The 72,089-nt window shown below is 35.7% G+C and overlaps 6 protein-coding genes across 11 annotated transcripts; 2 read left to right on the forward strand and 4 right to left on the reverse strand.

Moving 5' to 3' along the window:
- Window positions 1-18,191: 18,191 nt before the first annotated feature.
- Window positions 18,192-20,083, reverse strand: LOC135586384 (CRIB domain-containing protein RIC10-like). 4 transcript variants are annotated; one of them, XM_065108127.1, is made up of 5 exons: window positions 19,710-20,083; window positions 19,342-19,436; window positions 19,150-19,247; window positions 18,965-19,052; window positions 18,192-18,769 (listed from the first exon to the last, which is right to left on the reverse strand). In XM_065108127.1, exons 2-5 carry the CDS (start codon window positions 19,400-19,402, stop codon window positions 18,360-18,362), a joined length of 657 nt encoding a protein of 218 aa, XP_064964199.1. In that variant the 5' UTR covers window positions 19,403-19,436; window positions 19,710-20,083; the 3' UTR covers window positions 18,192-18,359. The 4 variants fall into 4 exon arrangements, with proteins under 4 accessions (XP_064964199.1, XP_064964193.1, XP_064964195.1 ...); XM_065108121.1 differs by having other exon boundaries at window positions 18,965-19,055; XM_065108123.1 differs by having other exon boundaries at window positions 19,342-19,443.
- Window positions 20,084-21,204: 1,121 nt separating this feature from the next.
- On the reverse strand, window positions 21,205-25,093 carry LOC103974242 (glycolipid transfer protein 1). The gene is made up of 7 exons (XM_009389015.3): window positions 24,771-25,093; window positions 24,254-24,393; window positions 23,605-23,660; window positions 23,225-23,355; window positions 22,238-22,373; window positions 21,620-21,751; window positions 21,205-21,530 (listed from the first exon to the last, which is right to left on the reverse strand). The coding sequence occupies exons 2-7, from the start codon at window positions 24,369-24,371 to the stop codon at window positions 21,495-21,497; spliced, it is 609 nt and encodes a 202-aa protein (XP_009387290.1). The 5' UTR covers window positions 24,372-24,393; window positions 24,771-25,093; the 3' UTR covers window positions 21,205-21,494.
- A 1,467-nt stretch (window positions 25,094-26,560) lies between these two features.
- On the forward strand, window positions 26,561-28,384 carry LOC135595180 (large ribosomal subunit protein eL14-like). Its single transcript, XM_065085756.1, has 5 exons — window positions 26,561-26,629; window positions 26,755-26,856; window positions 27,696-27,825; window positions 27,904-28,016; window positions 28,104-28,384. Exons 1-5 carry the CDS (start codon window positions 26,627-26,629, stop codon window positions 28,158-28,160), a joined length of 405 nt encoding a protein of 134 aa, XP_064941828.1. The 5' UTR covers window positions 26,561-26,626; the 3' UTR covers window positions 28,161-28,384.
- Window positions 28,385-29,837: 1,453 nt separating this feature from the next.
- LOC135595183 (serine/threonine protein phosphatase 2A regulatory subunit B''beta-like) lies at window positions 29,838-52,425 on the reverse strand. 2 transcript variants are annotated; one of them, XM_065085769.1, is made up of 13 exons: window positions 51,776-52,425; window positions 50,107-50,358; window positions 49,889-49,994; window positions 49,707-49,806; window positions 47,387-47,492; window positions 47,129-47,219; window positions 44,288-44,429; window positions 42,840-42,987; window positions 42,581-42,690; window positions 41,070-41,226; window positions 40,870-40,995; window positions 40,619-40,771; window positions 29,838-30,127 (listed from the first exon to the last, which is right to left on the reverse strand). In XM_065085769.1, the coding sequence occupies exons 1-12, from the start codon at window positions 51,923-51,925 to the stop codon at window positions 40,631-40,633; spliced, it is 1,629 nt and encodes a 542-aa protein (XP_064941841.1). In that variant the 5' UTR covers window positions 51,926-52,425; the 3' UTR covers window positions 29,838-30,127; window positions 40,619-40,630. The 2 variants fall into 2 exon arrangements, with proteins under 2 accessions (XP_064941841.1, XP_064941837.1); XM_065085765.1 differs by lacking the exon at window positions 29,838-30,127 and adding an exon at window positions 32,861-32,946 and having other exon boundaries at window positions 51,776-52,085.
- A 1,342-nt stretch (window positions 52,426-53,767) lies between these two features.
- On the forward strand, window positions 53,768-59,576 carry LOC103974245 (uncharacterized protein At1g03900). Its single transcript, XM_009389019.3, has 3 exons — window positions 53,768-55,115; window positions 58,532-58,813; window positions 59,270-59,576. The coding sequence occupies exons 1-3, from the start codon at window positions 54,606-54,608 to the stop codon at window positions 59,336-59,338; spliced, it is 861 nt and encodes a 286-aa protein (XP_009387294.2). The 5' UTR covers window positions 53,768-54,605; the 3' UTR covers window positions 59,339-59,576.
- Window positions 59,577-60,449: 873 nt separating this feature from the next.
- Window positions 60,450-65,248, reverse strand: LOC103974246 (protein GRAVITROPIC IN THE LIGHT 1-like). Of its 2 annotated transcripts, XM_065085792.1 has the most exons (3): window positions 65,102-65,197; window positions 62,342-62,397; window positions 60,450-62,186 (listed from the first exon to the last, which is right to left on the reverse strand). In XM_065085792.1, the coding sequence occupies exon 3, from the start codon at window positions 62,107-62,109 to the stop codon at window positions 60,844-60,846; it is 1,266 nt and encodes a 421-aa protein (XP_064941864.1). In that variant the 5' UTR covers window positions 62,110-62,186; window positions 62,342-62,397; window positions 65,102-65,197; the 3' UTR covers window positions 60,450-60,843. The 2 variants fall into 2 exon arrangements, with proteins under 2 accessions (XP_064941864.1, XP_009387295.1); XM_009389020.3 differs by lacking the exon at window positions 62,342-62,397 and having other exon boundaries at window positions 65,102-65,248.
- Window positions 65,249-72,089: the final 6,841 nt, after the last annotated feature.

Consider the following 72,089-nt stretch of genomic DNA (forward strand, 5'->3'; position numbering starts at 1 on the left):
ATCTATGCTTGTCATGTTAGGATCGAGAGCACTAAGAGGGGGGGGTGAATTAGTGCAGCGGATATCTTTTAGCGATTAAAAACAAAAGCTGCGTTCGTTCGATCAGTTTTGAAGCAAAAGCCGACTCAAAGATAACTTATGACTAAGTGCAGTTTATGTCTAAACGTAGTTTACGTCTAAACACAATTTACGTTTAAATGCAGTTTGCGTCTAAACGTAGTTTTACGTCTAAACGCAGATTTACGTCTAAATGCAGATTTACGTCTAAACGCAGATTTACGTCCAAACTCAGTTTACGTCTAAAACGCAGTTTTACGTTTAAACGTAGTTTACGTCTAAACGCAGTTTTACGTCTAAAATGCAGATTTACGTCTAAACGCAGATTTACGTCTAAACGCAGATTTACGTCTAAACGCAGTTTGCGTCTAAGCGCAGTTTGCGTCTAAACACAGTTTGCGTCTAAGCGCAGTTTACGTCTAAACGCAGTTTGCATCTAAACGCAGTTTGCGTCTAAGCGCAGTTTACGTCTAAACGCAGTTTGCGTCTAAACGCAGTTTGCGTCTAAACGCAGATGACAGTTTGCAGTTCTAAATGAAATTAAGACATAAACGTAAACTGCACAGAACCTTGTTCGTAAAAGCGCAGAAGACAGTTTGCAGTTGTAAATGAAATCAAGACGTGAACGTAAACTGCACAGAACCTTGTCCGTAAAAAAAGCGCAGAAGATAGTTTGTAGTTGTAAGTGAAATCAAGACGTAAACGTAAACTGCACAGAACTCATTCGTAAAAGCGCAGAGAGACAGTTTGCAGTTTGTAGATGGAATCAAGACGTAAACGTAAACTGCACAGAATTCGTTCGTAAAAGCGCAGAGAGCAGTTTGCAGTTTGTAAATGGAATTAAGACGTGAACGTAAACTGCACAGAACTCGTTCGTAAAAGCGCAGAGAGCAGTAGCTATGTAGGAAGTTTGCAGTAATGATAAAGTGCTCAAAATAAACGCAAACCAGAGATTTAGAGTGGTTCGGTCAGTCTTGACCTACTCCACTTTTGGCTTCCTCCACCGATGAGGTTACCGACGTCAACTAGAGGCCTTCCTTCAATAGGCGAAGGCCAACTACCCTCTTACAGATTCACTCCTTTTGACGGGCTTAGGAGACAACCCTTACAGATGTTTTCTCTCCTCTCTTTACAACTCAAACTTGAAGAACAGAAGGAGGAAAACTAGCAGTTTTGAGCTCTAAGAACCACTGAAAAGATCAAGATTTCGGGTTAGTTCTTGCTTTTTTTCAGTGCTGAATGGGTGGGGTATTTATAGGCCCCAACCCAGTTCAAATTTGGAGCTCAAAACGATCAAATCCCGGAATTCCGGGATCAGGCGGTTGCACCTCCTGACTGGAGAGGTTGCACCGCCTGGCAGAGCTCGAAGACCGAGCTCAGGCGGTGCCACCTCTCTGCCAGGGAGGTTGCACCGCCCAGTCTTGCTCGAAGACTGAGCTCAGGCGGTGCCACCTCTCTGTCAGGGAGGTTGCACCGCCCAGTCTTGCTCGAAGACTGAGCTCAGGCGGTGCCACCTCCCGGCTGGAGAGGTTGCACCGCCCAGTCTGGCTGGGAGGCTTAGCCCAGGCGGTGCCACCTCCTGGCCTAGGCGGTTGCACCTCCTGGCACTATTCCAGATCACTGGTTGGGCTCCAAACTTGGCCCAAACCAGTCCGAATTCGGGCCCAATTGGCCCAAGATTAAGTTAATGGGATCACCTCCCATTTTCTAACTTAATTAATGTGCTAACTACGATTAGATCTAAGACAATTTCTGCAGCTTTGCTTCGGTGCGTCAATCGCTTCTTCCGGCGAGTTTCCGGCGAACTTCCGTCGATCATCCAATGAACCCTCGGTGATGCTCCTGCGGACTTCCGGCAAACTCCTGGACTTTGCGACGATCCACTTGGCAAGTTCCGACGAGCTTCGCTTGGCAAGCTTCTGGACTTCTCGGATCTGTTCTCGCAGAACCTCCGACGACCGTCCGAACTTCCGTCGAACTCTCGAACTCCCAATGTGATCATGAACTTGACTCCGGCGCAACTCCTGCTGCTTGTCTTTCTTTCATCGTAGTTAATCCTGCACACACAAAAACAAAAACTTCGATCGATACAATTAATCCTAAGCAATTAATCAAGTTGTCCGGCATGTCATTGGTCCCTCGACGCTTCGTCCGATTCTTCGGCGCATCGTCCTTTCCTGCAGCCTATTGCCCAATCGGCCAGTTGACTCCGCAACTCCGATATCCTTGGCACAATAACCGCTCTTCTTGGCCCGATGCCCGAGTCCACGGCCCGAAGCCTTCTGTCGATACGTCGACCGATCCACCGGCCAGACGTCCAATCTTCTGACATGTTCCTCCGGTATGATGTTCCTGCTTTAATTGTCTCATCCTGATCAAAGCATCCTGCGTCACTCAAAACGCATATTAAATCATAAACATATATCAAGTAGTTTCATCATCAAAATACGAGATTCAACATGTCATACATGAATTTATTGAATGTAATTTTGAGGATGATTTCAGATTTGTCAAATGCTTGATTCGTATTTACGACATAAGATACATTTTAAATATGAAACATGCTTCAATCATGTTAAATGCTTCAATCATTTTCTATCTCTAGAGTTCTCGATTTTGATGAAATACAAGTGATAAATTCATTTATGATATCTTGTAAATCACTTGAATTATGAATGAGTTTTTTATGATGTGTTAAAAGAATCACTTAAAAAGAAAATGCTTTTCCCATCTTATCGAGATTAATGATTTCATGATATTGTGTGAATCTCGAAATTGATTTTGATGAAATAGTAATAACGTTATTCATGTTATGAATCTCAAAAATGATAATATGCTTCATGTGATAATATGAATACACGAAACACTTATGATATGATTTTTATACAATTTCGTGTATTCATAAAATATTTATCTCCTCATCCAATAACTTTTCTTGATATTCCTTATGAGATGAAATGAAATAATGCATGAAATATAAATGAGGAGTTATTGATCATGCATGGTAGGATATAATTTGACAAAATTGATACCATCATGATATGAAACATTTATGATTTGCAATTATGCATGCAATACTTGTGCTGATGTGATGTATTGCATATGATGTAAATCATGATGAGTGCTAAGTTACACATTTTGAGAAGAAATTGCTATATTGAAACATTAATGTAATTATGAATGATGATATGATATTATGCATGTAATACTTCAACTTATGATAATGCAATGATAAAATATTCATGATGAAAAATTGTCTTGACATTCATAACTTGATTATTCATCCTTTGTCATGATTTTGAAATCGTTGTAAAAGGAAAAAGAACTACAAAACTGTATTCTTCCTTTCTTTTTGACAATGACAAAGGGGGAGATAGCTAGCTTGCACAAGTCAAGAAGATGCAAAAACTTGATTGCTAGCTTGCCTATCTTAAGTAGCAAAGATTGCTAACTTGCTTATTTCAAGAAGCAAAAGTTGTCTTCTTGAACATCACCATCTTGAATATCTCAAGAAGCAAGACTTGCAACCTGCACATTACAATAGGAAGCAATAATCATGAGCCTACACAAGAAAGTTATCTTGCATTTGCTTTCGAAGTTTTTGCTAACTTGTATATCGTAAAAAAATTGCTAGCTTGTAGTCTAAAGAGAAGCGAAAAGTTGCTATCTCAAAAGAAGCAAATGTGCTATCTTACCTATCTCAAGAGGCAAAAATGCTAACTTGCACATCTAGCAAAACTTGACAAATTTGCATATCTCAAGAAGCAAGAGTTGCTTTCTTGAACATCTCTAAATTGCTAGCTTGCATATTCTAAAAGTGCTATCTTGTATACTGTAGAACTTGCATATCTGAAACTTGATAGCCTGAATATTCTAAGCATGATGTAACATTTGCTAAATTTTTTGGCTTCAAAACTGCATGATGATAAAACTTGATAATATGTTTTCCATGCAATAAGTTGAAACTTATATTACAAACACTTGATTGTGGTACTTCTCCTTTTTGTTGATGACAAAGGGGGAGAAGTATGTTGATGACATGACATGTGATGCATAAGTTTATGCATATGTTCATGTTGACGTGTTGCAAGTATTCATGATGAATATTGCAATGACTTGAATTCAGTTTGAATTCAAGGTTCTATCAATATGGCATATTGATAGGGGGAGTTTGTTTAAACTCTGGGAGTTAAGTTTAACTCCGTCATCAAGTGGTTGTCATCATCAAAAAGGGGGAGATTGTTGAATCTCGTATTTTGATGATGAAACTACTTGATATATGTTTATGATTTAATCTGCGTTTTGAGTGACGCAGGATGCTTTGATCAGAATGAGACAATTAAAGCAGGAAAATCATGTTGTGCCGAAGGAACATGTCAGAAGATTGGACGTCGGGCCGGTGGATCGGTCGACGTATCGACAGAAGGCTTCGGGCCGTGGACTCGGGCATCGGGCCAAGAAGAGCGGGTATTGCGCCAAGGATATCGGAGTTGCGGAGTCAACTGGCCGATTGGGCAATAGGCCGCAGGAGAGGACGATGAGCCGAAGAATCGGACGAAGCGTCGAGGGACCAATGACATGTCGGACAACTTGGTTAATTGCTTAGGATTAATTGTCTCGATCGAAGTTTTGTTTTAATTGTGCAGGATTAACTATGATAACGATGAAGACATAAAGCGAAACAAAGTGTCGGAGTCAAGCGCGAAGGATTTGTTGCGAGTTCGAGAGTTCGACGGAAGTCTGAAGGTTCGTTGGGAGTTCGCGCAGCTCGCCAAGAAAGATCGGAGCTTGCCGAAGAAGCTCGTTGGAACTCGCTAAGAACAAATCGTGAAGTCTAGGAGCTTGTCGGGGAGTCCGCAGAATGGTTTCCGAGAGTTCATCAGAAGACCGCCGGAAGTTTGCCGGAAGCTCGCCAGAAGAAGTCTTGACTTGCGGACTTTGTAATGGTTTAGAAAATGTCTTTAAAATCATAGTTAGCACGTTAATTAGGGTTAGGATTAGGTGTTAATCCTATAACCCAAGTAGGGGCCAATTAGGCCCAAGTTCGGACTGGTTTGGGCTAAGTTTGGAGCCAAACCAAGTGAGCTGAAATAGTGAAAGAGGTGGCACCGCCCCAGCCAGGAGGTAGCACCGCCCAGGCTATGTCTCCCAGCGAGATTGGGAGGTGCAACCGCCCCAGCCAGGAGGTGGCACCGCTTGGGGCTCAGTCTTCGAGCAAGACTGGGCGGTGCAACCTCCCTGACAGAGAGGTGGCACCGCCTGAGCTCGGTCTTCGAGCTCTGCCAGGCGGTGCAACCTCTCCAGTCAAGAGGTGCAACCACCTGATCCCGGAATTCTGGGATTTGATCGTTTTGAGCTCCAAATTTGAATTGGGTTGGGGCCTATAAATACCCCACCCATTCAGCACTGAAAAGAGCAAGAACTTACCCGAAATCTTGATCTTTTCAGTGGTTCTTAGAGCTCAAAACTGCTAGTTTTTCCTCCTCCTTCTGTTCTTCAAGTTTGAGTTGTAAAGAGAGGAGAGAAAACATCTGTAAGGGTTGTCTCCTAAGCCCGTCAAAAGGAGTGAATCTGTAAGAGGGTAGTTGGCCTTCGCCTATTGAAGGAAGGCCTCTAGTTGACGTCGGTAACCTCATCGGTGGAGGAAGCCAAAAGTGGAGTAGGTCAAGACTGACCGAACCACTCTAAATCTCTGGTTTGCGTTTATTTTGAGCACTTTATTATTACTGCAAACCTCCTACATAGCTACTGCTCTCTACGCTTTTACGAATGAGTTCTGTGTAGTTTACGTTCACGTCTTAATTCCATTTACAAACTGCAAACTGCTTTCTGCGCTTTTTTTTTTACGGACAAGGTTCTGTGTAGTTTACGTTTACGTCTTGATTTCATTTACAACTGCAAACTGTCTTCTGCGCTTTTACGAACAAGGTTCTGTGCAGTTTACGTTTACGTCTTGATTTCATTTAGAACTGCAAACTGTCATCTGCGTTTAGACGCAAACTACGTTTAGACACAAACTGCGTTTAGACGTAAACTGCGCTTAGACGCAAACTGCGTTTAGACGCAAACTGCATTTAGACGTAAACTGTGTTTAGACGTAAACTGCGCTTAGACGCAAACTGTGCTTAGACGCAAACTGCACTTAGATACAAACTGTGAATCAGCTTTTGCATCATAATAGTTTCTATCGAACGAACGCAGCTTTCGGTTTTAATCGCTGTAAAATTTCCGCTGCACTAATTCACCTCCCCCTCTTAGTGCTCTCGATCCTAACAGTACCTACGTAAGAATTTATGGGGTATTTATAGACTTCAAATGGCTTCAAAAATTAGAGTCAAAATTCAAATCCCCGGGTTTTTGGGGTACTGACGATACCACTACCAGTATTGGGAAGACTACATTTGGGTCGTATCATCACCCAATCTAGCGGTACCATAGCTTGACATAATCTGGGATACTATATCTAGGTAGTACTATCGTCAGATCCTGCTGTAGGTCATTGAATGGGCCAAACAACAAGCTCAATTTAGCTATGATTCAGGCTCAATTCAGCTCTGATTCAGGCTCAATTGGCCCCTAATCAAGCTGATATGGTTATACCTAAAACTAACTCAATTAGACCTAACTAACTCAATCTAAATATACACAATTACAAACATGAATCTTATATTTTCCAGCATATTATTGGTTCGCCTAATGCTTCGTTTGATCCTTTGGCACATCATCCTCTCTTTTAGCGTATTACCCAATCGATATGTTGACTCTCGCAACTTCTGATCTCCTTGGTGCAATGTCCGATCATTCGACCCGATACCTGAACTCATAGCACGAAATCTATCTAGCATGTCAACCAATCCTCTAACCCGATATCCAATCTTTTGACATGTTCCACTCTGGCCCATCATTAGATTCTTCTTGCTTTAATCGAATTATCTTTCCTTGATCGAGGTTAGATCTTTGTGACTCAAACAAATATTAGATCATAATTTCATCAATTGATTTCATCATCAAAATTTGAGACTCAACATGATATTTCTCTCACAACATTGAGAGCGGATGATCCTCTATCGATACTCAATTTCCCTTGTAAGGTTGGCTACCACTCCCAATGATCGGTTGTGCTAGATCTGAAACTTCCAGACCTATAAGTCTAGTATCAAAGAATGGAGTACTCATACATGATATCCTTAGTATCTCAAGTCTAAGAACCAAATACATAATTGGAATGACAGAATCACTATCTGACACTAAGGTATCATTAACCATCCAACATTTTGTAAGCGGTTTAATTAGTGAACTTATTCTCCAATGAGTACCTGCATTATATCCCTAGTGTCCCCACATGAGCAGCTATGAGATCAACCGCCTCCATCATAGTGTCCTCACACGAGCAGCTATGAGATCAACCCCCCCCTCCATTCGGTTATCTCGATGCCTCCCTCGAGTAATCTACGATCGAAATTTTTAGGGTCTGTGTTTAAAGGTGAATCGGTCTCATTATTATAATCTCATCACGATCTGATTCCCATTATATAGATCCATGGACATCACAATATATGCATAAAGTGAGAAATATCAATAATAATAGTAATAATAAATAAAAAAACTACGTAGCATGTCACATGTGTCATTACTCACATGATTGATTTACATGATACCTATGACTAGCGGTACTCTCCAAAAGACTTGTTCATAATTCATGAGAAATTTATCAAAAAAGTCCTTAGTATTGGACTTTTATCAAATGACACCCCTATATTTGGTGTTTACAAGGGGCACCCCTTTTTGAATTTTGACTAAAATACCCTCATTAAAATCATAATAAAACATCAATTATCCTTTGATTAGTGATGAATAGATTTTTTTTAGATGAACCAGTTTGGTCTGGTTCAAGTAAACCTTAGCTACCCAATTTGGATCAATTGAGCCTTATCTTGCCCCTTGATCTTTTCCAACTTGCCCCATGCTACCCAATCGATCAAGAAATGGAATAGGATATCCCCGCTCATCATTGTCGCCAACGTGCTCCTTCCCACAATGGTGATTAGCCACATTCATTGAGGAAGCCTCATGGAGCCTTAAGTGATCAATTGTGGAGCCCTAGACTCACTGTTGTTACCATCCTTACTCATCACCTTCGCCAACATCCTCCTTCCCACTATGGTGATTAATGGCGTTCATTGATAAAGCCTTGAGAGCCTCAGGGATCAGCAGTATCACCATAAACCTATTTACATTGTGGAACCCTAGCTTCACTATTGCCAATGTCTCCGCTTGTCACCTTGCCAACATCCTCCTTCCATTGGTGATTAGCCTTATTCATTGATGAAGCCTTAGAAAGCCTCGACAATCAATGGTTCATCACCCACTCCTCATTTAGCTTTGTGGAGCCTCGTTGAATTATTATATCATCCCTACCTTTTCATGATCTTCTATAGGTGGAAGGTTTTGCGAGTAGAAGATTTGGTGCCTTTTCTATAATGTTGAATGGGGAAGGCTTGGCTGCAGTTGTAGTTAAAGGCTTTATTCACAACGTGCAAGGTAGAATATGGAATGGCTATTAAGCTGTATAATTGACTGTAATATTGGTGAAGCCTTCGTAGTGTTGCTCAAATAGCATTGATAGCATCCTTTGTAGTGTCACTGAAATCTCGACAATATCTTAGGTTGAACCGACTAGTCCTTTGGTGCATTGTCGAATCACGTGAGTGATGGCACATGTGACATGATATGCATTTTTTTTTTTTTTTGATATTTTATTATTTTATATTACTTGTTATATATATATATATATATATATATATATATATATATATATATATATATATATATATATATATTGATGTCCATGGATCTATGCAATAAGAATTAGATCATGATGAGATCAATATAATAAGACCGGTTCACCTTTAAACACAGATTATAAATAATTCCGATCATAGGTTACTCGAGAGGAATATCGAGATAACCGGATATACTAGTGTATACTCATACACATGATGGAGGTAGCTAGTCTCATAACTGCTCGTGTGGGGACACTAAGGCTATAATGCAGGTGTTCATTAGAAAATGAGTTCATCGATTGATCCGCTCATGGAATGCTGGATGGTTAATGATACCTCATTGTTAAACAATGATTCCGTTGTCCTAGTGGTGTATTTGGTCTTTAGACTTGAGACACCAAAGATATCATATATGAGTTCTTCACTCTTTGATATTGGACTTATAGGTCTGGAAGTTCCCGATCTATCACAACCGGTCATTGAGAGTGGTAGCCAACTTTATGAGGGCTATTGAGTGTCGAAAGAGGATCATCCGCTCTCGGTGTCATGATAGGAATATCCCATATGTTCTTACTCAGACAAATCCCTAGTTAGGGTTGTTCGGATTGAGAGAGTAAGAGTTCTCCAAGAGAATCCGAATAGAGCGAGACTCAAGGAGAAACCGTATGGGCCTAACAGTACCATGCCCGATATACGGTCTTTGGGATATTAGATGGATGAGGGACTATATAAACATGGTAATTGAGGACAGATATGTCCAATGGATTGGATTCCCCTGTATCGTTTGGGGATTATGACGTAGTGGCCTAGTACGTCCGTAGTTGATAAGTCGAGTGAATTATTATGTAGATAATAATTCACTGAGTCAAAATGAATTATGACAGGTATGACTCACGGCCAACTCGATATTAGGCCTAGAGGGTCACACACATATAGTAGGCGTTGCGATGAGTAAATATTCGAATGTGTGATATCCAACAAAGCTCCCATCTTATTGGATATTCAATAAGCCCCTGAATTATTGGATCCTATGGATGAGATCTAATAAGAGCCAATAAGAGATTATTGAATAGAGATCTACTAATCTAAGAGGCTTAGGTAATTAGATGAAGATCCAATACCCAATATGATAGGATCCATTATGGTTAAGTTGATATGGGGTCTCTATAAATAGGAGGGAACCAAAGGTTCATATGCTAGAACTTCTCTTGGTTGCCATCTCATATTCTCCTCTCTCATTCTCCTCCTCAGATCGTAAGCATCGTTGCAGCCCTATTATGTGGATCACCATTAGATAGGAGGGTGCTTGATTTCCTTCATCCTCTCCTAAAAATTTGTAGAGAATCAGGGATATACGATCTCCCTAGGTAACACAACTATCTCACATGTGGTTTTTAGTTTTATAGATTTTGCATACAAATCTTCATACGAAGATAAACATATCTTTGAAAAATTTGATGATTTTATTTTTTGTTATTTTGTTGTATATGTAATGTCACCTCTAGATTTCCTAATATGATATTTAGAACTTTGTTTCATTCATAATAGTTTGATATTATTAATTTTAAATATTATTTAAATATTAAAATGGGGCTACTTTTGATATGAATTATCTTCTTTCAAATGAAATATTTAACATTCTAGATGAGAAGGATGGTTTCAAGGAAATATAATCCTTATCGCAAGTAGTAGTCAACCGATACAAGACCAAGTTGAAGGATCTGTATAATTTCAAACATCAGACTTTATTTTAAGAAGTAGCCATGAGTTACAAGAGCAAATTAATCGAAGAATCTTCTTTTGTACAACCTTCAATTTATAACTTTGATTTTAATATGATATTTGTAATGGATGAAAATAAAGATAGTTAAAAAAAATGTGATATTTTAAGAAGAATGGGCTAAGCATAAAATAGCAAAAGAAGTCAAATAAAATATAGATTATAATATATTTGATGCGTCTGATATTGTTAGTGAGCTTCTCGATTTTAATTTAGATATGCTTGAAACCTCTTGGATGATAAGGTTATGAAAGAAGATGACTTCGATCAATGCTTAGCTCACTATTTAGAAGAAGATGAATTAGTCATCAATGAGACAAGTAAGAATTGATCAAATGTAGAATTTGTTAATATTATAATACTAAATATCTTATAATCATGTTGGAGTAGTCGTGGACAAGTTTGGATTTATTTAACAAAGATTAACATGAGTTACAATTGAATTATACTTGATCACAAATCCAACCAAAAAATATCTATCTTATTTCAAAATTTAATCATCATAAATTTATTTAAAAATGAGAAAAATGATAATAAATATCTTAGAATCATTCTATAATAGTTCTAGCAAAGTTTAGATGGGTTTGATGAAAATTAACTTGAGTTACCCTCGATCTTAGATTAACACCAAAATTTTTCATATTTAGAAAATTAACCTCCTTAAAATTATAAAAAAAAATAATACTAAATATCTTAGAATCATGTCTTGGAAGTCTTGAACAAGTTCAAATTAGTTTGATGAAAATTAACTTGAGTTATACTCAATCATGAATTTAATCAAAAAATATCTTATTTTAAAAAAGAATTATTCTAAATTCATAAAAATAGAAAATGTGATACTAAATATCTTAGAATCATTTTATAATTAATAATCTTGGAAAAGATTTGATTGGTTTAATAAAAATTAACTCAAGTTACACTCATCACATATAAAACCCAAAACTTCTCATATTTAAAAATAATCACCTTAAAATCATAAAAAGAAAAAAGATACTAAATATTTTGTCCTAATAGTCTAGGATAAGTTTAGATTGGTTTGATGAAAATTAACTCGAGTTACATTCGATCGTAGATTCAACTAAAAAAATACTCTTTTTCAAAAATTATTCACTCTAAATTTAAATAAAAAAAATAATACTAAATATTTTAGAATCATATTGTAGTAGTTCAAGAGAAGTTTGGGTAGATTTAGTGAAAATGTTATATTTAATCACATATTCAACCCAAAAACATCATATTTAAAAAATTAATCATCTAAAATTATAAAAAAAATAAAATAATATTAAATATTTTAAAATCATGTCCTAGTAGTCCCGAACAAGTTTAGATTAGTTTGATAAAAATTAACTCGAGTTACACTCGATAACATATTCAATCGAAAAATATATTATTTTAAAAATTAATCACCCTAAATTTATACAAAAATAATAAAAAACCAAGCATCTTACCGGAATATGTTAGTACTTCTATAGAAGTTTTGATGTATTTAATAAAATTTTAATAAGTTACACTCGCATTATATTTATTTACATATTCAATCAAAAAAATGTACTTTATTTCAAAAATTAATCATCCTAAATTCATAAAGTTAAGAAAAGTGATATTAGTAAGCATCACAACCACATACATATCATCGCTACGATGACAATACGAATATATAACTCACCATAGAAACATAAATACTGATGACAATACGAATATAGGCACAAACCAAAGACATTCAATTTCCACAAGAACATTAATCACATTGTAAAACAACCAAATTAATCATACTGAATACAATGTTCCAATGTCAATAAAACGTTTCAACACAAAATAATGAAATTACATTGCACATGACGCTCAAATCTCTCCATGACTTTCCAGATAATAAAATCGTCCGATATAGCATTTGCAATTTACAATCGAAATAACGACATGATTCAATCGAAAAAATTGGGGAATCATTCCTGCAAAACATGCTAGTCAATTAGTATAATAACCATTATAATTTTATTTATTGATATGAATTAATTAAACATGTTGACCACAGCTCACCACTTTAGTTTTTCATCTCTTACTAAGAATCTTCCTCGAAATAGGTGGTGGTCTCGCTTACCTATTTTCAAACAAATAAATAGTTAATATAAGAAAAAAATATACCTACTCCAAGTGGAACACTTATCGTTAATTTAAATATATCAAAATATAGGTTTTTTTGAGAGAGAGAGAGTCATAATCGAAATACATCTTAAATGGAGATTTATGACCTTTAGATGCTAATGGTCTTTGCCTCACAATGGGACAAAAATGTATAGTATCATATAGTATCATATCATATCGAGCCATCGAGAGTGATTACAATATTTCATCTTAAATGAACAATATGCTTACTATAATTGAAAACCAAAGAAATTATTAATCGAGCCATCGAGAGTGATTTTGTAACTTGCATTATAATATTTCATCTTAAATAAATGATATGCTTACTATAATTGAAAACCAAAGAAATTATTAATCGATCCATGACAAAGTAGTTATCATTAATGAACAAAATATAAATATACACTCGTTTATATCAAAATCACTCGGCAAAAATAAGGATGACCAAAATCTTTTCCTTCTCTATTAGTAAACTCACCCACATTCATAAATATCCTAAACTATTTGTATTCATATAGAAAATTATCATATTTCCAAAACATCGAACAAATTACACTATAAATAACAAATGATAATTGAATCGGTTATAATGAACCTAATTTGATAACCAAATTATTTTGAAGACTTACTATATAAAATAAAATATACGATAAACAAATTTTGAATCTAATTTGATAACCAAATATACAAAATAAAATATACAAAATTTTGAACCTAATTTGATAACCAAATTATCAAAGCTAATTCGATAGTATCTTCTTCATCGTTATCCATCTTCTCATAAATTTATAAAATAAAATATATTACTATATAATAAAAATAATTATATTATAAATATATAAAAATATCACTTTTGCTCATTTTTCTTTTTCAACATTTTTTAAGGCTAATCGATCTGCCTCGGGAGTATGAACTTTTGATTGTTTACCTTTAATATCCTATATTCCTTTAGGTAATTTTCTCTTTCTAAAAATTATGAATTATGCTGCAAGTCTGGATATATTTTAATCTGATACAACCTATGAACTTTTGATCAAGTAACCTCGGATCGATCCTTTTGTTAGGTGTGACAGAAAATAAGATGGCTAAATCCATTATCTTAATGTATCTTATATAATCTTTTGATTTCATCTTTGAACTTTTGACACTTACGTATTTTTGTTTTGTACCAATATATATGTTCTGTAAATAAAATAATATAATAAATAAAATATTATATTTTAAATATATAAATAAAAAATATTAAAATATTATACCTCGATGATATTGTCAACCAAGTCTTTCTGTAGGGGTTAGAGTGTGTACTGGACGTAGATGCCTAATATGCGAATTATAAAGAATATGTTTATATCTTTAAAAAAATAATTATTTATATATAAATAATTATCTTGTCCATAGGTATTGACTTCAACCTTAAGTCTAACAATGTTCCAATTGCTAACACACACACACACGACTCGATCTCCACAGTCGGGAGTGATCCATATAATGAGATGAAGTAAATAATAGTAAGTAAATATATAAAATAAAGTTCTCAACTAGTTCTAAATGATGATATTATCAACTTTATTTTATATATTTTTGTTTATATTTTATTTTATCAAACAAGTAATACTTCGCCCCTCATGTTACTGTCTTTTGTCAATGATTTGAATTCGTTGATAAACTTCTGGGTGATGGTTATCCATTCTTATATTACTATTAAGATTTCAATTATCAATAATCATAAAAAATTAAAGTTGGATAGTAGCACCAAGATGATTGAAAATCTCAGAAATTATGTATTCATATTGATGATAAGCTAAATTTTATTTTGACATATATATGATTTGATTTATAGATTATTTTTAAATTTCATGTTTGCTAATATTTTTGTAAGTACACGACTATGTGAGCATGTCAATTTATTTACTTCATCTCATTATATGGAGAGAGTCATGTGTGTGTGTGTTAGACTTAAGGTTGAAGTCGATAACTATGGACAAGATAACTATTTATATATAAATAATTATTTTTTTTAAAGATATGAACATATTCTTTATAATTCTCGTATTAGGCATTTATGTCCGATGCACACTCTAACCCCTACTAATAAACGTGGGTGATGGATAAATATATAAATAAAAAATATTAAAATCCATCAACCTCATTTAAAATCCTTTTGGCTAAGTATAAACTAATATTATATTTTAAATATATAAATAAAAAATATTAAAATATTATGCCTATATAGTGATTTCATATTTGCTTCTCCTTAAAGAAGGGAATTTTAAAGTTCTAAGATGGATAGTTTAGAATAGACTTGGAGTATATTTGGGAACACATTTAAAATATATGTTGAGAGCTGAATGCATATTTCAATGTGAATTGATGTTTAATAATTTTTTTTCTAAGTCAGACATATGGATAGTATTAGTACTTTAGCATTTATAGGAGACTAATATAATTTATTTTTTTAAGTTCGAAAGTATCATATGACTTTATCTAAATTATAAAATTGCCAAAAGGATTTAGTGAGAAATCAATATGATTTATATTTTCTATAAGATAAAATTATATTTATTTGTTTTTAAATATTATTATATATTCATATAATTATATTTTTTATCTGTTACATATATAGGCCATATAAATTTTTTTATAAGATTACATACATACACACATACATTTATTTACTTATTAATTTAAATAAATAATATTTATTCACTTTTAAATAAATATAAAAATATTAGAAAGGGTATATTTATCATAAAATATTGAATAGAGTTTTGAAATATAACTTTACCAACAATACCTACTTCAATATATATTTAAAATATAATTTGCATTTGTTATTTAGAAGCATTTCATAATTATACATTTAATCAAATCCGTTTCTATAATTATATATTAAAAATATAAATATATTTTCAAACGTAGCCTTTATTTAACTTTTCCTAATCTCCCCATATATCGCACTTGTTTTACACATTTGACCAAGAAGATTTCACTTTTAATTTTTTTTATAATTTGAAGAATTTGATTATTTCATACATATATATATATATACATATATATATATTGAGTTGGAAATATACTGAAAACACTAACCAAAGTTGAATTAAGATGAATCTCTTAGTAATCTTATCTTGATCTAATCAACTAAGTTAGTCCCTACTTTCATAAACTTTAAGATGATTGGATTCACGTAAAGAGTCTCGAGTTAGATTTTGCCTTGAAATGTTTTCCTATTCCTTGTGCTCGATGGCTGGCATCTTTTGCTGCCGGGGATGAGAAAGAGAGAGGTTTCTTTAGAATAAGGAAATGGTGATTGGACATGACAACTCCAAACTCGAAGGTGCTATGAAGTTGACATCCTGAGTGATTCTTCATAATGCAAAAAGACTATCCCCAGAATTCAATATAGTCAGTCCTCTTACTTACGTTGATCCGAGCAAAAGATAAAAAGTGAAGAGTGATAATAAAATCTAAGAAAACTTAATATACATTATTGTAGTTGATCTGTATTAGTTATTCTGAGTAAACTATTTGCTGAGAATTTAAATTTCGAATAATTTCAGGTATTTTATTTGTTTAACTTGAAACATAATATTGGATATGATTACAAGTGATTAACATGAATATTTTGGATGGATATTAACGAGAATTACATATATGGAGAATCCTAATATTTGAAAGCATATGAATGCTATATAAAAAATTATAATTGCATATGTGCCATTTCAAAACTTTGAAAGGTTACACAATCACTTATGCTATATAAAATGGCAGCTTTTTCCCTTTTTTCAATTCTATTTCGTTTAGCGTAGAAAATTTGAAGGGAGAGGGAGATAAGAAATTTTTTTAAATAAAAAAATAGAGATTAATAATTAAAAATATACTGAAAAGTTGATATAAAATGTAAATTGATTCGATAACTCTGGTCTATATCTTAATATATAAGATCAATTAAAGGATCCTTAGGTTATATCCCCACTCGAGTATAAATTTTCTTAGATACCTACCCTCTTACAAAAAAAAAATTAACTTCTTTAAAAACCCTAAAAAATATCTCAAGAGTACCCAAAATGTCTTACATCTCTCTCTCACTAATTTAGTATCTTCCCTATGCTGATTTGTATTCATGCATACTGGCATTAAAAATTTATTCTTTTCTGCTTCACTTGTTCTTTTTTTTATATTTGGTATGGATAAGTTTAACATCATATATAGTTTTTTTAAGGTTAATTACATATTATCCCCTAAAGTCAGTTGTATTTAGTATTTCGATCCCTATACTTTTAAAAATTATATTAAGATTTTTATAATTATAAAAATAAAATATTTAATCATATAAAAAATATTATACATGTTATCACATATAAAAAATAATCTTAAAAAAATTAAAAAAAGTAATGTTATAGCCCCGAGTGTATCATTACCAACTATTATTTGCTCATCGGCGTGATAGTTTTTCACCGGGAACATGAGGCCGGTGCACCCGCTGCCGCCATCTCTCGACACGAGACGCTCCATCGCAAGATCGCCAACCTCGAGAAGATCGGCTTCTCTGATGATGAGGTCATGGCGCTGTTAGCACGTAGCTCCAACGTGCTAACGCTCTCCGTGGATAAGGTCCAACGAAACGTGCCCTTCATAATGGAGACCGTCGAGCTCACTCGCGAGGTTGTCCTCCGTTACCTCTCGCTCATTTTTTGCAGCCTCGACAGGGTGCTCCGGTCGCGGCACATGCTTAGCGTGAAGCTAGACGAGATGGGCTTGGAACACCGGATCAAGAGGCCGCTTTTGTTGACCAGGGTTGTGAGGATGAAGGAGTCGCGGTTCTTGAAGGTGTTGGTGAAGTGAATTGCCACCCAGAGGATGGAATCATCAGTTTAAACCCCGAACCCTAATCCTACCGATTTAAATCCCAGCCCAGCCTAGCCAAGAATTCATTGTGGGCCCATTTTGGCTTTCTTCACCGCATCGTGCTACTCCCAAGAGCTGACCGAATCACCTCCCGAAAGTTTTCTCGGGTGATATGGCCTTCCAACATCGAGTTGTGTGGTCAAGCCCTGAAGGTGTTCAACGATGCATCGGTCTCACGTCTGCGTACACACCATGCGAAATTTGGCACTAATGTGTCCATGTTGCACGTGATTTGCACGTGCCCATATTCTCTCAAATACATTACAATGGAAATTTTAATTTTCATAATTTTATAGATGAATAAATAGATTAAATTGTTCGATATATATATATATATATATATATATATATATATATATATATATATATATATAAAAGCCAAGCAAAATAAAATAAATTAAATATTTTGTTAAATCATGCTAAATTTTGTTATACATCAAATATATTTTGTTAAAGCATGATGTAAAATTGTTTGACGACACAAATCCAACGAAAGGAAGTTGACAGTATAAAAAAAAAACTAGCTCATGAACAGAGAGTATCTTTTGAAGCATCGTAGTTAAATGGCAGTTATGCAAACAACAACAGCAAGGCAAATCCCATCTCTTTATGTGTTCACGACATTCATCCACATTGACATGACTCCTCGTCCACCTCCAGCGATCTCTTGCAATACTTGGCAACTCTTGTCACTGCGCTGCGTGGTCCTCCCCGGCCGACGGCATCGCGGCCACCGGCGCCGGCTTGGTGCTTCCCTCCTCGGTCGACGCTGGGGCCTTCGACTTGGCCGCTCTGTTTTTCTTTCGGTGTGACTGCTTGGGAATAGCCGGCATGTCCTGCGCCGGCGAGTCGGACGGGCCGGCTGCGTCCTTCTTGCGTGGCTTCCTGCCACGCCTCGATCCGTCGGCGGAGTCGCGACTGGGGGAGTCGCTGGGCAGGCTTCCATCCGACTGATGCCGTCTTGAATGCCTTGGCTTGGTGGATGCAGGAGCCACGTCGGGGGAGTCGGGCGAGGGTTCGGCCGATGCAGCGCTGAGCCTGGAAGGCTCCGGGGTTTGCCGAGCCGGGGAGTCTTCGATGCCTCCTCCTCGAGAGAATTCTGACATCACCAAGTGAGACATATGACTTGCGGCGAGCACGCTATTCAAGCATGCATGCAGAGCAGAGAAAAGACGAGATTTCACGACCGGTCTTTGATGCAGTAATGGTGCTTTTTCTAGGCGGGGCTTGAATTGGATGGCACGAATGATTCGGATGCGCTAAGAAACTAGTGAGACAGAAGAAGAAATCTGACCTTGAGAACCCCATGAGTTTGATGGGGGGCTTTCCCTGCCATCTGCACCGAATGAGGAGCTGAGCGGTGCTGAATGGTAATCCTTCATCTGCTATCAATTCAAATGGAAACATCAACTGTAAGAAACAAATAAACAAACACGCTCAGTGCATCAAAAATTCTAGTTGTGGCCGATGAAAGGGTACCCAGCTCGGGGAACCAACGCTCGGTCCGTCCCATCCGATGTGTGCCACATGCTTGACATCAGTTGGAAACCCAATCTGCATCTCAGGCTCCTTGTTATCTGTGGTGAAGAAGATTTCGCTCAGATGAAAGGATGTATGACATCAGAAAAAAAAAAAGGATCACAGGGATGATGAAGAAGCGCGTCGGCATACCGAAGATTTGAGAGATGTACCGCAGGGGCTTTAACATGCCCTTCTTCATCTTTGTGCCCATTGTATACAGAGACTCTATGGGGCACTGTCAGCTCCTGTGCCCTTGAACAATGACCAAGAAACACAACTCATATCATAATGCATGAGTTAGGGACGCGATTGCAGAGAGCCATTCATGATCGGAAGGATTGGGGACAGAGAAATATGAACAGATTAACATATGATCAATTCGAAAGCCAATCGTGGAAAGAAAGAAAGAAAGAATGATCTAAATCAAATCAAACACGAAGGAATGGGTCCTAAAGAGAACCAGGACATCAGATTCTCCGAAACAAATGGCAACCTGATGGAAGCAGAAGCTACCATACCTGGGGGAATCAATGAAGAGACAGAGGGCACTTGCAACTCCAGATACTCCAACCTGATGAGAACTTCCTCATTGCCGCCTGAGAGGACCAGGCAAGAACACAAACCCCTTCCAAGGCAGCTTTGAGTTCGAATTCGCTAGGGGCAAGAGGAGGAGGACTCCGAATGAATTGCTCAGGACGAGAAACAAGTAGAGGGAGGAAGGGGAGGAGATGACGGATTGGAATGTGGTGGCATCGCCAAAATGGGAGCCATCTCCGGTTCCTCCTCAAGGTGACGCGTTGTTGGCCGTTGGAGACACCTCCAAATGGGAACGCGACCGATCGCGGTGGCCGTGAAATTTTAGTCAACGATAGGAAGAGGCCTTTGAATACCAATCTATCATTAGCGAGGGGCGCGCGCGCGCTCTCTCTCTCTCTCTCTCTCTCTCTTATTATTATTATTATTATTATTATTATTATTATTATTATCATCATCATCATCATCATCATCTACCCCACAGTCTCTCTCCCTCTCTCCCCCCCTTCTTTTCATAAAATAAAAAGAGCAACCACCTTTCAGATTACTGATTTTAATAACTATGACTCTAAATTTATGTTTAGCATATGCATTAATCAATTACTAAATACTTAGAGATATATTTAATGGAAAAATATATCATTGTAGCTGATATTTTGTTAGCTATTGTAAGTTGACTCTCCTTTGGAACTTTAATGTATATTAATAATATCCTATAAAATCTCATTTTGATGCTAACATATTAAAGATATTTTATAGTTTTGTATATTTCTTCGACTCGAATAAACTAATGTTAACCATGATTAAAATGATTATTCTGGATTTTGTGGATGGATGCTAACGGTAGTGGCATATCTAGCGAATTTTAATATATAACGGAGTAGATACAGATACAATCTATATTAAGATATATATATATATATATATATATATATATATATATATATATATATATATATATATATATATATACACATACATATATACATATATATATACACATACATATATATATATATATATATATATATATATATATATATATATATATATATAAAAACATATATACATATATATATACACATACATATACATATATATATACACATACATATATATATATATATATATATATATATATATATATATATATACACATACATATATATATATTTATATACACATATATATACACATACATATATATATATATACACATATATATACACATACACATATATATATATATATATACACATATATATACATATATATATACACATATATATACATATATATATACACATATATATATATATATATATATATATATATATATATATATATATATATATATATATATCACTATTGTTAATTCTTTGTCAACTAATTGGAAGTTGTCTGTTAGGTTTGCATTCGGTCTTACATACCAACATAAATTAACTACGTAATCTGTTCTTTCAATAAAAAAAAAAAAAATTAAACAAGTCAATCACCTTGATAGCTCCATATACTTGGTACAAATGATCGATTTGCATAATACACAATCCAAGAACATGAGATCTAATACTCGCCTGGTACATTCTGGTCTCCAGATTTCAAATTTGATATAGGCGGCACACCCGAACAATGCTAATAATAACATGTAGCACATAACAAATAGCTACATGCAGTAATGCCGATATGATATTGAAAGGATGAAACTGTTTCCATTGTAGTGATGGTAGAGTATCGCGATAAGAAAGCAAGCTAGCTTAGTCCTCACATCATCATGAAGCCTTCATATCATCGAGACCAACGCTAACCTGTAGAGAGACAAAAAGCAATAAGGCAATAAGCTTCTCACTTGTGGAAAATTTACACAGGCCATGAAAACTGAGTACAGTATTCTTACTAGGAATTTGTGGTTCTCTGCTAGAAAAGGCGCAAATGTTATGCAGAATTTCTCCATGTCAGCATTGATCTCACCCGATCCTCCAATAACCTCCATGAATTTCTTTCTATCGGGAGCAAGTTTCATAGCAATCTGCAACCAGTTTCACAGAGTTGGATAGTGAAAATTTATATGTTGTCTAGACTTGAATGGACTAAATTTTTGCAATTTAAAAGAAGAGGGCAAGCTTGCAGATTCTAAGAGAGATATTTACACAAATTCTACAAAAGCACAAAATCATATAAGTACCATGTCAGTCGTTAGAAGGGAATGTCAAGTAGGTCCCAACTGCAAAAATCATGACTATCTAATAATAGCTGCTAATGAAACTAAGAAAGAGCATCAATAAGCATCATCCATTTGGATCATGGTATTTCTCTCTGAATTTTTAAAGATGGATGGATCAATAAAAAAAAAAAAAGGATAGCATATTTATCTGATAGATGAACTGCTTTATCGTTGCAAGTGTCAAGTGATAAAACATCGTTTATGTCAGATTTCTTGTTCATTTAATAGATGAGTTGCTTCAGACCTAGAGATGTTAAGAAATAAATACCATGTATGAACAGCATATATTACCGAGACAGTAGAACTGGCAAGCCAACCATGCCATTTTTTTAAGGTCTTGCTGTAGGAATCAGTGCAGACTTGCGACATTGTCCAGTCTGCATACTCTAGCAAATTCCGGAATAGTTCCACCAGGAAGTCCATTGCTCTGAAAAACAAACACATAATTGAAGCATATATTTGCCTGGTGATTTTACTGCACTAGATCGGCTAAGCTAAACTCAGATGGCTCTGCTGGAGAGCCACATTGATGACAACTAATTTATCATGATCTGTAACAAGAATGCTTACATACATCTCCAGATGCCTCACGAAAAAGTTGGTTACACATCAGATGATACGCTAAACAGAACGTTCTATATTTGTGAAAGCATGTCTTTTTTATTTAGATATGCAAAAAATGCAAGCAGAAACCATGACATGTAGTTACTGTTGGCTTTGTTTATGCAAAGTGTATAGAATGCCATCAAGAATGAAGGATTTATTTGATTGCTAAATTCATCAAGATGCATATACCTGTCTCAAGATTACATACACAATAATCAAAAACAAAACACCCAACACTACAAGAATTAAGGAAAGGATATCCAGATCAAGTAGTCGAGAATGATAAAAATCAACATTTGTGGATTTCTGCTTGAGTCATGTGAGATGAAATTCTCATACGTTTATCAGTAGTTTCTTGGATTATAGATCGAATATCTCATCTAAAGGTTCAAGCAATTGTGGGTGCACTAGTAACAATGTTCATCCTCAAATGAACATAATATAATATTCAGGGGGAACACAGTAACTTGCTCGTTAGTTCAAGCAATTGAAAACTTTTCCTAGTGCTTATTACTTTCCATTGTTAACAGCTTTAAATAATCTTATCAGTTCAGCAAAATTCTCACTACTATATTCCCACATGCATACACATATGTAGGATGGGATTTCACACAGTAGTTTAATATCATTGAGAACTTCTAAAGCTTACTGAAAATGAACCAAAAAACAGACCTTGTTAACCATAGAAGCCCATTGCTACAGCTCGAAGAGCCTGTTGCTGTCTTAGATTCAACTTCAACTTGTACCATACTGTATAAATATTCATACTTCGATGGATCAGAATTATATTTAGTTTCCAGCCTCTGCAAATTAAAATGGTGAATATATACATAAGTGATACAAAACAAAAAGAATGTTAAATGAAGTTGCATTGTTTAGTTAAATTATAAAGCTTGAGTAGACCAACTGGTCATTGCCAAACAAATAATATAATTGTGGAAAAGAGAAGTGGACCTCAAAAGTGTAACATTACCCATTTATGTAAACGTAGGTTACAATATCCTGAAGAGCTTTATCTATTAGTAGGTAACAATAAAATGCAAGTTTCTTACCGTTATGTTACCCCCTATATCAGACTTGACAATAGCCATGGCGGCTCCAAACTTATCTGGTAACATCAAAGTGGAGATCACAAGCAATATCATGGAGATATATATTGTAAGATGAACACATGCAGTTTCAATGATGAAAAAGATAATGTGAGGAAGAAATATCAATCCATGTTTCTGGTAAGCAAAAAAATCCATATAAAGGATCCAAAAAGTCAATCAGGCATCAGTTCATAAAATATTTTATCCAGACAAAGTTAGTGGAAGTGATAGAATTGGAGAAAATGATGTATATGACTACAAAATATATTAGATAGAAAAGATCACAATGTTAATGACCAAAAGAACAACTACAAATCCCCACAGGAGAGTATATTGCACAAATAGACTTAACACAACATAAGATAAATGTGATATTTTCCAATAAACTATTAAACATCCTACTGACATTTTTCATGCAATAATCTTGTGATAAAGCCTCTTTGCACGCACCGAGGAATTAGACTTAGTAAACTATAAGTAAGACATTTCTAAGTCAGTCTAAAATGTATGTACCAAGAAGATTTCTTTCAAGAACCAGACAAGGCAAGTGCAAAGGGCTCCACTGAAACTTCCCCCTCAGGAAATAGAGAAAGAAGAGTAAGCCAAGTACCTAAAACCGGCAGGATGTTCTTGCACACGTCAAGGAAAGGCTTCGTAAGAATTTCTCCGTTCTCTGACTTGACATGCTTCATTCCTTCCAATGAGGGAGTGAACACGGTCCCCTCCATCTCGATTCTCTGATCCTTGAACCTAAAATCACATCAAAACCAGATCTTTCTCAAGATTAGACTGCGCGATCGGTACAAACAAGAAGGACAAATTCCATTTCCATGGCAGATCTTAGAAGATCCAGCCCCAAAACATTATTACGGCACCATTCTGGATCTCGAATCTTGTTAGGAAGCGATGACTCTACGAGTTGTAATCTAATGCACAAGTTAAAGTTATAATAAACCGATCTCCGACCAACCAAACTAGTTGATCTTTCTAAAAGAATCGCCTTCGTGTTTCATGGCTTCAGATCGTAAAGAAAAAGGAGATGTTTATAAGATCCAATCTTTCTTCCTAAAATCAACAGAGCTGTAAGCAAAACAAGAGCTTTTCAGGTGATCTGATCGGGAACTAACCGTCTTCAACACAAGTTCTCCGACTGACTGGTCTCTCTCCCCTTGTTCAGGACTGTCAGATCAAAGCGAACGGAATGGGGTGTGCAATCGTGGAGGTCGCGAATCAGAACGATCGGAATATATAGAGATATCAGTGGCTCCCGATCTGGGGAATTCGTCGAAGAGCGAATTGGCGGATAGCTGTATTGGGATTCAGGGAGATGAACGGCAAAGAGGGCCGGCCAAGAATCAAAGACTCTTCACGACCGACGCAGAGAGGGAGACTTGTGACGAAAAGTTTGTCGGGAGGGAGGATAATACGTACGAGAGGGAAGGGACCCTTTCTACCCGTTTCTTGATTACCAATTACCAGACGATAATCGAAGACTGAAGTGGTGGGGTCCGCCTGAGCCCCCACCAGTAATCTCCAACGACAACAGTACAAGTAGGTAACTCCGGCTCCCGTTTTACGGTATGAAACTAAGTACGGGCGGTCCAACTCACCGTTATAATTTTAATAAAATAAAAGAATAAATAAATAAAAAGTCATTTTTCGAAAAAAAAAAAATCCTAAGCCGGAGATTTTTTTTTTACGTAGGATTCTAACCTTAAAAAAAATTTCAAATAATTTTTTTTAATCCTAATCTTTTTTAGAATGCCTCCTAAGATTTGACCATACAAGTAAAATTATTTTTTCATATGATTACGAGCGTTTTATAAAAAAATTATAAAGTAGAGATAGAATTGGCCCCATACCTATTTTAAATCTCATCAAGAATGACCAGTTAATTTGCATTGTATTTTGAGTCATTGTTCCTTTGTTGTAGTATCTTTATACATGAGTCAAATACATTGTAATCATATTCAGGAATATAATATAATATAATATAACATAATAAATAGATAGAACTGAAGTTTTCTTATATATTTTTGTTTTATTTGAAACCCAAAAGAATGATTAGTTAGTTTATATTATTTTTTAATTTTTTATTTCAGAATTATAACGTTTTTGCATATGTTTTCAATGTATTTATTGGAGGTAAAAAATGTTATAACTATATTTAATAACATTATAACTATATTTATTAGAAAATCTTAATTTTATCTTCTATTTAATTGTTTTTATTTTCTAAGCCAAGTCACTAGCTTTTTTTTTTTTTTCCCCTCTTCTTTCTTTATTTTTCTTTCTCTTTTCATTACGGTAACTCTGACGAGGAGAGACGAAAAAAAAAAAGAAACTAGAGTTTTCACTTTCTTTGGATCAACAAATATGCCTTTCATCGAAATCACATGGCCTAAGAAAATAATTTCATTCAACTAAAATTCACGTTTGCTGAACTTTGCATATGACTTCTTTTTTTCTTAGCAAGAACAATATATTTCTCAAGTGTTCCTTATATTCCTAATTGCTCCTTGAATACACTAATATATCATCAATAAATATAATATAATATAAAAATAATATATTATTTAAACATATTATAATAAAATAATATAATGATTTGATTTGAGTCGATTTGATTTGATTTAACATAAAATAATATAATGAACCTGAAACATTATTTATTTATTTATTTAAAATATTCCTGAATAAATTCTTATTAGAGGTATAAAAAATACCCAATTTCTGCTTTCTTGGAAAAAAAATAATCAATTGCCGACAGTTTTTCCGGGTAAATTGGCTTTGACGATCCTAAGCAAGTCATTTTGTGGTTGCAAGACCAAGGCCGTTTTGGTATATCGCATCATGCCCTAGATCGGACGGTCAGGGAGGCAAGATCAAATCCCGAACGATCAGAAAACCCTATAGGTGCTTTACGGCCCTCTCTCTTGAGCGTGGCGGTACACTCTCTCTCTCTCTCTCTCTCGCCCTCGAAATGGTGAGGATCTTTACTTGCTCGCCCGCCTTCCTTGCTCTTCCGTCGCATCTCGATTTCTTGCCCTTCCTAAGTGCTTTTGCTTTGTTCTTGAGCTGATCCGGGGTAGTTTCTGATGGATGCTGCAGCCGTTCAAGCGATATGTGGAGATCGGCAGGGTTGCGCTTGTGACCTACGGGAAGGAATACGGCAGGCTCGTCGTTATCGTCGATGTTATCGATCAGAACAGAGTACGTATCTGGGGCATCGTCCCCTCTATCCCTCAAATCTTCGAATTTGGTCTTGATTCTCATTTAAAGGTTCTTTTTATATGTAAAAAAATCCAATTTTTTCACCTATTTTTCCTTTTTATATGCTGCTTAAAATACATCAGGTAGATTCAGATTAACAAGAAAAGTTATATAGTCGTTCATTCATATGCGTGTAGCTGTTGTCAGATCTCCCTTTGATATGCAATATTTACTCGAACAGCTACTGCTGTTGTTGAAAGGTGATTTGCGCTCTTTATGTGACCGATTTGTGTGGCTATTAGGAGGAAGATAAGAACATAATTGTATTTTCTTCTTAAAAGAATTTCTAAGTAATCAAAGATCTAGCAGATATAGTTTGGAATTTGCACCAGAAGGAGTTAGAGAACTGGTCTTATCTATGCCCTTCAAAAAAATGAGTGCAATGTCGACTGTTGAACAGTTGGCCATAACCAGAGACTAGGTTTTTTGTTTCTGGAAATGAACAAAGTTAATGAACAATCAATTGGGAAGTTGGCCATAATAAAGTTCAAATTTTTATAGGTACTGAACAATCAATTGGGAAGATCAAAAGTTTATTGTGGTATGTTCTTTCATTTGGTAGCCTAGCCACAACAATAGCAGGGATCATCAACATGGTGAATTTGTTTTGCCGCTTTGAAGAAATGGTTTGTGAATGACTACTACGTAAACATTGGGAATTCAGGGAAATTTGACCTAAGTGAATGATAATTCAATAAAAAGCCAGGAGATTGACAACACAATGTCTGACTCATTCATGGCATCTCAACCATTTATGCTAAATTACTTATCCATTTTAGGCTCTGGTCGATTCTCCTGACATGGTACGAGGCCAAATCAATTTCAAGAGGCTCTCTCTTACTGATATAAAGATTGACATACCACGGGTCCCCAAGAAGAAGACCCTTCTTGATGCCATGGAAGCTGCTGGTATGATAATCGTTATCTCTATTTGAATAGTGGATTACATGTAAATTTGCTGTTGTAACATTAACATAAGTGCTATAGATGTGAAGAACAAATGGGAGAACAGCTCATGGGGAAGAAAACTAATTGTTCAGAAGAGGAGAGCTTCACTGAATGATTTTGACAGGTTCAAGGTCATGCTGGCAAAGATTAAGGTGGAGACTAATATTCCCCCATTGATTTGATTCTCTTAGAAAAACCTTTCGTTCGTCGTGTTGACAAGACTTCATGTATTTGTTCAGAGAGGAGGCGCCATCAGGCAAGAGCTGGCCAAGCTTAAAAAGGCAGATGTGGCTTGAGCTTCATATATTTCTGGTTCCTCAGCCAGGGTTCTGTTATCCATTTACATGTCCTTAAACAGATTGAATGTACTTTTTGATATTTTGCAACTCAGATTTTGCTTTTATTGATAGGCCCGAAAGTGATAAGAAGTGATGCCTATATTTTTGAAGTCATGATCTGTAGTTCCCAGATCACGTTTGTATGACAGTAAAGGTACATGACTATATTATGATCAGGAGTACATGGGTGTGTATATATATGAAGAGAAAAATTTGCTGACAGGGGCAAACAAAAAAATTAATTTTATTTACCACAGACATACATCCCTATGAGCCTCCTCTCTCCCCATATGAATGCTTCCCGAGGCTGTATCAGGCGCATTAAGAAGAACATACTTGGAAAATCCCAGTTGGTGGGGGTTTGTATGCATGGCACGATACAGAGGTTTCATTACCAAGTCACAGAAAATTTACTTACTAAATGTCTTCTATTGGCAATTAAGCATTTGGGGATCAGTTGCCCCGTATATGTATATGAATTGACAACATATTTGTCGAGGAGAAGGAGAAGCAAGAAACACACACACGGCCAAGCTCAAGCTCAAGCTTATGCCTCCTAAACTTGGGACTACTTCGTTGAGATGGGAGGTTGCAACCAAGAATCACTTAATTACCTGAGAGGGACACTGGATGATTGCTATCACCAAGAATCACTCGCTCGTTATCCAAGAGATACAGATGAGAGTCAATTTGGGCAACAGAAGTCGGGAAAAAGGCGGAACTTTTGTAGTAGTAGGGTTTTTGATCAAAGAAATCTTTTCGAGAATGGATGAGCTGAACCGAATAAATTACGAACGATGGAATGAAACCTAAGCACACAAGAGTTGACCATGAAAAGCCGTAGTATGCACACAACATCCTAATGCATCCATCCTCCTGTGAAAAATAATTGAGCTGATCAAAATTTGGATACCTTCTGCGGGGGTCTTGTTCTGTTAGTAGGAAGACCGCTACTTCCCACTTGCCACAGACTTCTACAGGCCATAAGAATTCCCCCTGCATTGTCATGTCAGATAACTCTTCCCCAATATTTAGAAAACCAAAAGCTACAATACTTGGCACGCAATTTTAACACCTTCTAGTCCCATCAGAATACAAAACAAAACCCGTGCAATTTAGCTTAGCTTCGGTGACATGAAATTTTATGACAAGACAAACAAAAACACATCGCAATTATATCTGCATCAGTGTTATGAGCCCTCCACAACAGGGGTTATACAAGTCTCTTATACCGGATAGTGGTTTTTCAGCCACCAGCCCATCAGACTTAACTTCATCTAGTAGAATCAAATATAAGTTCAAGACGACTTGTTCATTCACAAATGAAGTAAAAGGCCTATCGACCAATAACTTTGGTCATTTTCATGATCATAGATTGCAGTTAAATGGACATATCAGAGGAATTCACTAAAACAAGGGCATTACATTAGCAGAAAAGCACATGGAAGGAGACAACTGAAGTGTTGCTTCCCTGTACTCCCATAAAACCATTAAAATGGAACAAATGAGAGAAAGGAAACAGAAATCATAAATCAACGTTAATTTGCTCCATCTACAAGGGGATGTGATCTCAACAGTCCTGTTGGCACTTGGCCTGGAAAAGGAGAGAGAGAGAGAGAGAGAGAGAGAGAGAGAGAGAGAGAGCTCTCTTGTTGACAACAAACAAAAAGTCTTGCCTTCTTGCTTGGCACTACCAGATCGAGCCACTCACTCCAGAAAGCTACCTAGCTTTCACATGCCTTGAGAGCAAAACTTTGCACATCATCGAAACATACACATGGAACTAAACCTTTCTGTTGAAATTATAGAACCAAGGCAGGCACTCCTACCAATTTCTGCCAAAGGAATATCTGATGCAAGCTATGTAGCTGCTCCTTGGGCAGCTTCTGGGAAGCTTCCAGAAACCAAATCTTTTGATCAGGTGCCTACAGATAAAAATAACAATAAGATCAAACCAAATAGCTTCAATTTAAATTGAAGAAAGAAAAGGAAAAAAAAAAACAATACACATGCTACCATATACTACCGATTAAACAACACTTTTGTAGCTAAAATTCACCAGGACATGTTCCTACTCTTTTGGTCATTTAACATAGACAGAAGTAAATTGAAAAAGTGGATAATTTACTCTGCTTTTCAGTTTCAAACAGAAATTTACCATTGATATCAACTATTGGTCAGAACTTAGTACATATGATCAACCGTTAAGTAGCACATCCTAATCAATTTATTCGATCAATTCATAGATAAGAAGTAGATTAAATAACAATACTTAATTTAACTCCAAATATGAGAAATACAACATTTTATTTTCTCGACACATTATTTTTCAGCCTGATCATCTTAGGACCACTCACACAGTTATGACAACCTTGAGCTATGCCATCTCCAACTTGTAAGCATGTTTAGATCCAAATACTGATCTAGTACAAGAAAATCAACAACAAAAAGAATACGTGATGTCCCAACACCATTTCAATGGATTGGACTTTGTTTAGGACAATATCACTAGTCAAAGACTCAAAACTAAGAGAAGACGAATATATTTAGTTATTATTTCGAATTAAGTTTACATGATCCATTGCTTATAAAGAATTCACACAACAGAATGATGGTTCGCTAAATCTCTTCCACCTGTTTATTTTTCAGCTTGCTGAATTTAGGGCCTCAAATCCATCTCCGAGTCACTCATTTGAGATATTTATTAAAAAGGATATTACAGACCATGAAAAATACAAAAAGACTCTGCCAGGTCAGTTGATGCTGTGACGGCAAGGTCTCAGCACTTTGCATGGTCATCGGTGTCCTACCACCACAGCAGCCTGAAATCTGAATCAGCATAGAGCCCATTGCCATATTAAAGTGGTGCCAATGCCAAGACCAGCTCATCATCACAGCTGCATGACTTTGCCTTGTAGACCAACTTATCTCAATACTAAACTAATAAAACTGATTAAAATCTAATAAATAGCACGATCGTTGGTTACAAACACCAGCTTGCACAGCCAAACCCCAAGAACAAAACCTTAAATGGCATTTCCATGTCCCAAAACCCAACTATTATTCCATAAAAGACATGTCATACAATAGAGCTACAGATATTCAACATTATGCTCCTGTGTCATCTTTGAGACAAGTCTTGTTGCACAACAAGTTCAATTACCTATCTAGCGCATACTAGGTACTCCTTACAATGGACAACCACAAAAAACAAGTCCACCAAACTTCTATTGTCTGCATAACTTCTGTGTCGCAATACTGTCCACTCAACCCAAATGCGATTGTCACGACCCACATATAAAGACTCTTCTATGAAATGCTCATCTGCATCACTATGAAATGCTTGTTTCCAGACAGATGAAGTGCAAACTCACTTCACATTTCCTCCCACATATGAAGACTCTTCTATGAACAAGACTAAAATGAACATCCTTTGCACCACCATTCTTATTAGTGTATCCTATCTCAAACATCCTTGGGGGGAATTCCTAATCTCCTTAATGGTTATCTGAACTAGCTCAAACCCAAAAGTTCTCTTCCCCAGCTCTCCCAAGATCTAAAAGATCACCAGAACACAATTGCTCGGAATGTTCAAGACATCAAATTGTAGGACAAATATTGTTATGCGTAACAGTGACGGAAGCACCCAATCTCTTTTGCTGAGCACGAGCACAAAATCATTCCAATCTCTATCTTATAATCAATTACTTCCTGAAATGTCCTAAAATCCTGTTATGTGTCTATCTTATAAAAATCACTTCCTGAAATGTCCAAAAATACTGTTATGATTCTATAGTTCTATCATTATGTGCCTCATGCAACAATATTGAAATTGTCTTAGCCAGCTTTTTTGAACTATATCACATAAAAGTAGAAATGAAAATGTGCACATCACAAAAAAAATCGGCCACACTAGAATACCACTTGATAATCTTGCTGGTACCGAGTTGTATGACCTAATACCAATGGCCAATTCTTATAACCTTGAATCCCATCCCCATCTGGCCCCCCTACCTGTCATCTTTCCCTCAAGCATAATTAATCCACTCATAGCTGATTTTGCCTATTGCTGACCCCCTCTTCCTTGCTGCTGCCTCGCCCGCTCTGCCAACAACACATGCCACAGCAACTTGATCTCAGCCCCCCAACTCCATCTTGTGATCTCATGTCCTTATGTTTCACCAACCACCCCTATCAGTTGCCCACCATCATGGGCATCTGCCTCATCACTGACTTCTCCTCCGCCTCCAATTTGTGCCTCCCTCAAGGCTGGCACCACCTACCCCCATTGCCAGAGTGCTATTATCTCTGCCTTCATGTTGGTCAATGCCACCCACACCAACGAGTTTGCCCTTGCAACGTGGCCACCACCATAGTGATCTGGACCTGTTCCTGCCTTTGAAAGTTGAAAGCGTTGGCACAGACAGGTAATGCTACCAGACTGAGATTTTAGTCCATGGTCGTACTAAAGACTTGTTATCTTTGCAATAAAATTAACTGTTAACGTCTGTTCAAGGGTGATGTGTCCCAGTTGAGTTGAATATCGACTTGAAATTTGGTACATACATTGGACCTGAAACTAACAAACATGAGGATTAGACAAAAAAAATTGTTTCCAAAACTGGAACCAATCATCTAAGGCCATTCAAACCTGGTTTGATGAAATCTCTCAATCATGAAGACCTAAATCCTCCTTAGGCTTAGTGGATGTTATGATTGATCAAAAACCTCCTTCCATTAGTATCTATAAAAACAAAATCCACCAATAGACCAAGAGAGAAACATAATCCTAAAAGAAACAAGTGAGCATTACAAATTTATAAAAAATGTTGTGATTACAATGTCCATCACTATTTCTTAGATAAGGATGCGAGAATCATAAACTGGCACACATCCAAGTCTCCAATTTGACAAGAAAATCAACGAATGAGAAGTACCATTAATAAATTATAGAAATGATAGAATAAAATAAATCAAAGGCATATATATATATATATATATATATACAAAAGGTTCGCAATACCGTACCGTACCGGTGTTTCGACCTGGGTTCGGTACCGGTATGGTACGGTATACCGAGCGGTACACCCAGGTGTATCGATCGGTATACTCAGGTGTGCCGAGTACTGTAGCACTGCTACAGTGCACTCGGACCGGTAACAGACGATCCGCGTACCGGCAACCTGTCAGACCGGTACGTACCGCCCGTACCGGGCGGTACAGTTCGGTACTGCAGACCATATATATATATATATATATATATATATATATATATATATATATATATATATATATATATATATATATATATATATCCCTCTAAATTAAAGATCATCATATGTATTACGCATCACTTCAAAACCAAAAACATGCATGCATATTATTATAGTTATACTTCGTTAGATAATGTAAGTTAACTATTAGCAGTGATTTAAAAAACGCTAGGCGCCAAGGTGCAAAAACGCCCGAAACACTAAGCACTCGCCCGAACGAAACGAGGCGCTAAAATATAAAAATATATAAATTAATTAATAAATATAATTATTTAAATAAAAATATGATATTAAATTAAAAAAAATCTTATAGAATCACAATATCATATTAACAAAAAAATCTCAAAATTCAAAACAATAACAATAATTTCAAATAAATAAAAATTAGTAGTATTAAAATCAAAATAATATATTATTAATCTAATAAATAAAAAAATATTGTTACTAATATACAGTTAACAGCAAGGTCCGTCATACCGTACCGTATCGGAGTTTCGACCCGGGCTCGGTATGGTACGGGTGTACCGACCGGTATACTGAGGTGTACCGAGCGGTACACCTGATTTTATCGATTTATCCCTCCAAAATACTTGAAAATTAGAAAAAAAAGGTTAAGATAGTGTTTTCAAGTTACAAATGCATACCTCTTGATTAGAAAACGAATACATACCTCTTGATTAGAAAAGTTAGGATAGTCTTAATTACTCTCTAATTAAAAAAAATGAATACAAACCTCTTGATTAGAAAGTTATTCCTCTTAATCTTCCTAAATTAGCCTCGATTGAATTCACAAATCGTTGTTTTATAGAGTTTAGGAAAGAAAAAGAAAGTTTGAGAGAGAGTTTAAGAGAGTATAATGAAATAGGAGAGAGAAGAATGGTTTAAATAGGAGGAGAAAAAGCTCCAACGGTCAAATTGATAGTTGGAACACTGTAGCACTGCTACTGTGTGGTAACGGTCGATTTCGACCGTTACCGAGTGGTGCCAGACGGTAACGGTCGAAATCGACCGTTACCGAGTGGTACCGGGCGATAACGGTCGAAATTTCGACCGTTACCGCCCTATTTTGCCCCGTATCGCCCAATACGGGGGTTTTTGGGGCGTACCGCCCGGTAGCGAGCGGTCCGCGTACCGGTAACCTACCGAACCGGTACGTACCGCCCGATACGGGCGGTACGCTTCGGTACGGTAGACCTTGGTTATTAGTATATTGTTAATATACTATTAACAATATACTATTGAGTCAATGTGAGTAGAGGGAGTAAGAGTAATAGTAGAGGCAATGGCAGCGGGAGCGGGAGCGACGATAGTGGCAAGCAGCGGTAGTGGTAGCGGCAACGATAGCGGTAGCAGCGAGCAGCAACACCGGTGTAAGAGTAAGACTGAGGCTGCTGATTGAGAGAAGCAGCAGCGGTAGCAAGAGCGGGAGCGGGAGCGGCGATAGTGACAATGGCAGCAACGACAGCGAGCAGCGACAACAACGACAAGCAGCGACAACAAAGACAAGCAACGATAGCGGAGAGAGGCAACAACAGTAGAGAGGAAATGTCAGTAGCATAATCTTGAGCAGGGTTAGGGTTGGGGAAGTCGTGAGAGGGATGTTGGGAGGCTGACATCGATGCTTTAGTTGGTTCAATCGAACCAACTGAAGCACCGGAGACCGAACCAAACGTAAAACACTGGTTCGGTCGCCTGGTTTAACCTGGGCGCTCGCCCAAAGCGCCCAGCGCCTAGGCGGTGCCTCTTTGAAGCGAGGCGCTTAGACATGAAGCGTGGCACTCGGGCCTCGCCTCGCCTCGCCTGAACGCCTATTGAAATCATTGACTATTAGTTAAACTTTAATTTACACCAACACCTCTTATGCACTCATCATAGTGCTAATAACAATAAAGGTATTTTTGGTAAACTAGTGTTAGATAATGATTAGTAAGTGGTCAACTTGTGTATTTTGGATGGATGTAAATGACAATAAGAAAAGTGGAGGTTCTTAATATTTACAGGAATCTATATGTTACATTATAATTTATAATTACGAATATGCTATTTTCAAACTTTGCAAGGATAAATATATTGCCCCGTCACAGTTTATATGTATATATAACTTAACATATGAAACAGAAAATTGTTGCCAAAAATTCCTGAATTCTGATACATCATGTTAAAATTATCATATAAATGTTTCTACGTAAGATTTTTTTTTTTTTGAGAAAGGTATTTGAAATATTTTATTAGTTAAACTATCAAGAATCAAAGAAGCTAACTAGGTTGCTTTTTCTTGTAAATAGCAGTCATGAGGAGTAGATGCTGTGCCCGTGGCTCACTCTACTTCCTTCAGATACCAGCAGCTGCAATAGGGGTGGCTGCAGCATAGTGGCATAATAAAGCAGCAGCAAAGGCAGTTCCTATCTTCTTCATCTCCTTCCACCACTCCTCCCCCACTTCTCTCTTCCTTTTCCTTAAGCTGTGATTGAGAGCTTGGATCTGTCCAACTAAATCAGGACTCAGCTGAGTCAGAATTAGTTGTCTTTATATCATCAAGTCAGAGTGACTCAGTACATGTCAATAGTGGATACATGTCGATGCACAAAGGCCTTAGACATGTGAATCCAGGTAAAATTGATGACATATGTGAAGTTGTAATTTCTTTAGAAGAAACAATTGAAACTTACATAAGATACAAGATAAAGATAAAAATGGACCCAACAAAGAATTACTAAATCAAGTAATAAAGTATATACTTCAAGAAAATATTAAAAAGGAACTAAAAGCAAAACAACAAAACAAACATAGAAGAAGAATGAAAGAGAAGATAAAAACAGTAAATATATCCTCTTCTTTGATGATAAGCCAGGTTGTGGTCTGGATTAAAGGGATTTTTGTCTTCCTCCAAAGTGACAATCAAGATTTTGTGTGATTTGTGCTTGGTGAAACATCTTGTGCTTGTGGAGATTCTGAGCCCCAGAATCAACCACAATATAATAGTGTCAAACCAACAACATTGCATTTAATTTAATTTAAACATTTAATTTTAGATCTGAGGTTTCAATCCTCATACCTGGAAACTGCCTCTCCACAGGAGAGGCCAACTTCTACCAGATAAGCATCAGAGATGGGCCCAAGATCACCAGAGGGATGATGGGAGACCAAAGACAAGAATCTCACATGGTAGCCTAGGTGAGTGCTGTTTTTTCATCAATTTTTTTACTTTTTTGTTTCTGAAAGCACTTCTGTGTTACTAAGGTGGTTGCGTTAGCATTACATACCATAACAGTCAGCAGTCAAACTGAGGAGAACCGGTAGAATTTAGAACTTTAATGGCATTCAGTTGTAGGTAAAAAGGAAAGGAAACAAAAACAAGAGACATTCACATAAGCAACAACTGCTAGAAATGCAAACCGAAGCACATAAGCAATGCCACCAGGTATGAAAAACAAATATGAACAAGGAAATTGTTAATTATACTACAAGTACTTTTTTTAAGGAAAAATCCATCTGCACCTGGAAGCAAAAATATATTCTCTTGTAACATAAGGCCAACTATATCCACTCTAATTGACCTAATAAGTAGATTTGAATGAACCTAGTTTAATTTAGAAAAAAAGATTGTATAAAATCTGGACTTTTAGCAAGGGGCTGATCTCCACATATGGTTTTTGATCGGAACCAGGTTAATTGGTCAGGTCAGTTAAATATTTATACACCTAGTATCAGCTCAAAGAAATAGGGTGCAAGAAACAAAAAATAAAGGTTAAGATAATCTAACCACTATCCACACATTTGCTAAGAGGACGAAAACAAAATAAATATGGAACTTAACACACACAAAAAAAGACATGTTCCTTTATAAGCCCCCATGATGGCTCTCCAACTAAACACAATTATATAAGCCTTGACATGTTCCCACATATATATACACAACAACAACAACATTAACAAAGCTGTAAGTCCCAATTATTTGGATGTTTTGATATATATATATATATATATATATATATATATATATATATATATATATATATATATATATATATATATATATATATATATATAATCTATCACAAATCAAGGATTTATATCTGGTTGAATACTGGTTGCAATAACCTACTGGACCAGTACGACACCAATTTACTAGATGGTGTACCAGTCTACACTGTCTAGTATCATTATACAAAAAATAATAACAAATGATATTATACCAGTATCAAACTATATCTTTCGCTACGATAGTTGACCACATCAGTATATACAATTCAGGACTTACTGGTCCAACCAATATTTAAAAACTGGTTGAGGATGCCTATAAATGTTAAAACTTGTAATGGTCCACATTAGGCCTCCAACAACACCCACAAGTAGTACCCTAACTTCAGAATGATGTAATGCAATTAAGGATGTCTACTTAAGATAATTCAAAATGAGTTGCTGTAGGATAAAAATAACATGAAAAAATAACATATATGTCTAATAAATATTCCCATAAAAATTTGGTAAATGCCAAGTGTCGTCTATGGTACCTTTTTGGCATGTTTGGTTCACTTCACCTTTTTTTTAGCAAGGATTGAAATATTGTACCGTACCGGAGTTTCGACCTTCTCTCGGTACAGTACAGTATTATATACCGAGCGGTATACCGTTCGGTATATATATATATATACCGCTTGTTAGTGAGCGATCCACGTATCGGTTTACAGTCGGACTAGTACGTACCACCCGGTACCATTCAAAATTGTATATATTGCTTTTTAGAATTAAAATGCACCTCTAGAAAAATAAGACTAATAGATGCTAGTTATCCATTTCCAGTTCCCCAAATAAAAAAACATTGAGGATATCACAAATCAAAAATCAAATCATGGTATGTAATTTCGAATGGTATCGCCCGGTACGAGAGGTACGTACCAATCCGATGGCATACCGATACGTGGACCGCCCGCTACCAGACAGAACGTGCAGTAGTGCTACAGTGCTACAGTAAGAGGAAGAAATATATAAAACCGCTTGGTACGCTCTGGTATACCGCTCGGTACACGGTACCATACCGTACCGAGCCAACCTCGAAACACCGGTACAGTACGGTATTGCATACCTTAAATCAAATAACTAAGATTTTTTTTTATAATGTATCATTTCAAATGAAGATATTTACAAATCAAATAAGCATTACAACAACAACAACAAAATTGTAATGTGTCATGTATTTGAGATAGCTGCATGGATCTTTTATGGTCATTGAACTATGAAAAGAGTCATATTCTTAGTTATATTAAGAGTACATAAATTTTTGCTTATGGTTTCTAATAAAGTTTTTTTAGGTCTCCCTCTCCCCCTCCTTTTTTCATAATCATTTATATCTTCTAACTTCATATATATAAGCCTCCTTAGCATATACCAATATTATCTTAAACAAGTATCTCTCAGTATTGTTCAGGAATGAAAACACTTCTTTTCCCATTTTAGCAATTCGACACGTTTGCCTCGACAATGATAAACCTTTTCTTTGTATATCTTGTTTCTTGATTGCGTAACACTAAAATCCATAAAGCTCGTTAGTCTAAGAACGATTTCCTTCTAATCTAAAAGGTACCTAGTGATTGCACAAAACTCCTTATGTCCCTCTCTATTTGAACCATCCGATTTTTCCTCTATGAACAACATTTTCATTATTCTTTCCATCTTATTGGATATGTAATCCAAGATATATATAAGACTTTAACTTGATGAAACTTCTTGGCCATTCAAATTAATTATATTCTCATGCTATCACTAAGATTACTTAGTCCTACTTATAGACTTTTGGTTTCCAAGGTTCATTTTCATAATACAAGCTTAAATTAATTTCATCTAACTTGTAATCAACAAAAACAATAGTTTACTTCATTATCAATGTAAAAAGATAGAAACTTAATACGGATACTTGATATAGTATTATACTAATAAAGAACTCATTAGACAAGTTCTAACACCTTTGACTACACTATGATTCATATCTTTTATAATATCAATATGGTTAACTATAATAAATCTTTAAGAACTCTATCAAATAAGCATTACAAAAGCAAATTCATTCTTGACACTACAAGAGATCTATATACAAGGGAAAGTCCACTAGAATACTCTTGTATCGTAGGATTCAAGGACTTACGTTTTGCCTAGACCGGAATGAAACTAGCGACACGTATTGGTCTGAGCTCCAACAGATACACAGACCCACCTCGGTCTGGTCCGCCATATAAAAGGGAAAGTGGGAAACCCTAAATCCCACTTCCACGCCGCCTATGCTTCTCACACAGCCATGATCAATGCTGCAACTTTTCGCCTTTGTCTTCTCACCGCGATTGACACCTCTTCTCACACAAATGGCTATTGGCAACCTCCTCTTGCCAAGACCTCGTTGCATACCACCATGCACAATCTTTGCCCTAATCACTTCTCAGGTATGTCTCTTCTCCTCTTCCTCTTCCTCTTTCTCCTTCCTCCACTGTTTCCTCTTCTTCGCTCTTTCTTCCTTCATCCTCCACTATCCCTTCCTCTTATCCCTGTTTTCCTTCCTCTCCGAAATACCGATACCTACCAATGTACCATGTGTCAGTACATAACCGGTATGTACTGGTCCGACAAATCTCCGTGACAAGTTTGGTACCCGACATGGCGAACCTTGGTAGGATTAACCTTTACAAGAAATACATGAACCACAACCAACAAAAAAGAATGTATTAACAACAAAATTTTAATTTATCATGACTAGGGCAGGGGAAGAAAATCAATAAGATACATTGGGAAGACCATTTATATTATTCCAAATTATTCTTTCCTTTAAATGAGACAATCATCAAACTCAATATTCACAATGTTAGCTAAATTATGCTAAATGCTTATTTTATACAAATAGGTATATGAAAAATTCACAATTCATAGTTGCACTAGGTGTTGCATCAGTAATTAATCGACTATTTACAGTTGACATCATGTTACCAACAGTCACTAGCACTTGTTTCTTTCTGGAGGAAAGTAAAATTAGAACAACTACCATGGCTTTTAGGATCAGAGGTGCAGTACACTAATTACTAAAAGTAAAGAACAGTTGAAGAAAGAACCACATAGAACAAATGATGCAAAAGACTTAATAAAGGGACTGCTGCTAACCATGAATTATCTTCAAAAAGGAGCCTCAAGTGATTCATCCCAGATGTCTCCACTTCCATTGGAGGCATCTTCACCATCTTCCTCCATGCTCAATCTAATATATTCTCTATGTGCAAAACGGTCCCACTCAGTCAAAGTTGGGTTTTCCCTTTCCTGAATTAACAATTACATGAACAGGTTACCAATTTATTGTATAATTAACAAGTTCCAAATAGCTAACAGCTCCTGAAAATGCAGAGTGATTCACTAACCTGCCGAATGAGAAATGGATCACGAGTTTCAAATGCCATGAATTTGTTGAGATTAAAAAGGATATTAAAAACATTTCCTGAAAGTTTGCAGCCTTTTAAGTCACGCAATGTAAAGTAGCTCTCATTCTGCGAAGAAAAAAATTTTAGTTTTAAATAATTCACAAACTCATCTTAATCTTAAACATCAGGAGATAGGTCACCTCAGATCCAATCATATCAATCATCTGGCACAAAATGTCCTCAAAGAGCACAGGTTCTTGCGCCATACATTCCATACGATGCAACTGCTCCTCATAGAAAAATTGCATCTCATTGGCAGTTAAAATTCCATTCCCATCCAAATCTATACACTTGAACCTGAAAAATCAATTCATTCCTAACAAATATTATAATTAATTAAGAAAATAGTTTAAATCAATGATGATCTAGAACGATCATGTGAAATTAATGACAATCTTTCTCATCATACATGGAGCAACAATAGAGGAGGGAGCCAGCTAGTATTTGACATCTACTTACCATGAATAAAAAATGAAGAGAGTAGATTAAACTCAAGATAAAGTCAGAGAAATCAACCAAGAACACAGATTCAAAAGTAGGTTGGCACCAACAGAAGCACACCTAAGATTGCTTGCAGTGAGAATAAATGTAAGAAGTACCTAAGGTAATCCTCTAAACATATTGTGGTTGTAACTTGTGAGGCATAATCAAGAAAAACTAAAAAAAGAAATATGAGTCAAACAATATGAATGTGCAGAAGTCCCAATACAAGTTAACTCTTGCTGTTTTGATGCCAACAGGCTACAGCTAAGTACTAAAGAAGGTGACAGGAATGTGAATAAGGAAAATTGTGATCTCATGATATTATGATAGTAATTTGCACAGTTTCTAGATATGAGTTAGTTTATAATAACTCTTTTTTTGACATATATAATATCTGAACCAATGTGGAAAACATGAATCATGGTTTCGTTAACAAGTCATGATGGAAAAAAAAAAACAAATTTAAAAGAACCATGAAATTCAGAAATTATGATTGGATCTGAATTGGTTGGCTACTACACATTGCAAAACTTCATGCTGCTGGCACGATAAGTATAACCAAAAGAGAATGGTGACTGAAACAAGAGGCACTAATTGCCTCCTACTCTGATAATGAATTTTTTAAAAGTGAAACAAGAAAGCCGAAATGGCAGCTTATAAAGATCCAACATATGATGGGAAATAGATTCTTCATCTTGTATATGATCACAGTAGGAAATCCTAATATTTCATGGTTGCAGCATTGGTATGCGTCCTGAAAAGAAGATCCTCAGATTAAAGAAAATAAGGAACAAGTCAGATATCTAAATGAAGTTTATTAAATAAATTTTGCTAAAAGGGCAGAAACTTCGACCATATAGAAAAATCAATTGGATCCATGGCAGATCCTGATACTGTAATCCCATGTGATTACATTACAAGGATAGGACTGGAATGGCTTGGACCTATTATACGTCAGAAAGCATTATTCATATTGTTTAAATTATTAGAACTTGACAACACCAGCCCCATTATCAGACACTTAGAATTTGTACTTAAATGTAAATTTGTCAAGCAAAAGATCTTCCATCAAAACAAAGCAAAAGAGGAAGAGATTATGTCAAATCAGATGGCATCATCATATAAACCATGCATATGACATAATTTTCAGAGGAGATGTTGCTATCACCAATACTCAAGACTAGGCTCAGCAGACTTATCCTCCTCTGCTAGTATAAAATACACAAAGTCTTCGTAGCCCATTTTGCCATCAGCATTGCTTTTAAATTTCCTGGGAACCTAGATGACAATTCAAACACATTGTGAATCACCTGTACAATTTAATAATCTAACAGCTGCACTTTATCTAGCATTTAAATTATCACTAGTATAATGCTTGACCATTGCATATTAACAAAATAATCTGAAAACAACAAATGTGTGAAAACCTGTGAAAAGATCCTTTCAACAATTCTGTAGGTCAGTGCATGGTTTCCATATCTGATAAGGTTCTCTTTATCAATCAAGAAGTCATGATCTGTATCAAGTTCCCAGAACTTACAATAGATCACATAGAAGTGCTCGTATGAAAAGTATCTGCAGGAATAAGCAGCAGCAAACAAAGCTGTTATTGTAAAATGCCTCAATTACTAACACAAAGTATAAAATTATAAACAAAAGTTATTACTAACTCATAATATAAAAGGTTTATAATTGGGGCCTCTATCTATCATAACAAGCGACTCTAAAGATTATTAGGCTTGCTTATGAAATTTGAAGTAATATAACCTTGCAGTGAAAGAAGGCGCATGCATCTTGCTACTTGAATCCTTAAAAACGAAATCAATGCTCCTCTTTAACTTCATACCTTTCAAAACCCATGCATATTAATCATAAGAGGTTATATTTTAGTTTGAAAACAATGCTCTTCTATAACTTATTATCAGAACTCATATCTGTGAGGCTTTCAGTTTCAATTTGTCAATTCAGATGTAATTTTGACCATGGATTAAAATACAGCCCAATGACATTTTAGTACAGTACCAAGAAACATATCCATCTGTATCACTCGATATCAATGAGGAAAAAAAATTAAAAATTAAAATTGTACTGGAATTGAGCTATATATTTTGATACCAGTACTTAGTGAATAATTTTAGTCAGCATGTACTAATCTGGCTAATATTTAATTCCTTGATTGTGACTGCCATAAGGACCTATGTCAGAAATTGTCTTGTGCTGTCAAAAAAAAAAAAATGAAACCAATGGGATTCCAAAATGCCAAAGTGAGCAGTTGTCAGTCATATCTGTATCAGCATAAACAGGCCTTTCCCTGCAAATAAAAGCAAGTTCAAGCTACAAGTTGGATAAAATTCCAAGTCTTTGATGTGCACCCAAGACAAGGAGACTCTCCACAACCATAACCACCACTAATTTAAAGAACTCTTAGTCAATCAGTCATTTCACACACATGCAAGAATAAGAAGCCAGTAAGGTCATATTTTATCACCAAGAGACAAAAGTCATACAAATGACAGAAGAATAAAAATGATCACTGATAAATTAGCAAATGATAGTATGAAACGCCAGATGCAAAATTAAATTGAAATTGCAATAGTATTTCAGGCATTTACAATATTAACTCCAAGTCATTTACATAAATACAAGGACACCAGAAGCCCGTAAGGTCACATATTCTCATTAAGAGACGAAGTCATATAAACAATGAAATAATAAACATAAACTCCAATTCACTAGCAAAAGATAGTGTCAACAGCTAGATGCATGATATAAGTCCAAACTGCAATAGTACTTCAGGCATCTACAATATAAACTTGCACAGATCATTCCAAGCTCATGTACAAGACGGATAAAAAGTGCATTAACATAAAGTCACCTCAAGACTTTGTTAATATCCTCCTCTTCGTCAGCATGCTGCATCGCAGCAATTAAGTTTCCATGTTTCAACTCTCTGAGGGTAAGTTGACCATTTCCAGATCTATTCACATGGTAAAAGATTCTGTATATGACAGTTTCAGCTGGAAAAAAGGTTCCAAAACAATATGAATTAGAGAAAGTACTACCATGGCATTTGGAGAGTTCGAAGGTCAAAGATGATGATGCTGTTATCTAATATGTCATTGAACACTTGGGATTAGACAACAAAAGCAATTGGTTGTGATTATCAATGTATAGATGCAACACATGACAGAAGCATAAGGAAAGTCTATGAGCAACAGTATAGAATAAATGAATAATGACTAGAAAATGATGTCAAGTTGTGATAAAAAATAATGATAGTGATGAGTTTGACCTTTAACCAATATGTCAATGGATCATGTTCTAATAAACTACACAAGACATTCTCCACATCGAAATGCAAAGCCAAAAGAAGTTCTTATGTTTTTGCTTTACATGTGCACAGTAACAAACAACTCACTGAATTGTAAACATCTTATTTTCTAATGACAACTAGAGCAGTTGAGCGTGCAATGTCTAAATCTTAAGAATTTAAATTATTCACACAATATATTGGTCTGATGGAGTAAGTCTTAAGTAAAAATGAATAATCCATCTGACCATATGGATTTCCTCCAAACACATTATAGGTGACTGATAGGGTATTAGGGTTACCACTGTTATGCAGGTTAAGTAACTGATGACTCATCAACTTTTCTTCCTTGCCATAACTTTTCATATTTTATCTTCTTCTTATACATGCATTGCCAACCAAGAAGAATAGTATGTGGTTCACTTACAGCTTTCATGGTAGGTCCTAGTGTTCCTAACTCTCCAGAACATCCACAATTCTTTTTGCTAATCATAACTACTAGTGCTCCACAGGTTTATACTTTAAGATTCACTAACTGGATAGACTGTATACAGCATGACTATCAAAAGTTTCACTATAATTGCATCAAACAGCCATGAATAAAGTGAACATCTGTTGTCTGCAAGCTTTTAAACAAAGATTATGCTTTTTTCATCACATGATAAGTGTATATCATGAGATGAGAGAAGCATTTCGGTTGATGGAAAGCCTTATCCATTTCTTTTTCCATAAAAAAGAAAGAAGTGCAGATGGGATTGTAGATAACAAGGACTGCCATATTGTACCAGTCGCTGGCCGGACCGGTACATACCTGTGTTTCAAAGACGAAGGAGAAGAAGAAGGCACAATGGAGAAGAGAGGAGGAAGAAAGATGAGAAGGTAGTGGAGGAAGAGGAAGAAGGAATAAGAGAGGCAGTGGAAGAGGAGGAAGAAGAAGTGGAAGCGATGGAGGAAGAAGGAAGAAGAGGAGGCAGTGGACAGTAGGAAGAAGGAAGAGGAGAAGAGGTGGGAGTGCACTAGGCAGTGAACATTAGCGGCGACAACATTGAATGACGGCGGCGGCGACAATGACATCAAATGTCACTGGCACGACGCCGTATGATAGCAGCGATGACAACAGCATCACAAGAAGACAGCTCATGTTCATGAGCCCTCTACTGCATCAATTATCCAAAATGATTATTCAAACTCATGTTCTGGAAATTGATACTTCTTATCGTATATAGCTTTATATTTCCAGTTCTTTCCACTGGTACTTCAGTAAAAAGATGGAAGTCACTCAATTGTTGCATTCCCTTCTAGAACATTTATTATCAAAACTCCAATATTACCAAGGAAATTGAAGACATGAAATTAAAAAATATTGAATGAAGCACAATAGTGTTATTTGAGCTTCAATATTGTACAGGTTGTGCATCTTCTATCTTGTCTTTAGAAACATAAAAAATGACTTATGCTGATCACCATAAAAGATCTCACTAATATATCCAAAGTTCCCACAGAAAATTATCATGGATTTCACAATCATAGATCTCTCCTCCAATTCCCCCAACCCAAAAGAAAAAAACCTCACCGGGCCCCTAGGAAATGAATATAATTATCAATCACAGATATCCAAATAATCAATTAAACACATTTTGGTTCATAAGCTCAAACAATAAATATCGTGACAATTGTGAAGTAAAAGAGTAAGGAAGAAGCAGGACAAAGAAAGCAGCAATATGGTCAACAAAGAAAGCAACAAAAAGAAAGAAAGGAAAAGCAGGTGTTTACAACCAACTCATATAGTCAATATGAACTTCAGATGCCTGGTCTTTTCCATTTTGGTTTTCAATGAAGGAAAACTTGCTTAATGGTTGGCCTTTCTACTTTTCTTGAAGAACAGAACTGTTACCCTTTCAGAAATTAGTTGAGTTTGATCTCTTGCATCACATAGATCTTACCATTTGTAATGAAGATAAAATGATAAAAGATGCAAGTGATTATACAGGCACACCCTTTAGGAACTGGACCTTAAGAAAACAAAACAAGGGACACTATTAATGCCTCAGTGAAAACTGTGAGCTCACTTAAGGTGAGAGTCAAATTATGCAAAATCATCATCTGAAAAGATGAACATTTATCCCACAAGTAATTATAGAGGTACACCTTTTAGGATCTGGGCCTCAAAAAATTAACCAAGAGACATGATTAAGGCATGTCTCAGTGAAGGCTATGAGCATGCAATTGAGGAGATGACCAAAATGTGCAAGATTGTTTTTTGACAAGAGGAACAACTATCCCAACTATATATGTATTCACTTGTAACTTAAATATCATGATGATCACCCAACTAACTTATTATAATGCCAAACATAATGAGAATACTTAATAGTAAAGGCATCTTTATCATAAGTAAGAACTCACCATATCTATCCTGGAACTCAGGGGTTCCCTGTAGGAACTCCAAACCTGGATGGGTTGCCAAAAGTTCTCGCAGGACTGGTTTAAAGTCCTCCTACAGGAACCCGGAGTAAATTTAATCAATTTAGTGTCAAAATTAGAAGGAATGAAATTAATCTCCTATAATGAATGTACCATTAATCTTCTGCTTAAGTCAGATGAAGATTGTGAACACCTGTCTAAGAAACAATTTATTTAAATGCTTGGAAAGAGGAAACAAACCTGAGTAAGGTACTTGTGGTCCGGTTGCTTCAAAATGGTAAATATTTGTGTACCTATATCCTTTATCATCATGTTACTGTTAATCCAATATTCGACGAATGAATCCCTAAAATAGTATCAAAAAGTTACAAATTTCAGTGTGACGAACACCTCCAATAATAAAATATAGAATAATAAGCAAACCTAAGTTTATTTATGAATGATCATAGAACCTATATGTTGTAAAAGAGAAAGCTGAAATAAAACAATGACAAATGAAACAAATGACTATATTTGAAGAGGGTAATTGGGAATAAACTAATTGACTTAATAATGTAATGTAATCATTGTAGTGTCTTCACAATTAAGCAATGCATTAATTGACTTGACTACATAAAATAAATCTTGATGTCACCTACAACACTAAATAACTCGAGCAAAAGCTTCAAAGAGTACCATGGTCCCAAAAGAAAAGAACATAGTATTACCTACCACATAGCACATGCCAAGCTAACCTACAATAACCGCACCCTAATATGTACCATGACAATGAATTTACTGTTTTCCAACTAAGGCTGAAAAGACAGACACCTTTCCTGTCTCTGTCTTAGCAAGGTCCGATTCTAAAAAAAAAACAAAACACAAAACTTATAGTAAAAGAGGGTACAGCTGGCAACAAAAGCAGAAGGCAAGAACATTAAGTCTTTCCATTTAATGGCAATGAAAGTTATTTGTAATGGTGACTTAATGTATGAGGTTCATGAGATACCATGAAGTCCAATGTAATTTGTCTAACCCTTGCAAACATAGAGGCTATATTTAGGGGTCCTAATAAGATGTCTTGGACAGGATTCATGTCAAGTTGAGAGAGATGAAAATAATGAGATAACACCATGAATCCATAAAAATTTTTATGAGAGAAAATTTTAAACCAAAATCAAACCAACTTAATACTGATGGAACCATATCTGCAACATGTATCTCAATAAATAAGTCAAATCAAGTAAAAAATGATACCATCAACTAACTTCAATTCAATATGACTTTCTTACACAAAGAAAACTTGAGATATTAATCCAATCAACCTATCAATGATGGTTAACTTCTATAACCTAATTGCAAGGAAACTAACATGTAGAACCAAAAGCATAATTAACACATTTAACCTGATTGTTCATTATATCAAAATATATCAAGATTAATTATGAAAACACAAAACCTATTAACAAGGCAATTTGCAACATTTCATTTATGGTTTGAACCCATAAAGTCCACATGACCCCACTGGTTTCATGTCAGGTCATATCGAATTTGTGGCAAGTCAATAATAGCCACATAGTTGTATATATTAGTTATCGTTCAAACTGTTTTCACATCACAAGAAAAAAGATACCTTACTACGGTGCCAAACTCCACCCCGTTCTGAAGTTCTAAGATGGCTACTAAATGTCCAAGTATGACTCTGAAAATACAGGTATATGACTGTGGAGATTAATTATGATTCCATTTAATGAAAAGATGATTTCTTTTGGGTACTACTTTCTTCCTCTTCTACCTTCTCTATCTTACCCCCAGTCTCTCTCTTCAAAATACTGCTGCTTTCTATTTTACTATGAAAAAAAACTAATATATATATATATAATTTCATTCAATACATGCCCAGCTTCCTCACAGCCAGATGTGGATACAATTTTATATTTGCAGTGGAAGATGGTTGATTAATCAAGTATATGTCTAAAATTTGACACAAGCACATAAATGCTTAAAAGTTTAACTTAATGCACCATCCAATCCAGACCATCTATTAGGCTGATAGCAGGCTATATGCAACCTGATGTTACATGCCTGCTAAACAATAACATAACAACAAATCATTTGAATTTATGGCAGGCTCAGGTTCTGAAAATATTCACATATGCTATTTGCAGGCTGTGATTAAACAAATTTAGAACATTACTGTGTAGATTGTTGCAGATAATACATCAGTCCCACATCATGAGAAAAAATGGTTAAAATCACATTAAGATTTAAGATCAATTGAGAGGAGGGAGGGTAATGCTACTCTTTTGTGCTGGTTGTCACTTGCCACTAATAAGATGCAATGACATGATCCCAAATATAATCAACTTTCAGAAAAAGAAAAAGATAAGCTTAGACTGCAAAGCAATGGACGATCAGAAATTTTATGATTTTATCTTGAATATTAAAGAATTGGAAAATAGTTTTAAGCAGCAGTAAAAGCTAAATAACCAATACAAGTTTAAGCAATGAAATTGTAGAAGCTCCCAAAGATCAATTTGTAGAATATAAGTAGTCTTGATTCTTATAAGGTTTTACATACCTTGTTACCATTCCAGTGCACTCAACATCAATTTTTCTGAAAAGAGAACTGGAAAGAAATGATGGTAACTTGCAGATTTCCTTTGTCAGGGTTTTGAATTCTAAAATAGGAAAAACCAAGTTTAAATGATTGTCATGCTGATTAACACTATAAGCGTTAGCATGTGTCGCATGCAAGTTCACCTTGTATTTGTAGTCCGTCCATGTTGCCAAAGAAAAGATGATCAATTCTAGATAAGCATTGTTCCTTCAGTTCTCTTGGAGGAGGACGCCCATATTGGAAGTAGAACTGTGATTGTATCAATCATTTAAAAATCAGTTAAATAATAGAATCCTTAGCCACCTACAAAAGATATTTTAGTCTGCATTGCGAATAAATATGATCAACAGTTAGACACCACCTGAGGTATAACTTCTTTGACAGGTTCATTAACTAATTTTAGTGGAGAACCAAAAGGTGAAGGTCCAGCTGCTGAACTACTACGCTTCATAAAACGAGGAGATCCAGATGTGCTCCTAGGTGAGAGAGGAGGCACACTGCCAGCAGGAAACATGGAAGGCAGTGAATTGTTAGCAGCAGCAATTGCAGTACCAGAGCTGCCAGCAACATTCAAAGGTGAACCTGCTTTTGCATCTTCAATCAATGACTTAACCTGAGACCAAAGGCTAAACGATGAGATACTAATGTGAAACATTGGCAGAAGTACCCTAATTACTCTTGAGTATATTTTATCAAGAATCCTTTATAATAGTTCAGGACAAAAGGTTGTTCTCTTTAAGATTTTTTCCATTTTACGTGAACTGGGGACAAAGGATTTGCAGTCCCCTGCCTTGCCACTTGGCCATGTTGTCAAGGTCGTAAATGATCAAGTGGCATCCAATCCATGAAATGATTTGATATATACACCGAGGCGTCTACATATCACCAACAAATTACAGTCCATCCCCTCTTCCATTATTTAAATATTTAATCTAGTTTAGGGACAGAAAACTTAATGAATTGTATCTAAAGACATGGAAAGGGATATTTTTATGACAGCAACAAAAGTCCAAGCTCATGACATCATTGATTTTGTATCTCGAGTTATTCAACGGTTTGGCATGAGTTTTTTTTTTTTGCAAATGTAATTTTGTAATTTGCGGAGTTGTAGCTCCAATAGTGAAGGACCGAAGAAGATTAGCCACCACTCGTCTTGGAGGTAGGTCATAATGGACACGTAATAGGTTCTTGGTGCTTTAATGATACAGCATATGAGGAATGACATGATTGGAAGTGGATTATATTAACTGTCGTATAGAAATAAATGTAAAATATCTAAGCCAGACTTAAGTGCATTTATACATATGTCTTATGTCATTATCTTTGACGTTACAGTTTTCTTTTTTGAATTCAACATCATCAACATTATGCTTTTTTTCGTCACTGTTCTCCAACAAGACCTTTTGATGCTATTTCTGACCTGCTAGCATCAATATTCTCTTATTTTGCTCTCTAAATTGGTATGATACTAGGGCAAACAAAAGTTATACTCACAAGAAAGAAACAGTGAAGTCGTCACAAGTATGTTCAAGTCATGGTGCATTTAATATAAATTTTCATGATGCGGTGGTAATCATATCTATTTCAGCTTAAGAAATCTTACGCATATTAGAATTTGAATATATACAAGAATATTACAGCTCTTAAATTCCTTAAATGAGCTCGTTAAGGAATGTGTCTTAATTTCAAAAGGAATAAAATAATAACTTAAATGCTCCTTCTAATATTGCAAAGAATCATAGGCATATATGCCAAGAAAAGACTCTAAATCTTCAACAAAGCCAATTATGCTAAGTTGCTAACTGATCTCCAGAAACAAGAGGGCAGAGCATATCATGCACATTACCAACAGAGACATCCTGAATAGATAGCTCATCAATTTTTGAGCGAAAGAGTCCTTAAGATCAACAAAGGTATGTTATGCACAACTAAGCGTCCCACCACTTGGCGCAAAAGGTTAACAGAAGAGTAAACAAGACTAGCTGAGTTGAATTGACTGTCACAGGACAAAGAAGGTAAAGAAAACGTACCAATTTCCTCGTTTCTGGCAATGAGAGCCACTGGCAATACAGGTCTTCAGCTATTTTAGGTTTCTCCTTCAGAGCTAATTGAGATACCTCCGGAAGCTGCAGCAGCTCCGGGTCAAGTGATGCCATGTCCCTCACCATATCCGTATCCATTCCAACCAAATCCTTCCTCGCGCATAAAACGAGAACAGAAACAACCAACAAAAAGAAAACCGGAAACCCTGGATCCCCAAGCTTTCTTGACCAAAGAATCCAAAAATCAAATCCTTGGTTTAAAAATCACGGGCAACAAACCCTAAGCCTTCCAATCCGATCGTCGCCCTCCCTACCCTTCTCCATCTGCACATTCTAGCAACCAAACCTCGAATCCCTCCAACGAGTTGTCAAATAAATCCAAGAAATCCTATATTGGAAGCTGAGAAGCTGGAGAAACCTCAGATCGCTTCGACTCGGCGGGATCCTGGCTTAACCCGACACCGAAGCAATATGAAGCGAGATCGTCCTCGAAATCTCTCTCTCGGAAGACCGGAACTGATGGCAAGCGGAGGAAAGCACGATGATTGTATCTGGAACGGGAGGGAACTCGGATCACGGAGCTCGCCGCCCTCGAGGACCAAGGTGAGAAGAGGTGGCTTCGGACCTCGAAACGCCGAGAGAGGAAAGAGAAAAGTGAGAAAGCAGCATGATCGTCGCCCATCATATATATAATACTATTTAATTGATTGATATAATTGACATGAGCCGTCCGATTTGTCATAACCATGCGGAATGAGATCTGCGGCCGATAGAAACAGACGAGTCCATCAGAGGCTTCGGATCAATTACATCATCGATGGACCCAAACCACTAAGAACGCACCACGTTGGTCATTCTGCAACGAGGTGGCCCAAGAGACGCGTGGGGCCTAATTAGGCGGACTGAATCAGCCGCGACAATTATCAGGGTTGACATGGTCTCGTACAGATCTGATGTGTCACATGGACTCCAACACTCAAGATTATAAATGAGGGTGATACCATCACCGGAAATTTTACAACTGAGTTTGGTATAATTGTTAATCTAATCGATCCATAATTGATCATAATGAAAAGGATCTGAGATGATTCAGCATTCTGAGCTTGTGCTTTGAGTGAGAGGATCAATAAAATAAAAAAATGGAACAACTCACTCAAAAATTTTTTTTTATTTTAATACATATAACTATCAATAATAATATAAATTCTAGGCAAAATCATACTATGCATCGCATTATGTCAATTACGATAATAATCACTTTTTCAATAATAATAATAATAATAATAATAATAATAATACATAAATTTTAGGTATTTTCCAATCAGTACCTTTATTATATTTTTTAAATAATATCTTTAATTTAATAATAATAATAATAATAATAATAATAATAATAATAATAATAATAATAATAACTGTCCCTTAAAAATGTTTACATCTGTTGCATTGACTTGGCTTGTTACTACATTTTTTTTTGTCTCGTACAGAGTTTTAGTCATCATAATAAAAATACTATAAAAAACATACTAAAAAATATTATAAACAATCGAAATGGATTTTCTAATCTCAATCAGACTAACTATAAATCTAAAAAATATAATATTATAAAAATATATAATATAATATCACTTACAGTATTTTTTTAATAATATTTATAGTGTTTTTAATACCTCAATAAAAATATTATACTGAAAATAATATAAATACTATTGAAAAATGAATCAAATGAAAACATTGTAACGGTTGGAAACTGATTTTAAAAAGGTGACAAATTCGGTGGAAAAACTTTTGAGGGATATTTTAATTTTTTTTTAATTAGGGATATTATTTAAATAATAATAAATTTTTAAAACTATATTAAAAAAAAGAGTATTTTCTAAAAAACCGTTCTAACTATAACTAATAATAATAATTAATAAAGCAACTAACAACGACGAAAACCAAAGACAGACTTGGAAGGCATCGAGACGAGGATCTGAAACAGGTTCGAGTAAAGAGAACGCCCCCCTCCTTCAGGCGTCTCGTCGAACACCTAACCGACACTCTTCAAAAACCCTGCTCGACCTTATTGGCATTAAAAGAACCTAAATTTCCTGATTCCCATCGACAACATCTCCGCCCCGTATTTCGGGTGGTGATTTCCGGCCATCGTAATCCTTCACGGCACAACTTGCAGTACATGTTCATAGCAAAGAGACCGGTGATTCGACCCGAGCCCGATGAGCCGACGCTCCGAGCGCATTCGGATGAACGTGGGGATGGAGGGCCCGAAGAAGCAGCCGCCGGCTGAAGCGTAGCAAGGTGGGGATGTGGGCCGAGAGCTAAAGCTTCATACAAGAGGAGAGGTGGTTAGGTTGGTCCGTGGACGAGAAGAGGAGTCCAAAGATGTCATTTTGAAGACCCCATCGATAATATAAACCTTGATAAGAATCTTGTACATATATGTGGTTAATACAACCTTGATTCTTTTCTGTCAAAATAATCTTTGGTACCTCCGACCTCCCCTCCCATCCCACGTCTTCCCGAGGAACCTATTCTTTCTGCTCTCACCTGCTTAAAAGAGACCTTCTTTGTCTCACAAAAATCCAATTATTATCCAGTTTGCTTCCAACTGTTCTTTCTTCTGTTTGATGGTCTCTTCATCCTTTCTTGATTTCCGATCATCCGAGACGGAAAAGTTTTGATCTTTGCATTCTTAATGTCCTTTCTTGAGTTCTGATCAATCGAGAAGAAGAACAAAGATTGATCTTTGTAAACATCGGGAAAAAAGTAATTTACGGATTCGACGATCTGCGATCGAAGCAGCCGGCGGGAGATCATGTCGTCGTCGTCGCCGCGGTGGGTGGAGGAGGTAGCAGAGGAGGAGGCGTTCGAGCACACGCTGCTGGTGGTGCGGGAGGTATCGGTCTACAAGATCCCGCCACGGAGCACCAGCGGCGGGTACAAGTGCGGCGACTGGCTGCAGTCCAACAAGATCTGGTCGGGCCGCCTCCGGGTCGTCTCCTGCGGTAACCGCTGCGAGATCCGCCTCGAGGACCCGGGCTCCGGCGAGCTCTTCGCCGCCTGCTTCGTCCTCCCCGGCCAGCGCGAGAGCTCTGTTGAGCCCGCCCTTGACTCCTCCCGCTACTTTGTGCTGAAGATCGAGGACGGCCGCGGCAAGCACGCCTTCATCGGCCTCGGGTTCAACGAGCGCAACGAGGCCTTCGATTTCAATGTGGCCCTCTCCGACCACGAGAAGTACCTGAGGAGAGACCACGAGAAAGAGGCGGGCGAGGAGATCGATGAGAGCCAGATCGGTATACATCCCTCGGTGAATCATCGCTTGAAGGTACTCTTTGCATGTGCAATCCTATGGTTGGCACTTGATCAGTACATCTCCCTGATTGATTTCATCATCATAATTATTCTTTTTAGCATCGATTTATTGATTTTGTGTTGATAATCTCATATTGCTTGATTGATATACCATGCAATATTACAGCACTTGATCTTTGCAGTGGTGTACAAGTTTGTACTTTAGATTGCTACCCCACAATGTTCTTTTCCTGCTTTTAATGTTTGTTCGACATCTTTGTGGTCAGCTTTTTGCATTCATTAGTACTATTAGAAATATGTAGTGATCTTCTGATCTCTTGGAAGGTGTCAGGGTAAATATCCTATTAGTTAGACTTGAGGACTTTTGACACTCTTCTAGTCTGTACTTAAATCTTTGTTTTTTGGTTTATGTTAAATGAGCTTAAAGTTGGTTATGTTGTTCTCCCTATCACAAATGTTAATGCAGCATTGCCGAGTTATTGTCCTCTGACTGGTTTATTGAAAACTCTATTGGTCATTTGCCTGTCAGAATGGCTGAATGGGTTCTTTTGATTTTTGAAATGTACACAATGCTCAGTCAACTCTTATGATTGCCATAAATGTTGCCTTCTTCCATCAAGATTTAGTCAATTTAAGACCATGCACTAGAATGAATAAATTATTTGGAATGTTTGATAGAATTTTTAGGATGGTTATCAACCTGATGCCTAAATCCGTGGCAAATTCTAACTGAGGCATATTTAGGAGAGGAACTTAGCATAAAGCTTAAATTGTTATCTATAATTTAAACTCATTAAACCAATAGGCAATTGTTCAGTCAACTCTTACTGTTGTCTTTATTGTTGCCTTCTTCCATCAACCTTGAGTCAATTTAAGACAACTTGGCAAATTTTAGGTTGGGTTGTCTACCTGATGCCTAAATCCTTGGCAAATTCTAGCCAAGGCATATTTAGGAAACGGCCATAGCGTAAAGCATAAATTGTTATCTATAATTTAAACTCGTGAAACCAATAGGCGATCATCTTGGGGATAAAAAAGAAGGTGAAACAACCATCTTTGCTCTAGGGATAAATGGAAATAGTGAATATCTCAAACATGACTAATAAGCCAATAGTGAAATGACTGTATGCCTTGAAATTTCATTGCAAGGAATGGCATGTGTATCTACACTGTTTATAAAGCATAGGCCCTATGCTATGCAAAGGTAGGAAGCTTCTTGGTGATGTGTTAGGACCTTGTCCATTGAATTATACTAAGTACCTAGCATCTTTTTATTTTTCCAATAAGCTTAAGAAGTCTTGATATTCTTCAACATCATGAACTTGGGAAGAGTTGCAATGTAAGTGAATATTGTATCAATGCATGAAAATACTTTAAATTATTTAGTATATCAATATTGGATATATGGTGGATAAGATACTAGTAGGATCCTTGTGGATACATGTCAAATACTTTCCCGAGGTATTCAGTATGCCTATGGTCTTTAGATCACTTGTGGGTCCTTCTTTGGTAACTTGTTTACTTAATTGTTGATCTTTTATTCTAGATCAGATATATTTTTCATGTGATTTGTATTAAGCATCAAATAGTGATGAATTATAATCTTTCCTCGATCATTAAAATTTTTGTTATATGCCTACGTTCATGAATCACTGAATAACTAAAAATATATCTCTCATGATGAATAATCAGGAATGCAGCTATTATTTTCATGATATGTGACTACATATTCAAAGTGTATAAATAAATATGAATCTTTGTCAAATATAATAATACTATTTGTTTATATAATATATAAGTGGCCACATTGTTGATATGGAATCAAGTTTGTAAAGGAGTTCCAGGGAGTTTTGAGAGGATGTGTTGAAATAATGCTGTTGGTAGCACATTCTAGCCTGACACTGATGCTAATTGCTAATGAAATGTTGATTGAATGAATCACATAAATCAGTAAAAATATCAGAAAACATCGTGTTTAAGGAAAAAAAATCAAAGTATTTGTTGATTATTGGCATCTTACCTAGGACTGCAAGATGCATGTTACTCATCAATAATGATATATTACTAGAAAGTTTGATCTTATTTTTGAATCTGATATTTTTTTCGTTACTATATTGAAATATTGGCCCTACATTAAACTTTTATTTCATGTGTGCTATTTCATTATTTTGTTTTATGCTACAATTTATTCTTTTTCTTTATTTTTTCATATTTTGTGGCTTCTATTACTCATTATTATGTTGTTTATTTTGCACTGTTTGATGTACTATGTTTTCTAGTTGATTAAAATTTTGATGCACCAATTATTTTGGGATGTTATGGATCAGATTGGCCAATTTTTTAAACCATGATTTTATGAAATGCTATGATGAATTCTTTATTATATTATGATCCCTTATGACAGGCACATTAGGAAGTTCTAGACATCTTTATCGAATTTTATATGTAGTTCATTTTAAAATAGATATTAACTGTGTTGGTTATACATTTCCAGAATTAATTACCTTTTTTTATTCTGTACCTAAATTAAGCCTATTAACTGCATCTGAAGTACTTTACAGTTAAAAATTTGTCTCCATCTTTTTTTTCCATTTTTTCATCAGTGTCCAATGGCATGAACCTTTATAGAAAAGAAAAAGAAAGAAGGTTGCTTATAAATTATTAAAGTTATAATATTGTTCTCTTTTAATCTTTTGCTCAGACTTGATTCAAAACTTCTAGCAACTTTTTGCAATAATGCAAAACTACATTTACAATGGCCTACATTATTACCTGATATTAGGGCTTTTAATAGTAAAATTTATAGCAAAACATGCAACAGAGTGAAGACCTCGAAGTTATGAACTCGATGATATTTTCTCTTTTTGTTTAGCTTTCTTGTTGTATAATTTATTTTGTGCTTTTTCTAAGTGGATTCTACAGTAGAAACAGATCCTATTTAACATTGAGATTGGATCTCCGAATTCGATGATTGGGATTGCATAACATAGTGAAGAGGGATATGAAAACATTTTGAATTGAGACGTAGAACCTGTATAGCAGTTGACGCAAAATGCTGACTGTTGCCATAAAGTTTGCTAAGTTGATCTGTCACCAGTGTGACACTCTGAAGTAAATCCTTATTTTTAACTAGTGGGTTTTTACTGACAACTTCTGTTTTTATGTACATAAACCAAATGTTTAGTTATTACAAAACCTTTTTTATGCTCCTGTTTCTCTATGCAGTTCTTATTTGCTTGAAGGTGGAGCATGATGGGCATTTAAACACTTCCATTAAGTATCATAATATGTGCACCTTATATTGGTCTCCTCTTCATGTACAAAGATTCACAATCTGATTTTTATTTTCCTTTCTTGGTTGCCTACCATTATGTGGCACTCCGTTATTTCTTCTGTTCCGTGTTACCATACCTTTTATCCAACATCTAGGAAGGAGAAACCATTCGCATAAATATGAAGAACAAACCTGCTACGGGAGGTGGTATGCTTTCAGCTGCTGGCTTGAGTGCAGGAATCTCGAGCAAACCAAAAGGGAGCACACTCCTTGCACCACCACCAGGTGGGGCAGGAAAGGTCAGGTCGCCTCTTCCACCACCACCTAACGATCCTGCAGTTGCTAGGATGACTGCAGGTCATCCTGCTGGATTCAAGGCTCCCAAAGAATCTACAAGGCATCCTACTGATTCTTTCTCTGATCTTTCAGCCATCAAGGTATAACTCTGTGCGCTGTTAGATTCTATACCTTGCTTCTCAATTTGTGAAAATGGGAAAATTTTAGTCCAAATAATGGAGTATAATTTTTGCACTATGATTTGTGCCAACCACTTTGCCCCATGTGGCTGGCCTGGTACTTTCAGAACAAGGTTCGATTGCTTTCTGCTCTTGTGCATAAACTGAAGCTTCCTGGTTAGCTGAGAAATTAATCTCCTCCACTTGTCTTCTCCTTGGCTTCTTTAATAAAAATATTCTGCCTCTTCAGCTTTTTTTATCTTCATAATTGACAAGATTCATACTTGTGCTCATTCATTAACTTATTTGTTTTTATAGTCTTAATGCTACATCTGAGTTGCTTGAAATATCTAAGTCGCTTTCTTGATGATGTGCGTGCCAGTAATCTCTGTGCCAACTTTTCAGTGCGTTTGGATCTTATTCTTGTTACTTATGCAGAGAAATCTGCCTTCTACAACTGGGTCAGGTTCGAATAAAAACACAGCATCTGGATGGGCATCATTTTGATGCAAAGTAACATCATCTACTAAGGGAACAATACGCAAATGCTCGCATTTCCTAAGTATCTAAAGAATGATTACAGGAAAATTACTTGTTCTTATTTTAGTCATGGATTGGACTGTCAAGTGCTTGGTGTAAGTGAGAGCAACCTTCTTCTTTTTCATTTCCATGAAACCGATGTAACCTGATTCTGATCTTATCTGTATACAAGACATTGTTGAAGTTCCTTAAAGGTTGTTTTGAATCTGTGCTGTATTGCTTCTTTGTTGGAAGTGGAATCCTCTTTGAATCCCACAGATTTCATTGAAAACTTTGCTGATAATGTTCATATGAATCTCTTCTAATGTGCATCACTACATCTGATGCAATCTAATCTATCCAGTATAAGTCACTTTGGTGGGAGGAGCTGCACCAGACCCAGACTTAGTCCGGTTCTGTGAACATGTCCATTATTGATCTATTACAAATTTAATACCATTTTAATCTTCTATAAATTTGATAGATTAATTTAAGAAGTTGGGAGGATATCGAGGGGATGCTATTTAGATAGACTGAACTATTCCTATGACCACTAACAGACCTGATGTAATAATGCAAACCATGAGTTGATCCACTAAGATTTTAATTTCGATCCCTACCAATAATACCAATCAGTATTTACCGATCCGATCATGAACCAATATCATCAGACCAGACCATACCATACGGATCTCTAGACTCTGTCGTCGTGTACTATTTATTCTTAGATGAGTTTTCTATCTATCCCTCTTCACTGAACCCAACTCACAAGACTGCAGAGTGAACCCAACTGTTTAGCTATCCAATTAATTGTTCTTCAAATGCGTCAAGAACTGTAGTCGAAGAACAACACTGGACTTTCATGAACCACCATCCTTCTCCTCTTAACCTGGCCTGATGTGATGTTTGATCTCCGTTTGTGCCACTGTTAACGTACAAAGCATTAAGCGCCACTTCCTATTTACATTTTGCAAATAAATCCAAGAGAAAGTTTCTTCCCCCAACTCTCTTCCACTTGTTTTCCATGAAGTTCTTCACAGCTTCAAAGTTCAAAATACTCGGATGCACCAAGAAGTAACAACAAATGACCCACACAACATCATCAAACCGAGAGATATGGATGGCGTTGATGTCTGAATACGGAGTTGAGTTCCTAGTTTAACACAAAACATGGACAAAAGTTACAAGACTTCTAAGCAATATTCATAGGCCCAATATATATATTACACATATTAAAGACACTTCAGTTAAGCTCCTCTATCTACACTTGCAACCTTGAAAGACAGTACTAATGGAAGTTACTCCATGAATACAAACAATAAAGTTTCCAAGACTCGCCTAACAGCACAAGGCATAGAATGAGTCTTAATTTCTTCGACGCTTGAGCATATAGTTTGAAGCAAAACCTAGATCCATCAAACCCCAAGAGATCTAAACAGGTGAGGTGCACGATACTTCGCTTTAGAACAATAAAAAAGTTCAAAGCTCAGTACTTATTCAGAACATCTCACACCCGAAAGATACACTAGAGATTGTATAACACTGCCTCCAATCATAAAACCTGGCATGACCATAAGCCCAACTTTAGGCTTTGAATCTCCCTCTTCGAGAATTATGTTCTTCACAACACTTTCCATATAGACCTCCGAGAACTCGATTCCTTTCTTCACCTGAAAAACCTCCACTTTAGGATCAAATGAATACGCTAGCCTATGTAATAGCCATACCGATTTAGCCAGCTTTAGAAAAGCCTGGTAGAATGGTGTCCTTGGGTGTCCACCACTCATTACATAGTTTCTCTGATCCAGGTTACCGAAGAACGAGGCTTCCATCTTTGGGTGCACGACTAATAGGTACTTTTTCCGTGAGAACTTCCCAAAAACCGAGTCCGGATTTTGGCTCAATACATCCAGTGGATCCATAGCTCTTATAGCAAGAAACTGATGGAAGAAACCCTCATGAGAAGCAGTAAGATTGGATGGTTCCATGGAGAAGTTCTCCTGGAACCCACTGAACATTTTCTGACAAATGTGTGACTCAAATGCATACTTCTTATGAGCCCTTTTTGCATAGACAACTGCAGATTCAATTGCGTTGGCTGCTGCATCAAGATCCCACCTGGCCATTTTCATCATGTTAATCAGTGGTTTTGAGAAGTCATGGATGGATTTGTATGCTGTGTCCACAGCAGAAGAGAAAAGACTCGGAGTCAACTCGATGGAGAAGAAACTGTTTTCTTCTTCAAAAGCCTCTGATTCCTTGGGAAGCAGACCCCTCTGCTTAAGTTTCTTCTCCAATTTCATCTTTCTCTGGCCGGACTCCTGGATTTGTTTCTGCATTTGAACAATCTCAGAGTCTCTTGTTTGAATCTGGGACTGAAATTTCTTTACCATGACTTCATAGGTTTTGAGTAAGTTTTGTTGCTCTTGGATTTCAGCAAGTAGGCGTGAATCTTTAGGTGATGCTGATGTGAGTTTGGGGTTTTTATCCCTATAGGAATGTTTGAGTTCGGAAAGCTTCATTAGTTCCTCAATTACAAGTTTATCAGCAGCCTGTATCTTGTCCGGATCATAGGGAGTATGAGCATTCTGAAGTTGAATGTATGCAGCTTTCAGAGAGGAAATGTTGTTGAAGATCTTTAATATCAGTGCATCCATGGATTCCTTGTTATGATTCACAGTCTCATCTATTGGTTGAGGATAAACCTTCTGGTTATTGTTATCATGACTTTCTGTTTCCTTGTGCCCTGTTCGTAGCATAGCTTCCTTCCCTGAAGTAGCAGCTCTTGTGGTTCTTCTTTGACAGACAACAAACAAACCTCAGCCAGTATAATTTCCTAAATCATGTAACAGTGTATTAATATTTACAAATAAAGCAATTATGGTTTAGAACTTATACAGCCAAGTAAAACTAGAAATATCAGCAGGATAACATTCGATGGCTCAAATATTCTCGTGTAGTTCAATATAAAAAAAAATCCAATTTATACACCTTTCATGAACTCTTCCCAAATGGCCCAGCATTATGGTCTCCATGTATGTTCCTAGCTGGCACAAAAGATAAGTAACCCAAGGTAAACTGAATTTTCTAAATAAAAATAAGATGGCAAAACTGTTTATTCCCAAGAATTGCTCATTATAGGTGCAGTATTGTCCAAAGAAACTTCACCAACAGAGTGTGATTTTTCAAGGGATTTACAGCAGGACTTAAAACAGGATCTTTTCTAAAATGCAAGTTAGAATTGCATATTTGTTTGCATGCTCCTCAGCGATGTTTCATTTCCGCTACTACTTTCTCCTGTAATAAGCCAATGACTGATGATCTGGTATCGAAGAGACTGGAGAAACAGGGGAGAAAAGAGAGGAGATGGAGGATCAAGCCCAGTGAAACCATATTAAAATATAGCAGTTCTGTAGCAAATAAAGATCATGGGGTTTTTCTTTTGGGAAGCAGATATTTGCTTCCATGTATCACTATTTAATCTACATGGCCAAGTAGAAACGTGAATAGGTAAACAGTTTTTCATGAAATACAGGAAATGAATTATGAACATCTATACAAAGAAAAGTTCAAATTCAAGCTCAAACATGTACGTATACAACTCAAGCCATATTCGCATATTTTGCAATCACAAGAAGTTAATCTAATAAAAAAAAGAAGAAAACAAACATACAACGTTTCTTTTGGGCACTTTATAAATCCACAATATAACTAACTTGGTGTTAATCAGTTTTCATGTGGTATATGCATCATACATCATCCATTTGAAAATTTTAATGGTTGTGATCCACAAATGAACTCTCATTCATCCTTTCATCCAGAGATCTAATACCTAAACTGTGCATTCAAACCTTCAAACACGTGATATTCATACATTTCTTCCAAGAGATTGCAACAGCAAATACAAACTTAATTGTAAGCCATAAAATTATTTCAGTCCAACATAAGTTTAACGAAATAAGATCCTAAGCAAATCAAGTAAAAATCATACATTAATTAAACATGCAGTAATCATAAAATGACAAAGCATCTTCAGAGTGTATAATATATTCAGCAAAGATAGAACTTCCTATTTAACTTGGAAAACTTTTATCGAAATTATACATGTCGAATACAAGCTAAGAGGTCAGCATCATCTATAATCATGCAGGAAGACAGCTTGATAATTGGTTAAATTTGCTTAGTTATGCGTTCCGAGCTCATGAGGCCATGTTTTGGTGACAAATGCAAAAGGAATTCTTTTGCTTTGGTCTACCCACCTTCTAAGCTAAGTGATAACGGCCGTTTTAGCCCTAAAATCTTTCTGTTTTGCAGCATTAGATGACATAAATCAGGATGAAAAAGAGTGCAGGTACATGCCTCTCTATACATGCACATGCCATATTTATATCATTTTTTCTATGAAAATAATAAACAAACATTACATAGAAGGATATGAAGTCACCAGTTATTTCCGAGTTCTAAAAACTTGGACAATCTCTATTTGCACAGGCTGATCTGTGTACAAGCCAAATATCTGAGATAACGATTCTAGTTCTTGGAGAGTCAAGAATCGGAAAGAATTGGCCAATCAGCAACAGGATCAAATGGGATTAGCCAACCCTCCTAATCTTAGCCATGATCCAAGCAGAAGAAGAGAAAGGAGGAAAGAAAAAGATACGAAAAGAGAGGGAATGAAAAGAGGAAAGGAACTCAACTTCAGAATATAGAATTTAGAAAAAGATACCAAGGGGGGTTTAAAGGGTCCTTTTTTAGGATTCAGGAATGATATCAGAGAAAAATCAGAAAAAAATTATTCACCATTGAACGTTTAGCTTATATCGATCTAGAAGTTAAAAAAGAAATAAAAACCAAATGCAATTTAGAAACAAGGATACAAGTTAAGCAGTAGAATTCCCAAATACAATTTAGTTAAGGTTCATTTGTAGAAAAACTAATAGTAGACTACTTCATAAAGTTGTAGCAACAAGAGAAAATGAATAGATAATGAATAGATAAATATCAGAATTCTTAGAATTGACTGGAAGACCAAGTCAGAGCAGTCCACGAACTATACTAGGAAATATAGACTATATAAGAGATCAGATCAAAGAAGCAGTTGAATTAATAAAGCAAAGTCCTAATAAAAAGAGCTGAAAAAGGCCGTAGAAGCAATAAACATCACTGATCCTAAAACTATTAAGCTAGAAACTAAACAATTATTAATTGACTTACAAAAAGAAGTAGACTATGTTAACGGAATAATAAAAATTTGCAAATACAAATAAAAGATAGAAATAAGATTGTGCATGAGTAAGGTGGATAAAACATTAGGAAAAGCCATAAACAAACCAAAGGCTAAAAATATACCCGCAGTAGACTTTGACACAGCCAAATACGATAAAAATAGCAATAAAAAAAGGACTTCGAGCATCAAAAGATTCAATACATGCATAAAGAATGCTACAAGACTGGCTAACATAACAAAAAAGACAAAAGTTGCAGATTACTTGCAGACAAAAAAAGATCAGTGCAAACACTCTATTAGTCGATCAGAAGCACCATCTCCACCTTTACAGAAAAAAAGTTCCTCTTTTTCTTTTTTCCCATAGTCATCTAACCGAGTTATCAACTTGAAGCCGGACATGGAAACATAAGAAATCGCAGAAAGGGTAAGTACTCGCCTTCTGCTCTATATGGTTTATTCCGCTCATCGAACAATAAAGACAAGCAGAATCTAAGCAAACGAGAAGCGACTGGGAGTGATCTTACTCTTTCTCGTCGAGAATGTGGAAATCGACTGCGAGGAGGCACTCGGATCGGAGGATATCGAAGGAGGAGGGTGGCCGGAACGCCTTTCCTAGGGCTCACTTTCCCCGTCGGCTCGGCTCCCGTACTGCATAGCTAGCTAGGTGAGGTCATGTGTAAATTGCAGATATACCCCTGTAAACATTTGAAATTGTGGTCCTTTTTCCACATTATTAATGAAGGACAAATATATATATATATATATATATATTAATAGAATGACTTGGAAATAAAATTTAAATAAACATAAGTACCTAAAAAATTATTTATATTATTTAAAAAACAAATTGAACTGAATATTTTTCTATTATTTTCAAAATTTATTAACCAAGAAATATATTGTATAGATGTTAAGTAATGTTATAAATTTGAACTGAAACCATATTTTAATTAAAAATATTTATTATTGCAATGTATATTTATCTCATATTTTAAATTAAACATAGCACATGGTAAGAAATTAGGTTTCAAAATTTAGTATCCAAACCTCCAATTAGGTCTATATGATTCTCATATAATATTTTAGTTATTGTATGTGTTCAAAATTTAATTCTATATTTTTGTTTCACTTCAACTTTTTATTAAAAAAAATTAACTAAATTTTAATTAATCTAAGGAGGAAGAGAACAATGGGAAGGTGGCAAAGGAGGAAATAGATGAAGAAGAAAAAGAAGAGAGGAGGATCAATAGGAGAGGAAGGAATTGGAGGAGGATAATAGGGAAGAGACCGAGGAGAAAGGCTTTGGAAATTATGAAGGGTTATTGATCCGAATCGATTGAAAGAATATAAAAATATATATTATTTCTAAGATTGAAGATAAAATTAAATTTTGAAAAAAAAATATCTTTCAGTAAATTATCCATCTTAAAAATAATATCTTAAAGAGTATATTATATAAAGAAAATAAGAAAAAAAAAATTCACACTAATTGAGTATTTGTAATGCAATAGATAAAAACTACGTTTTAAATATTAAGTATTGTCTCATAAAATTATATTTCAAAAGTTCATTGAATATTACGTGACAAATTTATTCTTCTACTATTTTAAATATTTATTCAAAAGTGACTACATATTTTTTATTTGAATTAATAATTAAATAAATGATGTTAATTTCTCAAAAATAATATAAAAAATAAAATAAAATTCAACCTTGTAGAAGACATAAATGGTGTTAATTTCTCACTAAATCATATGAACAATTCTATAATTTTAGATAATATTATAGAATATTTTAAAAATTTTAAAAATTATAGTAACATCCCACAAATAATAAAATGCTAATGGGGATTTAAACATTTGTAATGCACCATTTAGGCCAAATCCAATTGAAAAAAACAAAAAAAAGAAAACTTACTAAACACCAAATTACATATAAAATATGTATTAAGTCCTCGTTGCATATTTTAAATGTGTGTTTCCATGGGCACCCTCCCTAAATCACACAAATCCTATGGAGGTTGAATAGTATTATTATCTTCACATTAACATCAAATTTCAATAGAGAATATTATTTTACAGATTAGATCTAAGTTAGCATCGCATGAACATTCTAAGATGGTATAAAATATTTAGTTTTGTAAGGTCATAATGCTTGGTTGGGGAGCAATCATAACCGTAAATGTCGTCACATTAGATCCATCCATATTAGATATAATCTCTTTTGAGTTTGATGAATAATAGTGGTAAATATATCTATCTATCTATCTGTTTATAATATAACAAAGAGAGGTTGAGCTCAAGCCACACTGGATTTCATATCTCTTTATAATGTGACAAAGGGTGTGTTTGATAACACATTTACTTTTTTTCTTTTTAATGTATAATAGAGAAAGCGATAATGAATGTATAGTTGTGGAATGTGTTTGGTAAGTAATCGATAAAAACTATATTGACATAAGTGTTATTTGGGTAAAATTAAGTATATTTGAAAACTTCAAATTAAATATTATGAGACAAATTTATCATTATAATATGTTTTAATATTTAATTTAATATATATATATATATATATATATATTTAAATTAATAAATATATGGAATTTTTTAAAAAAAATATATGATTTTTAGAGAAAATAAGGATTAGGATGTCAATTATATGGTGATAATCTTATGATTCTAAAGAATATCATAGGGTATCTTAGAAAATTAAAAAAAAATCATTAACATCCCATAAATACTGAAATGTTAATACTATGATTTTTTTAAAAAATATATATATCAAACATCATTGCACATTTAAAATATAAAATATAAAATATAAAATATAAAATATAAAATATATCAAACATCATAATAGGAAAAGTCACATGAGAGAAAATTTCTTGGAGTTCCGCGAACGACAATGCTATGGATCAGAAACATTTTACGTCGACATTAATTGTTTCACGCGTTGAATGGTCACTTAGAACAACAATACATGAATTCAGCAGTGTTTGCAACTCTCACACACCAAATATTTGCAACTCAAAACACCAAAAAGACAGACACGCAATCACATCTTCTAAGAACAGCAATAAATAGTTCAAGCACTCGAAACAATCACATCTTGTAACGACAGACGAAGGCCAATTCATCTGAAATATGGTAATTAACGTTTGCGAGGTGACAATTTCGAATCTTTCGATGCAGTGAGTTGGGCAACTTAGGAAAGTCAGTCAGTCAGTCAGTCAGTAAAATCTTCGGGACCGGTCTTTCACATCGAGAATACAAATCCTAAATAAGTTACTTTTCTACGGGATGGAAACTTCTTTAAAGTTATCTACTTTATTATACTTAAAATGTGTTGTATGTTCTGATAAAAATATATGGAATATGGGTACATGTTTTAGAAAATAATTATAATGGGGTAAGTTGTTCTCATGTCAAGCCATCCTCTTCTTCCTCTTCCCTCTGAACACTAAAATGACAATGATTAACCTATTTACATGTGCAGTTTCTTGTGAATACAAAGATTATTATGAAAAAATAGAATATTACGATACAAGTAAAAAGAAATCTTTCGACTCAAGAAAACTGATGTAGTATTAAAAACAGGAAGATTGATAAGAACACTTATAAGATACCAAATGCACTCAGACTCACTCTCTATCTCTATGCCGTGCTAACTATCTAGATAGATAACTATGAATCAAATCTCAAACACTCCCCCTTGATTCATAGTTGCATACACCAATTTGCGACATAAAATAAACATTCTTTCGAACCGGAAGTGATTTGGTGAGGATATCCGCAACTTGTTCATCCGTTCCATAATATTTCATTGTTATGGCTCCACTTGCCTGAAGTACTCTTTCAATCATCTAAAGCTCCTACATAATCACTATCAGTGAAACCAAATAATTTGCATTTAAATTTTGTTTTGAACATCCATTTTAACCCAATCGCTTTCTTTTCTTTTGGTAGATCCATTAGCTCCCAAGTTTCATTCTTCTCAATTGACTTGATTTCCTCCTTCATTGCTTTTCTTCATTCCTCTTTTTTAATTGCTTCCTCAAAAGTTATTGGATCTGAAATAAACAAAGCAAATGTTGAGTTATAAATTTCTGTTAGTGATCTGAAATTTCTTGGAGGGGTTTCAGATCACTAACTGCTATTGGGTGAGGTTGACGATGAACTTGTTGGAGCAGGATCTGTCACTTGATTCTGCGGAGTGTCTAGTTCTGCTGGAATCTGCATTTGTGTTTCACTTTTATTGGTCTCCCAATTTCAACTTGCCCTTTCATTAAACATAACATTTCTGTTAATAATAACTTTGCCACTAACAGGGTTATATAATCGATATGCTTTCGATTGTAAAGAATAACCAATTAAAATGCATTTCTCTGATTTTTCATCAAGTTTGTGATGATTTTGTGAATTCACCAAAGCATAAGCAATACAATAAAAAATTCTTAGATGTCTAACACTTGGTTTCATACCATACCAAGCCTCAAAAGGAGTTCGATTCATAACAACCTTTGTTGGTAAAATATTCAACAAATAAACTGTTGTTGCAACTGCTTCTGCCCAAAATTGATTTGGAAGATGTTTTCCTTTAAGCAAACTTCTTACCCTTTCAACGATAGTCCGATTCTTACGTTCAGCTACACCATTTTGCTCCGGTGTATATGGTGCTGTCAATTCTCTGTGAATACCATTTTCTTCACAAAAAGAACTAAACTCATTAGATAAAAATTCACCATCTCTATCTGTCCGAAGTGTCTTTATATATCTACCACTTTGTCTTTCTACGAGTGCCTTAAACTTTCAAAAATTATCAAATGCTTCAGATTTCAATTTCAAAAAATATACCCAACTCATGCGACTATAATCATCCGTAAACAATAAAAAATATTGACTTCCACCAAATGATTTTGTATTCATAGGTCCACATAAGTCAGCATGAATTAATTCAAGATAATTAGATGCTCTCCATGCTTTTCTAATAGGAAATAGTTTTTTTACTTTATTTCCCATAAATACATCCTTCACATACATCAAGTGTATTAATCTTGGGCAATCCGAAAACCATTCCTTTTTGACTTAACAACCTTAAACCTTTAATGTTAAGGTGTCCATATCTTAAATGTCATAAACTAGACTCATTCTTTTGAGTTGTGATAAGCGCATGCCTTTCAATATTTGACACATCAAGTAGAAACATCTTGTTTTGTGTCATGCAAACATTTACTATAATCAAACCAGATTTTTTATCTCTAATAGTGCATGAACCATCATCAAATATTACTGAATATCCATCATCTACTAATTGTCCAACACTCAACAAGTTAGTGATAAAATAAGAACAAAGAAAATATTATCAAGGTATTTTACCTTTCCTTGATTTGTCTTCACCTCAATTGTTTCTTTTCCTTCCACTTGGATTTGCTTGCTATCTCCAAGTCTAACTTCCAACTTGTGAGTTTCATCAATATCTCTAAATATTGATTTTATGCATGACATATGATTAGAACATCCACTATCCAGAAACCAAATATCATTTGAGATATTATGAACATGTGAATGAGTCATAAACAACTTACTATTTTCTTCATTTTTCTCTATATAGCTTGCTTGCTTTTCTCTTTTCCAGCAATCTGCCTTCATGTGACCAAACTTTTTACAATAGTGACATTGAATTCCACTTTTGTAATTTTTTTGATCATAATTTGATTGCCCTTGTTCATCAAAGTGTCCTCTTCCTCTTCCATTTCCTCTACCACGAAATCCTCCTCTGCCACGTCCTGATTTTTTGTCTTCTTTTGAAGTAGAAGACTCTTCCTTAATCTGAAATGCTTTTTTTTTTACTTTTTTCAAGTGATTTGTTCAACCTTACTTCATGTGCTTGTAAGGAACCTATTAGTTCATCAAATGAATAAGTAGATAAATCTTTTGATTCCTCAATTGCGGCAACAACATGATCAAATTTTGGAGTTAAACTTCTCAAAACTTTTGCAACAATTATATGATCAGAAAGATGTTCACCATAAGATTTCATTTGACTAACAATTTCAGTCACTCGAGAAAGAAAATCTTGCACCGATTCATTACTTTTCATGAATAAAATTTCAAACTCATGACAGAGGGTTTGAAGTTTTACCGTAATCACCCTTGATGAGCCTTGAAATTCATTTTGAAGTATCAACTAAGCTTGCTTTGAGGTTGTCGCTGCTGCAATTCTTGAGAAGATCGTCTCATGTACAGTTTGTTGAATGAAGAACAATGCATTTGAGTCCTTCTTTCTATTCTCCCTCAGCCTGATTTCGTCATCTGAATCTACATATCCATTCTCTATTAAGTCCTAAAGATCTTGAGACTTGAACAGAGTCTTATCTTGATACTCCAAAATTCATAGCTTTTGCCCGAGAAAATTAGGATAAGAGGTTGAGACATGAAATTGCCGTTAAAAGCCATAATGCCCTGTTCAGATTGAAACTAAGCTCTGATACCATAAATATTGGGGATGGAGGAGTAAGGAAAAAACAGAATACTACGATGCAAGTAAAAAGAAGTCTTTCGACTCAAGAAAACTGATATAGTATTAAAAACAGGAGGATTGATAAGAACACTTATAAGATACCAAATGCACTCAGACTCACTCTCTATCTTTCTCTATCTTTATGCCTTACTATAAACTACGATCCTATTTATAGGACCTAGTGACAACCACCCTATAACTACTAGATCATAAGGTAGTTATTGAAACCACCTTATAACTACTATATCATGATTGAGGTGGTTATTTAAATCATCCTGTAACCATTAAATCATGATAACTATCTAGATATATAACTATGAATCAACCTGGGACCTCTTCTGAAGCTCATACCACACGGAAAAAGTTGTTCCTTGATCCTGCAGCAGCGAATCGATTCTTGTGATCGAGGTGTTCAACGCCAAACAAGTCGTCGGTCGCGAAGGTACAAAGGAACGCTGGAAGACAACAGGGCAGTGGCGATAAGAGGTCTACGATAATGGACGAGGGCCGAACCAAGGAGTTTGCCAGAGAGATGCTCATTCTTTCGCAGATCAACCACAAGAACCTCATCAAGATCCTGGGATGCTGCCTGGAAGTGGAAGTTCCGATGCTGGTGTATGAGTTCATACCTGACGGCACTCTCTTCCGGTGTATATCTACGTGACAAGAACCACAAGATTTCCAATAGCGATGGAAACTCGTCTGAGCATTGCGGAAGAAACAGCAGCAGCACTGGCCTACTTGCATTCACCAACTTCTCCACCCATCATCCATGAAGATGTCAAAGTCCTCCAGCATCCTCTTGGATGAGCAGTACTCAGCCATAGTGTCTGATTTCGGAACTTCCAAGCTGGCTCGCAACGACGAAGCTCAGCTGGCCACAGTAGTGTAAGGCACCTGTGGGTACTTAGGACCAATACCTGTGTGTAAGACAGAGAAGAGTGATGCGTATAAAAGAAAATAATTAATTTTCTCAAAAGAAATATTCATTAT

Source organism: Musa acuminata, chromosome BXJ1-2, assembly GCF_036884655.1.
Source record: "Musa acuminata AAA Group cultivar baxijiao chromosome BXJ1-2, Cavendish_Baxijiao_AAA, whole genome shotgun sequence".
Taxonomy (NCBI): Eukaryota; Viridiplantae; Streptophyta; class Magnoliopsida; order Zingiberales; family Musaceae; genus Musa; species Musa acuminata.

What these genes read in the sequence shown, in the direction of transcription:
- LOC135595180 (XM_065085756.1), top strand. An exon ending in ATGTTATCGATCAGAACAGA is followed by an intron (nt 26,857 to 27,695) that starts GTACGTATCTGG and finishes TATCCATTTTAG; the next exon opens with GCTCTGGTCGATTCTCCTGA. An exon ending in TGATGCCATGGAAGCTGCTG is followed by an intron (nt 27,826 to 27,903) that starts GTATGATAATCG and finishes TAAGTGCTATAG; the next exon opens with ATGTGAAGAACAAATGGGAG.
- LOC103974246 (XM_009389020.3), bottom strand. Translation starts at nt 62,109, where the DNA reads ATGCTACGAACAGGGCACAAGGAAACAGAAAGTCATGATAACAATAAC.
- LOC103974245 (XM_009389019.3), top strand. Translation starts at nt 54,606, where the DNA reads ATGTCGTCGTCGTCGCCGCGGTGGGTGGAGGAGGTAGCAGAGGAGGAG. An exon ending in CGGTGAATCATCGCTTGAAG is followed by an intron (nt 55,116 to 58,531) that starts GTACTCTTTGCA and finishes TCCAACATCTAG; the next exon opens with GAAGGAGAAACCATTCGCAT. An exon ending in CTGATCTTTCAGCCATCAAG is followed by an intron (nt 58,814 to 59,269) that starts GTATAACTCTGT and finishes TTACTTATGCAG; the next exon opens with AGAAATCTGCCTTCTACAAC.
- LOC135595183 (XM_065085769.1), bottom strand. Translation starts at nt 51,925, where the DNA reads ATGGATACGGATATGGTGAGGGACATGGCATCACTTGACCCGGAGCTG. An exon ending in ACCACAAGTACCTTACTCAG is followed by an intron (nt 47,220 to 47,386) that starts GTTTGTTTCCTC and finishes GGGTTCCTGTAG; the next exon opens with GAGGACTTTAAACCAGTCCT. An exon ending in TTGAAAGGATCTTTTCACAG is followed by an intron (nt 42,691 to 42,839) that starts GTTTTCACACAT and finishes ATTGTCATCTAG; the next exon opens with GTTCCCAGGAAATTTAAAAG.
- LOC135586384 (XM_065108121.1), bottom strand. Translation starts at nt 19,402, where the DNA reads ATGGGCACAAAGATGAAGAAGGGCATGTTAAAGCCCCTGCGGTACATC. An exon ending in GTACATCTCTCAAATCTTCG is followed by an intron (nt 19,248 to 19,341) that starts GTATGCCGACGC and finishes TCTTCACCACAG; the next exon opens with ATAACAAGGAGCCTGAGATG. An exon ending in AAACTCATGGGGTTCTCAAG is followed by an intron (nt 18,770 to 18,964) that starts GTCAGATTTCTT and finishes TGGTGATGTCAG; the next exon opens with AATTCTCTCGAGGAGGAGGC.
- LOC103974242 (XM_009389015.3), bottom strand. Translation starts at nt 24,371, where the DNA reads ATGGAGGGGACCGTGTTCACTCCCTCATTGGAAGGAATGAAGCATGTC. An exon ending in TTGCCAGTTCTACTGTCTCG is followed by an intron (nt 21,752 to 22,237) that starts GTAATATATGCT and finishes AACTGGTTGCAG; the next exon opens with ATTGCTATGAAACTTGCTCC. An exon ending in CAGAGAACCACAAATTCCTA is followed by an intron (nt 21,531 to 21,619) that starts GTAAGAATACTG and finishes GTCTCTCTACAG; the next exon opens with GTTAGCGTTGGTCTCGATGA.